Below are 70806 nucleotides of genomic sequence, written 5' to 3' on the forward strand. Positions count from 1 at the left end.
GAGAGAACTTCAAATGTCTCTGAATTGTTCCAAAGTTTAACTAGTTGTAGGTCTAGCAAGCGAATGCCAAGTGGTATCAAAGCAAAGATATGAACATGAGTATTATAGATAATAACCGCCCCCTTTTCCAGCCGCCTTGGGATCAATTGACGGACGAGTGCATTCTTATGGTGATGTTGAGTTGTTTGGAATATTTGTCGAGAAACCTCTAGACGGTCTTCTCAGGGAGGGAGCTGTGGGCGGAGCTGCCAGGAACGCCGTCGCTGCCGCTGGGCACAATGTCGGAGACGTGGCGGGTGACCTCGACGTAGTCGTAGGCGAACTCGCCGAGCTGGCAGTCGTCGAGGCCGAGGTCCTCGTCGTCGGCGTTGACGCGCAGGCTCAGACCGGGGATGAAGTTCATCAGGAAGAGGATGAGGCAGGTCAAGGTGAAGGACCAGGCGAAACCGGCGACGGAGCCAGCAAGCTGGTAGCCGAGCTGGACGTAGTTTTGCTCGATCCACCCGCCAGCAATGGCGTTCTCGCCGGTGTAGGCGCCGTCGAGGGCAGTGATGTAGGAGCTGTGTTTGCGGTTAGTGGAGGGTCGAGGAAGGCGCGCACGTGGCAGAGAAAACTTACGCAGCAAAAATGCCGGTCAGGATGTTGCCAACAATACCGCCGATGCCGTGGACAGCGAAGATATCGAGACCATCATCGATGCCGAGAACGAACTTGAGCTTGGTGCCGAAGTTGCAGGCAATGGCACCGACGATACCGAAAATGACGGAGGCCCAGGGGGTGACGAAACCGGCACCGGGCGTGATGGCGACAAGACCGGTGATGGCGCCGGAGCAGAAGCCAATGGTGGACCACTTCTTCTCGAGGCGGTAGTCGAGCAGCATCCAGGTGACACCGCCAACACCGGCAGCGAGGTTGGTGTTGAAGCAGGCCATGACGGCGCGGAGGTTGGCGGCAAGGGCAGAGCCGCCGTTGAAGCCGAACCAGCCGACCCAGAGGAACACGGTTCCCAGGACGACATGGGTAACGTTGTGGGGGCGGTAGGGCAGGCCGTGAACACTGTTGTAGCCGGTGCGCTTGCCGAGCATCAGAGAGTAGGCAAGGGCGGCGGCGCCAGAGGAGATGTGGACGGGAGTACCTCCGGCGAAGTCGAGGGAGCCGAGGGTGAACAGCCATCCGTTGCCGTTCCAGGTCCAATAGGCAATGGGGTCGTAGACGATGGTGGCCCAAACGAAGGCAAAGACCATGGCGGGAAGAATGCGACCGCGGTCAGCAATGGCGCCGAGGGCGAGCGCGGGACTGAAAATTCGTCAGATCACCATAGTTGGGGGTGGCCGTGAGCTCATGGTTTATCAGGTGAACTTCGCCATCCAACCTGAACTCCAACCGTACGGCTCTTTGGGATTGAGAGAGTGTGACTCACGTAATAGCAGCGAACATGCCCTGGTATAGACAAAAGAGAATGTCCGGAAGCTTGGTGGAGCCGACAGAGGGCTGAGCGACAACGTCCTTGAGGCCAAAGTTGGACATGTCACCGAGGAAGACGGAACCGGTGTGGGAGAAGGTCAAGGTGTAACCCCAGAAGAACCATTGGAAGCCCACCACTCCCACGCACATCATTGATATCAATATCAAGGACAGCGCCGACTTGCGACGGGCGAGACCCGAGTAGAAGAAGCCGACACCGGGGATCATGAGCAGCACCAAAGCTGCGCAGACCATAATCCATGCGAGATCACCCGACTATTCCATCCAAGTTAGATGTGCACACAAGGCAAATCCGTCGTGGATTACTATCGCGGAACTCACCTCGTAGAAGACGTTGAGATCCTGCACCCCAGAAGAGTAGCCGGCGTCGGCCGATCCCTCCGTACCATTGTACGGGAGAGTGTATAGACCAGCAGACATGTTGACGGTTGCGCTCCGACGCGTGTGCGGTCAGTGAGGTTGTGTTGAGCACGGTATGGAACCTCGAGAGATCTTCAACTTTCGCCGGGACGCTGGTCCTCGGATGCGGCGAACAGACGTTGACGGGGACGTGATGGGATGGGGGGTGCTGCAAGGAGAGGAGGATCAAAGGAAGGGGGAAAGACACGCTCTTGAAGACCGCGCCGGGGATTCAAAGGCTAAATATCCAGAAGGAACATCAACCTGACCGGGGCGTTCCACCATCGGCCGTCGAGGTAAGCTGTCCGAGATTGCTCCTAAAGCGCGCCGTACGTATATCTGGATGGATCCGAACAGGGTAGGGATAGGCAGCCCAGACCGTTGGCGTGGGTAAGATTGAAGGGATTTGACAAAGTAGCAAACGGTTGGGACGGGGAGGAAGCCCATTGCCCAGTCCTGTATGCCGGGAACGCCAATAGCGCAGAGCCAAGGAGTGGGGAGGAAAGCATAATAAAAAAGGACGAGATGGATTCCAGCTGCAAAGAAGGAGGGCCGTATCTTGGGAGGACTTCTCAATCCTCCAGAGTCTCCGGGAGACAAGACAGCCATGGTCCCTCTGCCGGTGTGGCTGCAAGGTGGTACGAGCTTGGCTGGTTGCGAGAGCTTCATCAACAGGTCTAACCCACGTCAATGGGAGACGTACCTGTACACCACATGCTTCCTGACCCATGTACACATCCCCATGCTTCCCAGGATCATGTGGGTCGTCGGAATATGTGGACACTGATAAGGAATTTGGAGACAGGCATTGGGGGTGTCGAGGGATGGTGGTGCCCACGCAGTAGGGCCGGGGGATTCGGCTGAAGGCTAATTCAAGCCATCTGAGGGAGCCGGATGCCTTGGCAAACTCGTCCACCAAACGTCTGCTCGTCCGTTTTAAGATGGACTCTAAAGATTGGGAGTCCTGGGAAGATGAGCATCCGATGTTGTGCACACAAAATTTAGAGTATCGCGCCAAGACGTGGCTTGAGCTTCGCTGGTCCCCTCAGTTAGGGAGGAATTCTACGGGCAACCATGGTGCTCCACGATCCGGCACCACATCATCTGTTGTTGGTCTGTTTAAGGTGACCAAAGTCGGCGACATTTTGTTTCCTTGAGCCACAGCGTGGCCCCTCCATCCGCCGCCTACTGGCATTAGACGCAGCATGTGCGACCAGGACAGAGTTTTTCCAAATTTCCTACAGCGCCCGCCGTGCGACACGGTCCAAACATATTGGTGCAGACGTCTCTGGAACCGAGACAGCCAAGACTGCAGCAAGCAGGCGATCAGGGCCCTTGGAGATGAGGTAGAATAGAAAAGAGGCATGCGACGCCTCAGAAACGCAACGGTAAAAACGCACCCAAGAGGCACAGTCAGTTGCCAGCGTTTCATTCGCCTCCCTCGGGTCTTACCCATGGTTTCCGGCCTTACTTGGCCGCGGCGGAGTGGGGGCGATTTCGGCGCAAGCAGGCATGGACCGCGGAACGGGACATATGCCCGCTTTGGTTAAGCAGCGCGTATTTCCGTCTGCGAGGACAGCGTCTCCGTTCCGTATTGCAGTAGCAAATGATGAAGGACCTGTTCTTGATGATGCCTTGCCGGTGTTAAAGTTAGGTGTATAGTGAACAGTGCGGCTGGGCGCATCTGGCTGCTGCACCTGAGTTGAGGGCGCTGAGCGAAAACTGGCAGACCTGCCGGGAATCGAGTTGCGCGCCAGAGTGCTCCTCGTGCGTTCCAGAAAGCTTCCAGGTAAGGACGAGAACGGAACCTCATTTGCGGCGGGTTACCAATGGCCATGCCTGTCATTGTACCAACACTAGTTCCAGTAGCGCTTGGCTGCGAGAGTGATGCATGCAACCCAGCTACGGCCTCGGTGCCTGTCCGCAGGGCAGGGCTGGCTTGCAGGCCATGTAACGCCACAAAGTCACTCGGAATGGTCATCCCAAATGGTGAGTTGCGTGACTGAATTAGACGGGCCCTTGTTGTGCGTGGTCTGATGCTGCGGAGGTGAGCGTGTTGGCCAGCAAGCCGCGACGCTGGCTCATATCAGCCGCATCCTATATTTCCCTCCTTCGTCGGGGGAGAAATGCAAATCATAGATCCTTTCGACGCAGCCACGCGCTTGGTACTTGCTTCGGCTCACGGATCCTCAGCAACCCGCCGTTAGGGTTTGACAGGACTAGCTTGGCGCTCTATGTATTTTCACTGCGACGCCGCGGCCGAGCCAAAAGCGCGTTGAGTTGATTGAAAAACTTTCTTTGCCATTAGCATTCCCGTCATTTCCCGGATGCGCGGGAAACCAGGAGAAGAAATGGTGCTAGATGACGTGCCGTATCTAAACATGACACGCAGAGAGGGCGCCAAAAAAAAAGAAAAAGGAAAGCCCGATGTCGCACAGACATCGGGGATCGTCAGCTGCGTCTCACAGGTCAAACTCGTCTACAGCTTGTCTCAGTCTTAAACGGCATGTCAGTAAGGCTAGAGAACCGTCGCAACCCAGAGTCCCCCACATCGCGGATGTAGCTTTGGTGGTGTTGGTGGTGCATATGAAAGGTATGGTTGGTTCGTGGACCGCCGTACTCTCAGACGGAAGAGGGTGGCAATCCGTCACCGAAGAGCGGCGGTTGGACGGCCGGCCTCGGCTCACATGGGCGTGCATTGTAGGGAAAATGTCGGTTTCCGTAAGCGATATGCGAGGCGATGATCGATCAGGATGCGCGGTAAAACTCTGGAATTATTTGATTTAGGTGCTTGGTTTAGTGTGCTCATGCAGGACTTGGGACTTTGGGGGAGTATAACGTGGACGGGAGAGTCTTGTTTTTTCTCGTCGGGAACGTGCTGTCCCGTCCCGTAGGAAGCAAGCCGGGAATTCTCCAGGTCCACCAATAGATAAGACGGCAGTGCAGGCCGCCAGGCTGAATCGACGGGAAGAGGCCGGAAGAGGTGGCTGCGTATGATGGGTAATTCCAATGCCTAAGAGCAGGGCTAGGAGCCTCAATAGATGCAGCGAATCTGATAGAGGGTGAAAATGCCTTGCAGAACATGGTGCATTGGGTAAAGCATGTGTTGATGCCACGGGTCTGCCAAGGAAACGCCGTCGTCGGCGGGGGCTTACGGGTGGATATTGGCGATGTTGGTTGGGCACGATAGCTGTTTTCTCTTATCGATGGCTGAGGGTGCCGAAGCAGGAGATGCGAAGTCATTCGAAACCGATAGCGCACGTTTCTTATCAGTGTCACGGCGAGCGGTTCCATAGCGTGGCGTTCGAGGCGTTCGAGGCGTTCATCGCGGGAATCTCGCGGGGAAGCATGAATGGACACCAGGTCCGCCAGTTTCACAAGCCAATTGCCCCGGATTATCTGGTGGGAGGGTGACATGTCGTCATTATTGCCCGGATGGGGAACAAAATTGCCCAGCCAAGAGGTTGATGGAGCTGTTTGGTTGTACGTGCGTTCAGTGTGTGCGTCCTGTTGGCGTTGGTGGACGGGGGTCGATGAGAGGGTGAAGTTGCCTTTGGATGTGGATGCTTCTCGAGCACAGGCAGATGTGGAGGCTCCATACAATCAAGCAAATCTACCTAAGGTACTGAGGTGGACAAAGGGAAGAAAAGCGAACAGGCAAAATGGGGGCGGAGAAGGGAACACGGAGAGCTGCAGTTCCTCTTTCTCTCTTCCCCTCTCTGCCTCGTCTCCGTCTCCTTCTTTTCGGAGACCGCCCCGAAGAAAAAGTACGCAGGCAGAGGCAGGCACAGAAGATACGTGCACGACTAGTCCTCAAGGTTTCGAGCCGTGTACCAAAAGGCCAAAGGGAAGGAACTCTAAGAGGGAAGCTGCTCCGTCCGTGTCCAATTGCTCTTGCCCGGGGGAATGAAAGGTGACATTGGAAGTCGTGAGATTCGTTCCCGGGCCACGACGTCCATTTCGAGAAGCTGCCGCCATCTTGGAGCGTGATTGGCTGGTGTTTCTTATCTCTCGGCACGGTGGGTCGTCCCCTGTTAGCGTCCTCTTGGCGCTGATAAGGCGAGGCAGGGACCAGTGGAACTGCCCTGGCCCTTGTCTGTCATGCAGGGATGCCGCCCGTGGTCTTTCCCTTCTCGGCCTGACGAAACGGGGGAACCCATGGTTCGTCGACGACCTTCCTCGTCCACCGTTCCAACGGCAGCCTACTCTAGTTCGCTGTTAGTTCAACCGCCGCGCCTGCACGAGCCTTTTGCTTCCCTGAGCAACACGCGTTGTCTGCCACTTTCTCTGCATAACTTGGGATACAGTCTGATGTAAAATCTCGGTTCTGCAGAATGCTTCATCCTCGGAACCCATTCGTGAAAGGTCCCCTATGGTTGAAGAATACTCATATCAAGGCCATGTTGCGTCGCTGACCACCGTACTACCTAATCTGCAATCCGAGCTACCTCGGCAGCGCCCACCTCTCCCTTACTCATGTCCTCTGGGGCCCATCCAAACTATCTTCCCGTTACCTAGCACCAATGGTTTTCGCCAAGGAACGCCGGCTATGGCGGATTCTCTGCATTATCGATACCGGAGAGCAGTTGATACCTAGATGTCGATGAGATAAGACGTCACCCACTCATTAGCCTACCTTTTCCCTTCTTCATCAGCCTTATCTCATTGCTATCAGCTCTGTTCGGTTTTCAGGGTGTGACACATTCCCCCTCCTTCCCTCCTCTGGTCCCCGACCTTTCATGGAATACACTTTTGTGTCTTTGGAAAAATCGAAAATGACAAGATAAGGTTGGAACATCCTCATCTCTTTGTTCGCATCAAGGCATAGCGAGCTGGATGAGATTTAGTCTAGGATCGACATTCTTCTAGCCACACACAGGTGGTCTGGATGACCGAATTACAACGTTCAGTCGTGGCACGGCAGCCCCTCGGAAGCTTTTAGAGTTCTTAGATCACCTCTGTTCATGCTCCCGTCGTCCCGTGGCCATGGATCTGTCCCACTGCCCTGCGTCCTTGCGGGCGTTCCATCGCCCATTCCCTCACCTGGCAGCGGCTAACCGCCCGTTAACCACGGATACCAGCTTTAATTGTCGCATCAACGGGCGCTCGGTGTTCACGTGTTTGCGGGCGCAACCAATATTGCTTCTATATATCCACGTCTACGCTCCCTCCGTTTTAACTTTGGATCTGTTCCAGGACGTTGGAGTTGTCGAGGCAACACCATTGCACCACCCAGTTCCTACTCGGACGCCGCGCTGCGAACCACGATGCAGACATAATGATCAGTGGAATTACCGACGAAGAACTATGGAGAAACAACGATGCAGCCCGGCAGCCGAATGTCTTTTTTCGCCAACCCTCAGCCCGCCGCTTCTTTCCCCAAGCATTACAGCCCGCATTGGAGCGTCGAGAACAGTACCAGCCGGACCAGTGGCCTTCAATCGATAGCTCCACTGTCGCACACCTCTTCCATGTGTTCCGATTCTAGCAGCGTTGGTCAAGCGACCTCATAATGCCTTCTTAATTTCAATGTAAGAAGGATGGTGAAGAGCCCCGTTTTGTCCCAACCGAACAACCGAACCAAGGTTATGAAGGCGGCCATGGCGAAACACTACTAAAGGACTTCGGGCCCTGGCCCCGCTGCGCTTGAGACCTGAAAGTGTGATGGAATTCGGGGGGCTTGATTTTATTTTCTCATTTCTCGATCTCACCCATCTGGAGGCTGAATCAGCCATGCTCTTGCTAAATATTCAATATTTCATCTGTCGGCGGGGACCGTCGTCGGCCTAGTGGGACTCTCTGTGCCCCGTATTTCGGAAACCACTCCGTTCCGAGTCCCACACGGCGGACTGCAAGGCCGTATCGCGAAAGCACTGCTGGCTAAGAGGCCTAAGGACATGTGAGCAACCATCGCCGAGTAATAAATTTATAGGACTACTGTCCGGTGGTCACCCTCTGGGCACCTTGCTACAGATCATTCAAAGATACTGTCGAGCAACACAAGGCTGTGTCTACGGCACGACATGCGGGTAGTCTGTTTCATTATTACTTGTGGTCAAGAAGTAGGTATCTTGTCCAGCTATGATTTATTTGGAGATGCAACCCCTAAGTCGTTACAATAGACAGGAGGACATTGGTGCTAGCGACGAGCCATCTTATAGTGGAGATTGGATTTCTCAGTGGTCCCAGGGAAAGGATCCAGAAAAGCTCAAGGAGGTCACTCGATTTGTGTACGCCCATACCATTGTCATGATCGGAGTTACAGTCATATTTGGCTGGAGCTTAGCATCTTATGACTCACCCGCGACGATGTCTACGGCGTTCATTGTAATCATATTCATGTTCGTTACAAGGAGTGCAATAGGTTTCCTGGTCATTGTCGTTGCTGAACGGGCGAGTCCAGATGATAAGCGAGAAGCGCGTCAGGACCAAGCTTTCGGAAATCCTGCCTTGAGAATGACGCAGGCAGCAGCAGCAGAGGAAGAACAAAACGAACAATCTGAAGAGTAGCAAAATGCACCACAGCAGTACCTGGTGTTGTCAAACATAGATGATGGATAGTTAGAGCCTTACTTTAATAGCCTTTATGTTAATTTATGGTTTTCCTCCATAACTGTCTGCCTATTACTTTTTCTGTGTTCCAGGGAAAAACCCATGACAACACGCCGTGTACATCAGGTACATTACGGTCAGTATGGCCTCATACGTCTTAACGAAACGCCCGGGAAATAACCTTCAAACACCACGCGGCAATGTTTTTTGATGACTGCCATAAGAAGACCACGGATATCAGTAACAAGCTACCAGTATGACGAGCTGTCGGATGACCTCCCAGAATGCACAACGAGGTTCCCAGTGCCTCAATCCAAGTCCAGATCTGAACAATTTCTAGGATCTTCAAAGAACGTTTCTACAAACTCCTTGATCAAGCGGCAGCGCTTCTCCATATCTCTTGCGAGCCTGATAATGTACGTTTCCATAGTCGCCGCTGTTGCCCATGGCTGCGTGAGTACCCAGACACCAACACTTTCTGGCCTACATGTTGCTTCCAGTTGGTGCATCCTCGCACAATGAGCATCCTCCTCTACCTGGTCATCAGACCGTAGAGCCGGCTTGAAGCGATCGACTTGTAGAAAGTCAAGTTCAAGGCCAACGCAGTCTCTTAGAATGTGTATGCTGTCTTTGCTCGGTCAGCTGAAGGCTAGATTGCATCAGCTATTCCGCACGCCCATTGGACCAATTGGACCGCAACACGCTTTGTAGATATCAACGGAGATGGCCGTGTTGAATATTTCTACGCTGTTGAGAGGGTTCCTTAAGACGCTATTTGAACACTGGGTCTCCTAAGGTCAAAAATGTACTCTTCCTGGATCAGGGCGATATCGCGGTTGAGACCGTGTTTGACCAGTCGAAACTTGTATTTGCCGGTGTATGTCGAAACAACCCTACCTTGCTGGGGTATATAGCTCATAGAACCAGTTCTCAGATGAAAGGGGAAGATTGCGATGACTATCTCCATGCGCCAACGAAGCCGGCCTGAACGATTTTCTCAACCAGCCAACGTGGAAACAACGTGTTCCGGTGTCGTTCGGCCAGGGGCCAGCGAAGACCATTACCGACGGGAATACGCAGAACCCAAGCTCCATTAGACTGGTTGACATAGATGGGTGAGCTCTAATACTTCCTCGAAATCATTTGATGCTGATAGTCTGGCCACTTGCCTCTCGGGGACGGAATAGGAGATCATTCCTACACTGACCGTAACGGGGCAATCTGAGCATGGCGTAACAGAGGAGCATCCGAGACCAGTGTGGTCATTGGCGGTCTTGTGTTGCAAATATCTATGGACCGGCTGAGTATGCATTTTCTTGATAGAACCTTTCATAGCTTGCTTGCCTGACATGCAACATCAGACGGGGATTATGTTCACCTCAGCGACGGAGCACTGGTTGTAAAGTAAATTCTGTCTCGTTCTGATGTTGACACAAACGCGTGAATTTTACACGCGGATCAGTATCAATAGAGGCGCAAACGACAACGACAGTCTGGGTAAGGAGTGGGCACTGATTAATAACGGGGAACCTAATGCATCTAGTGCTGCGTCTGGAAGCAGTTGGTTCAGTTTTGGGATATCAACGGGTAGCCACAATTGGGCAACTCGATTGTTAAGCGTTTGCTGAAGATTCATGAAAAGGGATATGAAGAACGACTATCTGGCACTCGACTCCAAGATGGGAGGGCCCACTTACTACTCGAACGAGGGCCCAGATGATTTTGACCAGCACAATGGCGATGGAAGCCAAATGGACCTATTCCCACTGGTTTAGAGCATGTTGAACACGTTCAATTCGCTGATATTTTAGGCGACGGCTTCAACATTAGGTCCGTGGATGGTACACGGACTGGAGTCATTAGTGAAGAAGAACCGGTCTCCGTGAATAATAAATAGTCCGTATAAGATAAGAGAAGTAGTACCGAGCAGGCAATTGTATGACTTAATAGCTTTGACGCCGTATCAATAACTCGACGCCCACGTTAACAGCCACTCCATAAACATAGTCGTCAATCCGACTGATCAACCTTCTACCTGTTGATCGCTGCCCATAAGGCGCAGATAGGCGTCGTATCAGATGCTTACTGGATATCGCCTCTTCAATCCCTATGAATGGGCAAGAACCTATCTTGATAACCCAGCGCCTTCTGGTACCAACAATGGCCCTCTGACGTTGCAAGGTCGCAACGACCTAGACGCTAGCAAGGTCTCGGTGCAACCCGCTTGATTTAACCGTCGGCGTTCAAGTAGCCCTGGAAATCCCTGTATGGGCAGAGACCTGCCGAATCTCAATGTCGAGTCCTCGCCCCTAGTCTTTGTGTCTTCTCTGTACATGGTACCGGGTGCATAAGTGCTTGCTTGACCCACGACATAAACTGGATTGGTTTCTGTTAGACTGGGGTTGCGGAAGTGGAGAAGAAGATAGTGTCAGGCTGCATCATAACAAGCTACCTAACTTTAAGGCGCCCGTCACAAAAGCACTGTCAGCGTGAAGATCGTCGTTGAAACCATCGAAACTTGGTCACGTTATTTTGAGTTACCCGATCGGGCCGGCTGCAAAACCCGGCCGGAACACCGTAACAACCACTGATTGTTAAGGGCTTGCCTCCCAGGCTCTCTCCCAAACGCTCTCTTGAACGGACTCAGAATCAGTTCACGGTTGGTGCTGAACAAATCGCAGATTTTCTTCATGTTCCAAGTACTCCTAGGTCTCGTCGGCCTGTTTATTGCCTCACACTTTGTACGGGGGCTCCTATCCCCATCACGGTCTATACCAGGCCCGTTCCTTGCGCGCCTCACAGATCTGTGGTATCTCTGGCGAGTGTACAAAGGTCGTTTCGACTTGGACCTGATAGCACTTCACAGAAAATATGATCAGTATTGGCTCTAGTAGTAGACTTGGCTAGGCAGAAATTACTGACGGAGAAGAGCATAGGTCCCGTTGTACGCTACGGTCCTGACCGATTTAGCTTCAATGACTTGGAGGCATCCAAGATAATCTACGGTCACGGGAATGCATTCCCGAAAGGTCCCATGTACAGTGCTTACAGCAACCCGGAAACATTGCATCTGAATGCTTTCGCAGTCCAAGATCCAAAGGATCATATATACTTGCGCAGAGCTTACGCAAGCAGCTACTCATTGAGCAGTGCCTTATCATACAAGCCATATGTAGACGACTGCACTAGCGTCATTACACAGCGCTTCGAGGAGTTTGCTGCCGCCGGCGCACCGTTCAATGTGAGCCACTGGATGCAATGATACGCGTTCGACGTGATTACTGTCATCACCTACGGATCTCGGTTCGGGTTCCTTGACCAAGGTGCGGATATTGGAGATCGCATCTCATCTTTGGAAGGATTCGCACTGTATGGATTTCTCCTCAGTGTGTTTCCGAGCCTGCACAAGTACACATTACCCACTATCCAAAGGCTCTTCGGAACAAAAATACTGGAGTTGCGTACGTCAGTCGCGTCGCGGAAGAGAAGACCTATCAAATACGAAGTCACCCGATCACCGAGGTCATCAACGAGGACGATATCAGGACGCAAGCCTTCCTTGCAAAGCTTTTACGAAAGCATGAGCCGGACCCAACATGAGTTCCCGACCCAGTTGTATTGTCAAGATGCGTTGGCAACGTAATAGCAGGCTCAGACATGACAGGCATAAGTCTAGCTGCTATCCTGTACTACGTTTGCAGGACGCCCCAATGCTACCAGAAACTACGGGAAGAGGCTGACCAGTTCGTCTTGTCTTCATCCAATCTTTCCCCATTCCATATATCGCAAACGGTGCCGTACCTTCAGGCCGTTATTAAAGAGGCACTAAGAATGCATCCCGTAGTCGGGTATCCGTTGGAACTGCTAGTACCAGAACCCGGCACAGTTATTGCAGGGCATGAGTTCCAACCAAATGTAAGTCTGGGGTTTCAATTCAGTTCCCTCCTCTTCTTCCCCAAGTCCTTATGTCACTACCTCAAGATGAAGGGAAAAAAAGACCTTACTGGCACGTAGTCAACCGTCGCTGTCCAGAGCTGGGTTGAGGCGAGGAATAAAGACGTTTACGAGGACCCGGACGAATTCCAGCCTGAAAGGTGGTTAATCGACGACCAAGCCAAGCTGCAGTTAATGAAGCGTTATTGGATTCCGTTACGTTCATGGCCATGCGTCGGTGACATGATGACTTAGCCTAGGGACTATGTGGAGTTCTTTGCCGACGTTTCCATCGTTTCAGTTCGGCGTTGAATCTAGAGTCTGCCTGGGTAGACATTTGGCTATGTTGGAAATGTCAAATTTGATTCCACAACTCGTCAGTGATTTCGACATCAATCTCGAAGGAGGAACCAGCAAAGAGTGGCACTGCAGAAATGCCACGCTTGTGAAACCACAAGATTTCATGGTGACTCTCACTGAACGGCGTCGGGAGAAGTAATCATTCGGATCTTTCCGAGCAATGGACTAGGTGCACAGTAAGGTTGCTGAGAGTGTGTAGAACAAGCGTCCCGATTCGCACAGATGCTCCATGATTACTTAAAGGTCAGCCGGATCAAGAAGCATACGGCCTAGAAGTGTTGCTTCACCATCGTGGCAGACGTCAGTACCCTGCTACGTATTCCCAAGGCATGGCTACAGTCCACTGGTTTACAATTAAACCCCATATCCCTCTTCCAGTTTTATCCATTTATTCAGGCACTCCATTTGCTTTTAAAGTGGAAACCCTCCCCGACTACCCTCAACGAATAAGGTAGCCAGCGTTTGGGCGGGTCATGGATCCCGAAAGGCTCGTTCCTTGCGATTTAGAACGGTCTCAATTTACCACTGTTCATGTGAAGATTCTGAAATACTTCAAATTTGTGCTCAGTTGAGACACTGAAACACAAGCAGGCATGGTTGCGAATAACCTCACTGGCGGGATGTGGATTCGTCAAAGAGAGGTCCAATTTTTCAGTCGGGCTTGTGGAAATCCAACAATCAAATTCCCTCATTCCCCAGACGAAGCACAACATTCGGTGATACCTGCAGTGCTGCAGCAAGACATGGGCGCCCCAAGCAGCTACAAGAGCCTTGCGCCAATTGGTAGCATAGAGATCTACATTGGAGCCTCCGCTTGCCGCTAATCTCCGTGGGTCACAACGACCTGCTGAATCAGGACTGAGTCCCCCGCATTCGACGGAGCCGTCGTCGACAGAGACCTCCAACCAGATGGACCGGGACAAGCCATGCTTCGACGTTACACCGCCGCCTCCAAGCGGAGAGAACCGACGCGTGTGGCCCATCGAGCCCCCCCTGCTCGGTTCGCGTCTTGGGCTCTGCAAAAGGCCCTCGCCAAGACTTCCACCGAGTCCACCAGCGAGAAAAGCAACTGGGTGGAAAAAGTCTTGACGCTGGCCAATCCTGTTGTAAGACGCGTCAATGCTAACGATTGCGCAGATAAGTAGCCATAGCGTTACTGGATCGACCAGACCGTCATTAGCAGTAATGTGAGCGTAAACGCCGGCTTGGCTCCCAGCTGCCCGATCGAGCTCGTCTCAGTCTTGGATCGGCTTGCGCCCGGTTTCGCGCCAATACCCCAATTAACCCGGAGGGAGACGTTAGTCGAGGAACAGGAAGCGAGAAGGGCTCTAAAAAGATAGGGAAGCAATGTTAACGAGTCCGTGCTCCTGATTCCGCAGCTAACCACTAGCCATGTCAAGCGGTTGACAAGTTGGATGAAGGAGAACAATGGGACGCAGGGTAAGCAGACAGGGCCCAGGAGTACGATGCCCCCGGTGATCAGCATCACCAACATCATCATGCAGCTACACAAAGCTGGGGCGTAACTCCGGTGGAGCTGGGCGAATGAGAGGGGCGGCTTGGCGACTTCGATATATATATATATATGTATACATATCGAGCGCTTCCTTATTGCTGTCATCGGTGGCCTCTCTTCTCCAGGTTCCTCTCGACAAGCTCTACTCCCTCACCCAGAGCTTGCCCTTCCTCGCCAACGACGCGACAATGAAGACCCCGCAAGCCTGCGCCCTCCTCTCTCTCGCCCTGCTGGGCGAGGCATGCCTCCTCCCCGGCGAAGCCTCGGGCGGCCGCATAGCCCGCCGCCAGGTCACGAACCCCAACAACACGGGCGTCGCCATCGGCACGGGCGACCGCTTCGACGGCGGCAAGAGGTTCCCTCGCGGCCTCGGCTCCCAGCCCGCCGGCACGAACCTTGAGTCCCTCCTCAACGTCAACGAGATCAAGAGCGCCGTCCGCGGCCTGGTCGAGGAGTACGACATTGAGTACTTCGAGTCCCCCTACAAGACGTACCAGAACGCTTCCTTCTTCGGCGCAAAGGTCGGCGGCGCCGGCAACTGTAGCGACGCCTACCGCGTCTACTTCAACGCCGCCATCCACGCCCGCGAGCGCGGCGCCTCGGACAACATCATCTACTTCGTCTCGGACTTGCTGTACGCCAACAAGCACGGCGAGGGCCTCACGTTTGGCGGCCGCACCTACTCCAACTGCGACGTCCAGCGCGCGCTGTCGACGGGCATCGTCTTCACGCCCCTAAGCAACCCCGATGGCGTGGCGTACGACCAGGCCACGCACAGCTGCTGGCGCAAGAACCGCAACCCCGCCGCCTCAGGTGGCAACCCGGACGCCGTCGGCATCGACCTGAACCGCAACTTTGACTTCCTCTTCGACTTCCTCAAGGACTTTGCGCCCACCGTCGGCCCCAATGTCGCGTCCGAGCAGCCCGGTGACGAGACGTACCACGGCGCCAGCGCCTTCTCCGAGCCCGAGACGAAGAGCATCAAGTGGGTCATGGACGAGCACAAAGAGGTGCGATGGTTCATGGACATCCACAGCTACATCGGCGTCGTGCTGTACAACTGGGGTAGCGACGAGAACCAGCTGCGCAAGCCGTACATGAGCTTCCTGAACGAGTCATATGACGCCGTGAGGGGCTTGATGCCCGACACGCCTACCACCAACGGCATCTACGGCGAGTACGTTCCCAGCAGCGACTGGTCGGATAAGGTGTTCGCGGCGATGCGTATGGGAAACGCCATGGATGCTGCCGTGGGACGCCACTACGAGGTCCAGCAGAGCGCGTACCTGTACCCGACGTCAGGCGCCAGCGACGACTACGCCTACTCGCGCCACTTTGCCGACCCCTCGCTCGGTAAGATCCACGGCTTCACCGTCGAGTTTGGCTTCGGCAACGACGAGGTCGAGTGCCCGTTCTACCCAACCCCCGACCAGTACCACCAGAACCTTCTCGAGACGAGCGCTGGCTTCATGGAGTATCTGCTCGCTGCAGCTGAGATTGGCATCGGCGAGCCGACTTCCTGTGCGGCGTGAGGCGTGTGATGGGGCATGTTGAGTAATGTGCGTTTTGCGGCGTTGTAGGTCAACGAGGGGAATCCGGACCCGGGAGGATTCCCGGAGTCAGCCCCGGGACATTTGTCATAAATGCGAGCCAAAGCTTAGAAGTAACCCTATTAGTAGCTGTTAATGTAATGGGCAAAAGGAAGACGTCACGGTGCATGAGGGTGAAAGTACTTAACAGAGGCGTATCCGCATCTAACCCGGAGATGAGGTACCCCTTAGCAACCAAACCAGTAGGAAATAAGCCCAGCATTCAAAGCACGAAGGCTCAAAGATTCGTTATTGAGATTAGCAAAAGGTCGACAGAGCACATTGAAAAAGCAGAAGTAAGTGCAGCAAAAAGCAAAAGATCTTAGCTATGACCGTGGCAGGGCTCGAACCTGCGACCTTCTCGGGATCAAGTGCACATACTTGTGAACGAGAAATCATAATCCACTAGAACACACAGCCGGTGGTTGTGACTTTGTGTCAAACTTAGCGACTAATAAGGATCAGAAGTTACCCCATTTGCCCCGCCATACCCCTCCAATATCTCATCAACGACAAACATCATCATCGCGAGGTGCCCCATCATCGAAAATGACGCCCACTTGCAAGGCGCCCATGAAGCCCTTTCGCATCCTGGTCTTCAGCAAGACATCCGGCTACCGTCACGACTCCATACCGGCCGCCGTCTCGGCCTTAAAGACCCTTGGCGCCCGCACGGGGTCCTTCAACGTTGACGCCAGCGAAGACGCCGAGGCCTCCATCACCCCGCGCTCCCTTACGCACTACGCCACAGTCGTTTTCCTCCAATGCACGGGGACCTTCCTGAGCGCCGATCAAGTCGGCGCGCTGAGGAGCTTCATGCAGTCCGGTGGCGGGTTCGTCGGCTTGCACGCTGCGGCCGCGGGCCTGCTGGACGACGACTGGTACGGCGGGCTTGTCGGCGCGCACTTCGACCAGCATCCGCCGCCTGAGGAGGCGACGTGTGTGGTTGAGGACACGGGGCATTTCATCATGGGGTGGGACGGGGACCGCGTAGGGGGCCCGGCGGGGCCGGCCGATGAGACTCGGAAACGGTGGACTGACGAGTGGTACAACTTCCTCTCCCATCCCAGGGCGAACAAGAATCTCCATATCCTGGTCCGGGGCGACCCGTCGACATTTGAGGGCGGCGCCATGGGGGACGATCACCCGCTCGCATGGTGCCAGGAGTTTGACGGTGGGCGGTCGTTCTACACGGCCTTAGGCCACTACGACAACGCCTATGAGGACGAGTGGTTCATGGAGCAGATTTTCAGAGCTATTGTCTGGACTGCCCGCCGCGATGATGACGCGAGTCTGGTGTCACTGTCGTCTTCCGTCTGATTAATGTTGGGTGAGCGACGACGACATGATTCAATACGTAGTATATAGAGCGTTATGGGTATCTAATGGTGACGCCGCGCATGGCACAATCAAACACATCACACACCAAGACACCTGACTAGCCCGCCATTCTGTCACCGGCCCCTCCACTGAATCGCACTTCTACTCTGGACTCGAGAGATTCAGACCAAATATCATACTTGAAGTCGGGGATGTGTAGCAGGATGCCCAACTCTTGACTCGTATACCAGCTGGCCCGGTCCAGGTTGCCAGAGCCCAGGCACAGGTACTCCCTGTCGACGAGTGTCATCTTCAAGTGCGACACGACCGGTTCCTCAGGGTCCCGGGCCGCCGTCGCCTGCAAGTTCGGGCGGTAGTAGTAAATGTCGAGACGGCCAGGACGTTGCAGCTGAGACTCGGCGTCAGCCGATCGTTTCCGTCTCCACTCGGCACAAGCTTGGCTGTATCGCTTGATGAGCGATTGGAGCGTCCATTCCGTCGTTGTGCAAGCCGTGACGAGCTGCTCGATTAACATCATGTTCTTGCTCGTCCTAATGCGGACGTCGACGCCGCGACGCAGAGCGTCCAAGAGCGCGTCAACAACTGTCCGACAAGTCAGGTTTGGCGTCACGATGTCGATGTCAGTCCGGGCACACGCGAACAGAGAGAGCAGCGCAGCGTTCAATGGGGTCGCCGGCGCTGTGGTCCGCCGCCTTAAGGGCACGTAGCGAAAGCCAGGGTTCCAGTGATGAGATGAAGGCAAGATAATTGTTGGACACGGTGGCAGGCTTGAGAGGTCGAGCTGGCGATACGCCGTCTCTTCGTCCGAAGGTAGTCCAGTAGCAGTCCGGCCAGCGTCTTCAGCGACATGGCCTGGTCCCCAGTTTGTCGCCTCACTGTTGGCGAATCCGTCGGGAATATCTCGAGGGCTGTCTGGCTCCCACACGTGGGCATAGAATCTCATGAGCTGTGCAACGGCAGCCCCTTCGAACCCAATGCAACCTTCGAACCACGTCTCCCAGCTCACGTTGCAGCTGGGCATCCAGGCGCGTCTGCGGTCGACAATGACAAACTTGGGATGCATGACGCTGAATGGCAAGAAGAACAGGCTCTTGGCGGAGAGTTCGATGCGGGCCGCCTTGAGGGTGGTGTCTGGAGTCAGCCCGAGCTTTGGCCATGCCGAGGACGGGTACGCGTATCCGTCCCTCGACCACGGATGGAATATCTTCTGGAAGAGGCTGCGCGACGAAAAGCAGATGCGAACGCGTAACGGGGCGACTGCGTGCTCGCCAGATGTGCGGATTGCTTCTTGTCGTTGTTCGGCGAGAAGCTCCAGTGTCTCCTTGATGGCGGTCAGTGTATCGGACGGAGCCCAGAAGCAGGTCACCAAAATGACCTCATGTTTCGCAGTCAGGATGGCCGGGAGAATGATGTTCCTGTAGACGGTGGCGCCGTTGCCGACGGTGAGCGACTTGGGACTGCATGTCGTCACGAGGCTCTCAGGGTCCGAGACGTGATAGTTGGGGAAGTCATTGAGCTGCTCTCCGCGGTTCGACTTGAGAGTGTGAATCCATTGATCCAGAAAGGCCGAGGGAAACGAGTGTGATGTCATCTCCGACTCCGCGATTGGGGTGAGACTGAAAGGTTGTTGTAGATGGTGAGGATCAGGGGTAAGGGTTCCAAGCTCTCAGGTCGCGCCTAGGTGGGACGGATGACTGATACGAGGGTTCTGTGCTGCGTACCCGACCGACGTAAAGCACAGTGTCGTCATGGTAGAGTACTATGTATTGGAAAGGGGGCCGACACCGCCGAGTCGTTGGGTCAGAATGGAAGACGCGGCCTGTCAATGCTCGCTGGGGAGGACGAGCGCAGGCGCAAGACCAAAGTACAGCACTCTAATACGCGGACGTCGACTTCGCATGGGCCTCGTAATGGGGATTGTTTATGCCAGTTGCGAGTTCCAAACATCAGCGTAAAAGCAAATGGAACGGCGTGCGAGGACGGGGTTAAGGGGGGTGGGATTGCTGCCGAAACGCCCGGCCTGACCCCAGTAGCTGTGGATCGAATTTTGGGAGAGATTGAGGCGCAGTCGCGGGAAGCTTCAGTGATGCAGCAGCTCTCCCAGTGCGGGGCGACGCGTACTTGCACTGGCAGCAGAGGTGCTTTGTGCAGTGTGTTAAGTGTTCAGAACGCGAATCGAACCCAGCAGTGAGTAGTATGAGATGGTGGTGGGGATCTGCGGCGCTAGCACGCAGCAAAGCGAGTGCCATGTCCCAGACAGCCGATCCGCTAGCGGCGATGCATGAGATTAAGCACCCTGAGTGGACGCTCGAGACGACATTGTTCAATATCCCCGAGGCTTCCATGGGAAACGGTGGATACGAGTAGAGGATACGGTGATAGACGGATTCGAAAGCATAGTTGTCCTTTGTGCAAACGCTCGACGGAAGCAAGGGCCTGGCAAGTTCGATGCCTGGTTCGGTGCCAAGTCGAGATGAGCTGGCTCGAGTAGCCGCTTCGTCACCGAGGCAGATGATATCGGATCGTGATCAGTAAGGCCAGCCAGCCGGGGGCATGTGTTGTGCAGCGCAAAACGTACGTGGCGCTCCAGAACTGCCCTGGCCGCCTGTTGATGGGCCGAATGGCCAGAGGAAGATTTCCGGAAGCGCACACCTGAGGAGAGATGGAGTGTGCGTGTGGATGTCTGATTCGTTGCGGCCAGGAGGCATATTGCCTGGAGGTTAGCAGACTCGGAGCGCTCGCAACAGGGAAAGCCCCGAGCCTCGAGAGCTTTGTCGCTTGTCCAGTGTGTGTCAAGTGATTCCGAGGCGAAAACAAAGTTTGGGCTTGGCTGGCGAGAGAGACAGGGAGGGAAAGAAATAGAGAGAGAGGGCAACCTCCATGGGGTTTGATGAGGGATGGGAACGGCGTCGCTGGCTGGCGTTGGCCGCCTGACTTGAAGTAGGAATACCCGTCGACGGTAAACCACCAAACACCCGATCACCAATGCCGGGTCTACTGCAATGCGGCGACACCAGCGCCAAGGCGAGAGAGAAACAGAGGGAGGGTGGGAGAGGCAATTCAACAGCGCGGCTTGTTCAATCCGCTCGGTGCCAGCCATTGGCTGTTTCCTTCCTTCCTTGAAGAGATGAGACCGATTCAACCTCAAACATCCATTCAAAGGGCAGGAGCGGGGCGCACCTGACTCCCTCCACGTCGTCCTCGATCCTCCGGAGCATCAGTGAGTCGTAGGTGGCAAGTGACGGGTTGGCAGATGGCAGGTGGCAGACACGTCTATCTACTTTTACCACTAGCGCCTGCGCTTGCCATCTAGCTGCTGGTTCTGTTAGGTGGATATTAATGCATAGAATGGCCTGGGCCATTGGCGGCTGCTGGCAGACGCTTGGATCTAGTCTCTCTTACGCCTCCTCACGTGACGCATGGAACCTGCAAAGTTAGCGACAGCCTGTGGTTTTCGATTGATGGAGTGTGTTCGCATCATAGCCATAGCTGGTTTCGTTCACCATCCCATCTCACGAAGCAATACTGGGCGAGCCGACGTCAGAAAAGTGAAGTCAGCATGGCCCGTCCGCACCCAAGAGAGAAGCATTCCAGCCCAGTGCTTTTTTTATAATTTTTTTATTGAAGCAGAGCAGTCGATACGAGACCGCCGAGCCGAGGGCCGCAGAGCTGGGGTGAGCCCAGTGAGACCATTGCCATCTTGGCTTTCCAAAAGTGCTCGCACATGGTGCCGTCTGCCAATCAAGTTGTCCCAACGTGCACTCTCACCAGTCCCGTCTCACAGGCTCCCGACCAAGCTGGGTCAGGGGGCACAAATGCCACGAGGTAGGGGAGACAAGGGAAACAAACCCCGGTGAGACCTCCTGTGCTCCTTTGGACCCTCAGAGTAGCGTTCAACGGGACGGTGGATAGACGTGAAAAGGGAGACGACGGGGGAGACGACGAGGACCGACGGGGTCCCACCCAGCCTGTCTCGATTTAGCACAGCCATTGCTCTGTGTGGGTGGTCAGTGGAGGGGATCGGCTCGGGTTCCTGGATCCTGGCTCAGATGGTGGTGTGCGCTGCGCGTATTGAGCGAGTCGTCTCGACCACTCGACTGGCTAATAGGTTTCTAGTCCCAAACTGCGGGAGATGGGGGAGAGCGACAAGCGCAGCAAATCCTTCCTTGCGCCGGAGAAGTGAGAACAAGCCAGCGCTAGGCCCGCTAGTCACTCTCAACTGCGGGAGTGGGTGGTGTCGAATCAAAGTCCCCGCGACATGACTTGTCCATGGCGACGGACATGGCGCCGGCGAGACTGCTCATCAACCGCCGGGAGGCAATCATTGTAACGGCAAGTGTGTGATAGACGGCCCACGCCCCGAGGCGCAGGCGTGCCCACTGGAGAAAATCCGGAGAAACCAAACAGCCTGGCACTGGAAGTTGAGAAACGGCAGAGGAGTGGCTGCCATTGGCCCTGTTTTTAGCTACGCTCCGGGTTGGTTTGAAGAGAATCCGGAAAACCTGCCCAAGGATAAGAGCTCGCTGCCGTTGCTCCGCAGGGAGGAATCGCTGTACGGGCGCTAGAGCGCAGAACGGCTGGAATGGTCGATGGACTGCGCGAGGGAGCGTGTGAGCATGAGATGTCGCGCACGACGTGTCCCTGCCATTCCCGATGCTGTGACGAGAGAGAGAGAGAGAGAGAAGAGGGCCGTTGGTGATAGGGTGGCTTGTGGCAGCTGCGCTTTTCAGCTAACGGGGCCGGCCTGTTCCAGCCACTTGGGACGTCCATTCTGGTGTCTCCTTCCCTCGAGAGTCACATCTGAGAAGGTACTATGTACCATTGTAGAATCGTTCCGGCTTTGGTCGAGTGGACGAGGTACGTAGCTGTTCGTTTGGCTTGCAGGCACGTAAAAGTAGCGCAGACAGTAACCTGGCAGATTAACGAGTCGAGCAAGAACCAACGACCCCCTTTCATCGAATTGTACGCAATTGAGGCAATTCCCACGTCCTCCACATCGGGGCTCCCCTCGGCTCCCTTCATATCAGCAGGCCTAGGATACTGCGAGATGTGTCTACCATCTCTCTAGCCTGTTGCCCCTCCCTCCTTTTTCGCTAAGGGAATCCGCGCCGTCGGAGACGACAGTCGAATACGGCTAAAAGCCTCCACCTGATCCCTCCGACCATTTTCTTTCTGGCGAGCTCGCCAGCTGCAATGCACGGAAAAGATGCTGGTTGGGTGCAGATAGATAGTCAACTCGCCAGGTGAGTGGGTGGGCAGATGCAGCCAGATTGGTGCAGTGCAGACTCGAATGCGGGTTGCAGCTGCCAACCAACCCGGCCTGCGGTGGCCAACAGGCCAGCCAGCAATATTACTACTATGGTACCTACCTAGATGCTAACAGATGCAGCTGCCGCGATCCAGGCCTTGTCCGCGTGCTGCTTGGCAGCATGGGCGACTCAGATCAACCGCCTGGAAGCATGCCATTGTGCCCATTGAAGGCGCCGCCGCCGTTGACCCTCTGGGCTGGACCCTTTCCTCCTGCCTTCTCCCATTGCCCCCCTCTGTCGTCAACCTGGAAGCTGGGAGAGAGGTACCGTTGAAGAAGAGATACATGCACTTGCGGCCTGGGCATCGCCTGCAGTAAGGTCGTTCTTGTTGACAGGTACGCCATCCGCCTGGCCTGCGCCGTACCCCGCCTCCAATCTCTTTCCATTCTCGAACCTGAGAGAGTGGGGCCAACCCCCCGGTCGGCGGTTGACCCCCTGCTCTCGTTGCACTGATATTCCCCAGCGGCTCAGCAATCCAAGGTACCTGTCAATGTTGGATCCCGCTCGAGATATGACAGGCCAGCCGGCTGGAAAACCGGGAAACTGAGGTGATATTCGGTGGTGTGCCCAATGTGCTATTGCTTGCTTCCTTGCTTGCTTGAAGTCTGTCCGCTACAGAGGTACGTACGTACGTATGTGTAACGGATCGAACCACCGTGCGAATGAGGAAGGCGGGTGGCCAGGATCCCAAGGCACTTTTTACGTCTGCTCTCATCCGCTCAGTTCTTCATGCATGCGAGGCCCGACGGACGTGAGGGTGAGTGGTGTGCACCTGTCGATAAGACGCCAGAAGCAGCAGCAGCAGCAGAACCGAGCAGGAACCGTAACGGCAAACATGGGAAACGTCTCCGGGTTGCCCGTCTACTATGCCTACGCAACGCAAAGCAACGCAACGCAGCCCAGGATGTGGATGGATAAGGTACGTATCTGTACACTGCATCCCGTCGACTTTCAAACTCTGAGCTTGAACTCTGAATGTCTTGTGGCCACTGGCCTCTAACGCCTCTCGCGCCCACTCTCGCCCTCTTTCTTCTCTGTCTCCGTCTGTCCCCTACCGAACTCCTCTCCGTATTACCCTGTGTGCCTGCCATCCACTGTATTTCATTTCTGCTGTCGTGTGTCCCCTCCCCTCCCCCCAGATCAAGTGTCCTCCTGCTGCCCACACCCCTTCCTTGCCTGAAGGCGAGTGAAGAGTCCATGGGGCAGAGAGTGACACCCGACACACCCCACTCGATACGTACCTGCATGCCTTAGCTCGTGCCTTAGCTTGCCTCCAAAACCCACCTCCCGCAACAGAACAGCACCTCACTCCACCAGAGCATTGGGAGACCTGGAACTGGACAGAATACACGCGCATACCTCCACGCTCCTCAGCATCAGGACAGTTACGGATATTTTCTGCCACGGATACGGATACCTCGCGCCCTTCTTCCCCCCTCCCCCTCTGCCTTCTGGCCCATAGCCCGGACCAACAATTGCATCTGCTGCACCTGTTTGCTTAATGTACCGCTGTGCTGTGCTGTGCTTTGCTGTGCCTGTGCCTACCTTCTTCTAACGGAGGCTTTTCCCCATCAACCGTCCCGCACACACTCACTCTACTCCCATCGGCAGCTCCCAGATCCCAGCGCCGTCCCTTCTCTCTTTTTTTTTTTTTTATAATCGTCTGCCATCCCCCTTCGTCCCACCCCCTCCTCATTCCACGGCCCTCTCTTTTCTTCCTCGTCTGCTTTACAGAGTACCTCACGGGCACCGCCTACCAAACCGTTCCATTTCCTGGTCCATGCATTGTCGACCTGTGTGATATCCTTCTTGCCACCAAACCCTCTCTTCTACCCATTGCTCCAGGACCTCCTGCTCCCATCTCCCTCCGTCGTCATCCACAGCCGCCCTCACTTTACGACGCCCCAAGCGATTTCTGCCGACTTTCCCCAACAACCAACAATTACCCATTCTCTACCACAACCCGTTGAATGCTGGCATCGACCGAACCTATCTTCGACTTGATCTCCTAATACCACCGTCGACGATCCGAAGCACCCTTAATCGACCCTTTACCCTCGCTCAACCGATTCCCCAGCAGCAGACAAAGTCAACCGCAACAATGAACTTCACCAAGAAATTCGACCGCGCCTTCCAATGGGCCGGTGAAAAGATGGGCTCCGAGTCCAAGACAGGCCAGACGGACGAGTTCAGGAACTTGGAGATGGAGATGCAGTTGCGATATGATGGTACGGATCCTGGCCACCTACCCAGGCGCTTAACGGGTGCGTGTTGCCGATACTAACACCTTGGTCTGCTAGGAATGGAAAGACTCCAGAAGTCCACAAACACATACGTCAAATGGATTGCTCGCCGCGGCGAGGCCACCGAAGACAAGGAGAAGGGGCTTCCCATTGCCTTCGTCGGTCGCATGATGATTTCCCATGGCGAGGAGTTCGAGCCTGACTCCGAGTTCGGCGCCTGTCTGCTCTGTATGTTTCCCCTTTCTACACTCCTTGCTACCCCAAGCAACCAGCACTAACCTGGCTTCGCACCACAGCTCTTGGTCGAACAAACGAACGCCTCGCGGGCATCCAGGAAAACTATGCCTCCGAGGTCACTGACAACTGGCTCGTCTCTGTCGAGAGGTCGCTGGCTATGATGAAAGAGTACCAGGTACGTACCGACGTCATTGCTCGCCCAATCGTGGTTTCAGCCCGTCCCATCTGACACACTCTCCGCAGGCCGCACGGAAGAAGCTCGAGTCGCGCCGATTGGCCTACGATGCGAGTATCAGCAAGATGCAGAAGGCGAAGCGTGAGGATTTCCGTCTCGAAGAGGAGCTCCGCACCGCCCGCGCCAAGTACGAGGAAGCTGGCGAGGATGTCATGCGACGGATGCAGGACATCAAGGATGCTGAGACCGACAACGTCCGCGATTTGACAGGCCTCCTCGATGCCGAGCTAAGCTACCACGAGCGCTGCACCGAAGAGCTGCGCCGTCTGCGCCAGAACTGGGCTGGAGGCAATGTACCGTCATCGCCCACCGACCGGCGCTACAACAACGGTCGCGGAAGGTCCAATACGGCACGGTCTTTCACCGACTATTCCGCCCGCGGCAATCATCACGTCGAGGAAGAGCCCGAACCGATGCCTGTCCGCATGCCCATCCGCTCCAATCGGTCCGATGCCAAGTATGGTGCTTCGGCAGACACAACCCCGAGACCGTCCATTGCTAGGTCCCAGACGTTCCAGGGTCCCGCTGCTGCTGATCGACGCTCTGTCGCCGCCACGCCTCCGGTGCCCAGCGTTTCTCACATTGGGTCTCTGCGCGGAAATCTGAGACCTACGGGCAGACCACTCGCCAGCGACGTCTTTGCCGACCGTGACGACGATCATATGACGGTGAGCGGCAGCGGCAGCCCGGAATGGAACGACCGCAGCGCAAGCCCGGCGACTAGTATGGGCAGCAGCTTGACTAGAAGCACAAGCAACCTCCAGTCCAAGAAAGCGCCTCCACCACCTCCTCCGAGCCGAGCCAAGAAGCCGGCGCCCCCAATCCCCGCCAAGCGGGAGGTTGGGTACTAGATATACTCCGCTTTTTGAGCCTCATCGGTAAACGGAGAGGCTTGCGGGTTTGGCGTAGCGGTGTGTGATATTTGGTTTCCGTCTGGTTGCATCAATATAGACTGTTCATTCCTAGCTGGAATGGGGGCCTCCGACAGGAGCACGGCGTTTGGGCGTGTTGATATCCGTGGACTGGATCCGCAGTGGTAGGTTCCTTCACCGCATTATCTCTGCTGAGAAGGTATGGGTTAGAGATGCCCGGGTTCAAGGGTCAGTAGGGTTCCAAATATGGATGCTATCTCACAAGTTTCCTTAACCGAACGTGCTCAACTTTACATGTGCGGTTGTTTGGCATAGAGCGAGGATGCAGGCAAAATCGAACCAGTGAGACTTCGTCATGCAGAACGTTGTGCTGCGATTGCAGCTGCCCTTCCTTCATGTCTGCTTTTTGGGTCTGATCTGATCAACTTGCAATATTAAAACAATCCCCCAGTGTCTTCTTTGACAAGTGACGTGCTACGAAGCCACCGAGTCTGTCAATCAGTACCGTTCCGAAAGCCCGTAGCTGCCGGACTCGGCCGACGGCGGGGGTCGTCAAGCCACATCACGTGAATTAGAGTGTGGCTCAAGCTTCCCGTTTGGTACCTATCTGATTGGCAACGATAAGATCGATCTGGTTGCACTTTCTGTACGTCAATCGTCAGCTTCAGTTCAACGCTTGCTGAATTCAACTCCGGCTGTCACCTCCAGTTTCTCTTTGCCGAGAGAGCCTCGATCACCGCGGCAAGACTGCCACTCGTCCTGGCCCCTGCGACTGCTTAGGAATTGAATTGACCTTGTTCACGACCCTACTTCTTTCAACTGCCCACGCTTGATCGCATCGCCACCTCCTAGCACGAATCCGCCGCCATGGCAACCGAAGATGCGCGTTACCGACTCTCGACGCAATACCGCTTGTGGTCCTTCTCCCCATCGAAATTGGCAGAATTACGCGAACAGACGAACTCGCTTGCACGAACCCACATCACCAGCCGCCTCATCGAGACGAAACGGATCGACCCTGAAGTCGAGTCTTTGCCCGAGTTCTTGACACCTGTCGAAGAAACACAGCTGCTGAAAGTCTTTACGGTGGATCTTATTCGCGCGGCCGATTTCTGCGGTCTACCCACCGAAGTCAGAGCCACCGCGACCGTTTTCTTGCGCCGCTTCTATGTCACCAACTCCATCATGACGTACCCGCCCCAAGACGTCCTCAAGACGTGCTTGTTTTTCGGCAGCAAGGCCGAAGGGCTGTACACACGGCTTGCCAAACTCGCAGAGAAGTTTCCCAATACGACCGAGGAGGAGATTCTGGCCGGGGAGTTCCTGCTTTGTCAGGGTGTGCGGTTCGCGTTTGACGTCCGACATCCGTTCCGTGCGCTAGAAGGAGCTATACTGGAACTGCGGCGACACGCCGACCTCGAGGTGCGTTGAACGTGAAGGACTTTTCATATTCACAAGGAGTTGCTGACAAGCGGTGTAGAAAGCCCGAATCGACTCGGCCCATTTTCGTGCCCGAGCTGTTCTTAAGTTCAGCTCCCTCGTCACCGATGCATACTTCCATTACACGCCGAGCCAAATCATGCTGGCTTCGCTCTCGCTTGCCGATCGAGGATTGGCCGAGAGACTGGTCCAGGGAGCTTTTGCCCCTAGCCAGAACGGTACCTCGAATGATGATGGAATGGACACCACACCGCGACACGACTTGCGAGACAAGGTGATGGGCGCAATAGAATCATGCCGAGAATTGCTAGCGACTGAGCCTCCGGAGAGACTGGACGAGTATTGGGGAACTGTAAGTCGTCCTAGGCCGAGTCCCAAAGATGACAAGGGTCCGCTCTCGTGATATGCGACAAGGCTGACATAGTGGCACAGCCGGAGAGTACAAAGTTGATCAAGCCGCTTTTACGAAAGCTCAAAAAGTGCAGAGATCCCGATCGTGCAGATCTTGTGGCTCTGCAGAAGGCTCGGCGCGAGTTGGCGACGCAGAAGGATTCTCGACGCACAAAGGCCGAGGGAGACGGTGCCTTGTTCGGTGGAGATGGCGGAGCACTCGGCGGGAACGGGGCGCGGGATCCCAAACGGAGGAAGGTCACCGAGGGCGACGACGTCTTTGGGCCCTCGTTGGGATAGAGAAGGGAACGATTGGCTGGGTTGCGAAACTGCCTGTACTGTCATCGGGCAACAAAATTGCGCAAAATGCTGCATGGCGTGATGAGGTCCAGGTATGCTTGACTTGCGCAAAGCCACAAAACGTGAGTGGACCGGACGGGATGTCCCAATTCATACATACGAGAAGCGATACCCAAATTATTTCTGTTTACCCCTCGTTCACGCAGTCGTCCTAGGATGTTGATCCACGACTACGTAGCCATGACCCGGCTTCCTCGTCTTCTTACTTCGAAACGCGCGCTCTGCCCCGCCATTGGGTGGTGGCTGGAGTTTTCCTTGGTGCCTTGTGAGAAGTTCGTCTAGACATGCGCGGAGGCCTCAACGGGTTCAAATCTATTGCTTTCAGAGTGCCCGAGGCAAGGGACAGGGCCAGTCAGCATGCAGCCGCCAAGCCGCCATTCTGCGCCAGGAGGAATGCGCCGTAGAGAAAAACGATGCAACAAGCGCCAAAGTCGCGATCGTTCAGGTCTATCGATGACGCAGCGATTTGCCCATATCATCACACAAGTCTACCGAGACGACGGGCATCAGTCGGCACAGCCGGCCCTGTGGAGCTCTTGGAACCCAAGAAGCTTATGCTGTTACTTGCTTGGCCGCGCTTTTTATTCTTCCATTCAACAACACCCTAGTCCATTTGCGGATGCGTGTCTCGATGGGCCGGGGAACACTCACTGGAACACCACGGAAACGAGGTACCTACTGGGGGGAAGCCAAGGAGGAACGGGAATGGCCCGAATGGCCCTGCATTGGGTGGCAGCTGGGGGATGCGGGGAAGCGGATGCGGTGTCACTCTAACTCTGCGCCGATTGTACCCTTTTTTTTCTTCTTGTGTTATTGTTCCGCTTAGACCACAGCAGCAGATAGTGGACGATATCATGAAGTCGCCATCTCGCATCCCTGTCAAGGCTCGGTTCGCACATGGCGGTAAACGAAAACCCGCGAGGGAGGATGAGTTGCAAGGCAGGAAGCTTGCGGATGCCTTCTCCTCCAATGTTCGTCTCCGCTGAAATGACATGACTAACAAAACATGGGTTCCCGGTGTTGTCTTCGCGTCTCCGACACCCCCCCAGAACAGAACAGTGGCACACCAGAACGGCTCGTCGCCGGCGCCATCGGAGCCCCTCCCGGTCTCAATGGCGCTAAGCCGTCTGTCCTGACGACATCGATTTTCCTGCGCTGCGCCCGACTGGCGCAAGCTTACGCAGCTCCCAAGACACGGCGTGCTGCCAATGGCGTCCATATGTCTTCAATGTCTTTGAATGGCCACTGAGCCGGCTCCAAGATGTCAGGCGATTCCTGGCATTCCGCATATTTCTGGTAGTTTCCCGATTTCCTGCCTCGGGGAATGCCAATTCGTCCGTCATGGGGCCCGGGAATTGCATGTTCAGACGGACAGCTCCCACTTGTTGTACCATCTGCTCGTTACGTACATGGCTTGTTAGCAGCCGGGAGCTCCAAGAGCTCCTAAGCAATTGAACAAGACACGGAACAGCCTGTTCGTCTGCATATTGGAAGGAAGCCTAAAAAGCTCAGAACCCGCATTGGGCTTTTTCTGATCTTTACCGAGGTGGTGTGTGTACCTCGTCCCGCCTATACGCCGGCCAAAAGCATCACCTCCACGATCGACTTGGCACCTCTGGCCGGCGATCTAGCGCAAACCGCTCATCAGCCAGTCTCCAGCATCGTGCTGTGTCGCGAGGCAGGGATGCCTCTTCGCTCCACACCCAGTCCTATTGCCTCCCCACCCTTCCAGTCTCAGTCCCAATTCCTGGCTTGGCCGTGATGTAGACCAAGACCCTTGTCTGGGGTGCAAGAAACCCGGACGAGCTGTGAGTCTTGTTCGGCCTGGGCAACAAGCTTGATATGGTAACCCACAACGACGGGATTGGTCACCCCCAGCAGGATCCTCAGTAAGGTGTTTGTCATGATTCGTGCCCCGGGGCGCGTCGAGTGAGCCGGGAGCTCGCACAATGCTTAAAGACTGGCCCCTCTGCCGCTTCTGCTCCCTCAATGTTTTGGCTCTACAGGTTCGGACTCGCATAGCTCTTTGATATCCCGTCTCTCCCTTTCTACAAACTCCAGCCATCGTCCAAATAAGTTCCTCCATACCACGAGGCACATCATGCAGATCAAGAACATCATTCCCATGGCCCTGGCCGGCGTTGCGTTCGCCCAGGACGGCGCCCAGCAGAACTTGACCGCCGCTCTGGCTTCCCAGAACTCGAGCTTGTCGTCGCTTACTAGTACGTGATCATCGGTGGCCTCTCGTTGTGTTTATAAGAACGCCTCTAACATCCAACAGGCCTTCTTGGTACCCAGCCCGGCCTTGTACAGGCTCTCTCGCAGGCTCAGAACATCACCATCCTGGCCCCGAGCAATGAGGCCCTCGAGGCATTCATCGCAAGTGCCGGCGCTGCCGCTACCGACGCTGGCCTCGTTGCCGCCATTCTCCAGTACCACGTCCTGAACGGCACATACTACGCCTCCAACTTCACCGAGGAGCCCCAGTTCATCCCCACTCTCCTCCAGAACCAGACCTACGCCAACATCACCGGCGGCCAGCGCGTTCAGGCCCAGACCGTAGACGGCAACGTCACCTTCTACTCGGCTCTGAGAGAGAACTCGACCGTCACGACCGGCAACGTCAACTTCACCGCCGGTACCATTCACGTGATTGACAAGGTCCTGAGTGTCCCTCAAGGTATCGCTGACACCCTCCGTGCCGCCAACCTCACTGCAGCTTTGGGTGCCGTCCAGGCCGCCAACGTCACTGAGGCCCTCACTTCTGCCAAGGACTTGACCATATTCATCCCCAACAACGAGGCCTTCCGTGCCATCGGTAACCTCTCCGCAACCCTTGGCTCTGAGCTCCCCAACATTCTCCAGTACCACGTTGTCGCCGGCTCTGTTCTCTACAGCCCCGATATCACCAACACCTCCCTGACCACCCTCAACGGCGCCAATATCACTGTCAGCGTCATCAACGAAACCGTCTACGTCAACAACGCCGAGGTTGTTATCCCCAACGTCCTAGTTGCAAACGGTGTCGTGCATGTCATTGACAAGTAAGTTCGTCCGATACCTTGAACAGAGTTTGCCAAGCTAACACGAAGCCAGCCTTTTGAACCCTAACAACACCGCGGCCGAGCCCGACACCACCGCCACGAGCCGCCCTCCCGCGTACACCGGTGCCGGTCCTGCTACTGACGGCAGCAACCCGTTCACCAGCGGTGTTACCGGCCCTACCTCCACCGCCCCTGTGGCGACTGAGACCGGCGCCAACGACGGCGGCGGTGTCCGCACCACCTCCTCTTCCACTGAGGCTGCTCCCATGCGCACTGCTGCTGTAGGCGCTGCTGCTCTTTTCGGAGGCATGGCCGCTTACATGAACATGTAAGCTACGGAACGACAGATTGTTAATGTAATCGAGATTACAGATAACTCCTATTGAGGGCAATGAGACAGAGTGAATATACCAGGGACTGTAGAAAATGTTGATACTAATAAATTAATGCCTATGTTCGTTCTTTTAATCATCAATAACCGGTGAAGAAAATGGCATTTTGATGTGTGGAGGTGTAATGTAACATAGAATGTGAAGAATGAAAACGTATCAGCCAGATGAAGTTGCCTGTACGTCTTGGCCAATGTGCAAGGCTGGCATGCTCATCATCTACAACCATTTGTTCCAGCGAACGGTCCTGGCCAGGCAAATCTGTTCACATTTACACGTCAAACCATGTTACAAAATATTATCGTTGTACATGTCTCCAATCATGGAGAGATCCCCATGAACCACAGGAATTATGATTTTACGAAATTTGGAGTAGAGTGGTTTGCAGTAGAGCTGGTGGCAAGATCGTAACAACTGTCTCGGGGGGTTCCCGGGGTAGCGGATGACAAAACAGGCCTCTAGCGGACATCGTGCCACCCAGAATCAACGGAATGGAAAGGGCTGAAAAACTCGATCGATGATCGGCACGAAGGCGTCCCCGCTTCTATGTCCTGGGAAGAAATCGAGTGAAAATGCAAATTACTGCGTGTTGTGCCTATTAGGACACCGAAAAGCGTCCTGGATTATTAGCCCTCTATTTCAGAAATGGTTCGCTGTTTTGGGTGGGTAATGCGTCTGTCACTTTGACAGTTATAAATACTAGTATTACAAGGCTAGCTCAAAAGTTTGAAGAAATTGTTTACCAAAAGAAATTGATAGTTGCGTACTTCGAGATGCTGAGTGGCTTGCTGCCGAATACCTAGCAGACAAGATACATCAGTTTAAAGCAAGTCCAGGGACTATCTATGCAAGGGTCGATTAAAGAAACGTCAATGATACTAGTAGTAGTGTTTCCGAGCGAGCAGCCATGGAGTCCGACATGTGTCTCGCGGAAGGATTTTGCCAATTATCATGCGACTCGGCAGTCAGCGGCAAGATCATCGCAGCCAAAATCGAAACCACCATGTGTTGATGTATTATGGCAGCAGTTGGCTACCCATCCCGAGCGGACCATTGGTGAAAAGAGAGACAGAGCCCTAAGGCGAGTCATGATGAGCGTGATAGCTTGCTTTGCAATCAGGAACTCACGCTAAAGTAGTTGAGTTTTCAGTAAGTCTTCTCGATTGTAAAGAGTCTCTTGGGCTCGCTGTTGTTTTACTCCCTCATGGACAGCTGTTGACGATGTTTAGCCATATTTATCTGGTAGTCGAGGCCAGGCTTCCATGGAAATCTCACCACATGCAAAGCCACTTTGATCCAGTCGTCGAAGGCTAGCATCCGCAAGATTGCCAAATATCTCGTCGAGGATCATGTCAACCTGATGGTCGAGAACAGACCTACTCGTGCGTAACAAACCATTACTCGAGAAGGATGCCTCTATAAGGAGACGACGCCAATCTATGCCACAGGTTTTGATCCGGATCGACATGAATTCACACGCGTTGTTCGAGTAGGTCCATCTTGTCAACGAGGATACCAACGAACTTGTCTGGGGGTTTTTAAATAGAAATCACAAAAGAGAATTTCCCTGGTTTATTGTTCCGGAGAGCTAAATGTGGTTTCCTTACTTGCATTCAACCTAGGCGGTGCTAAAGTTAGTGATAGTAGTAATACCAAAGGCGAAGAATACTAGCGAGCACGAATCGCACACGAACCTGCCTCCGAGATCTGCGGAGTGACGGCTCGGTAATCTGGCATCGGTTAACACCATCAGACGCGGAAGAACGGAGATTGCTCCGGGGAGGGACGCTCAAATGCGGGCCTGTAGCAATGTGGATTACAAGAGGACGGGCGGGCGCACTGTCGCTCTCATTCTTAGCACTGGTGGTTGGTCGCGTATTGTCCATCGAAAGTTTAGACTTTTACATTAACGTATATGCATAGCGAGTCGCCCATCATAGCGAGCCGCCCACCTTTCACTACCCTCCAGCCATTTGTGTAAGTCAATTAAGCCACATCGTACGAAATCAATTGAAACTACTCATCAGCCTCTTCTTCAGAGGTCTCCCAAACTACCTGACATGTTCGTACATTATGTCCAGTCTTTCCGCAGTTACCACATCGCCGCCCGCGCGATTCACCCCCCTCCGTACGAGCACCCTCTTGACGCATGTTTTCGCCTCCAGCATCAACAACCCCCTTTTCTACCCGTATTGCCTCAGCTTCAGCTGTATTAAGTGACCCTCCAAGACGTAGTTGGGTTTTCTTAGCTCTCCGGCGCTTACTTAGTATCTCATTTGCCGTACGAAGCCCGCGGCACTCGGCTTCAACAAGAGCTAGTTTGTGTGCTAACTTGCTAATACCTTTAGCTTGCAAATCAACAACCTCGTACAAATGAGTTGGTGAGCTATCTTGATGACTAGTGATTCTTTTCTTAAGTGAAGCAGAGCTTCGTACGGCGTCATGTGCTGTGGTTGGTGTCTTTGGGTCCCAGGAGCCCTGGCTGCTTGGGCATGAGTTGGATGGTGTTGGCGTCTTTGGCTTGAAATCCAGGCGGGAAAGAACTGCTTCTGGGTCGAATGGTACAAGGCCAGCCTGTCTAAAACCAGCTTGTACGTTTTCTTTGCTTATTGAAGTAAAAAAGGCTGCCTTGAAGGCAGGAAAGAAATCATCCTTAGTAATGTGCGTAATCTGCATCCGCATCATCTTCTCGATTTCCTTGCCATATGAAGCCTTCAGCGGACTAAAACAGCCAACATCAAGAGGCTGAAGCTCGTGCGATGAATGCGGAGGCATGCAAAGAGCAATAATGCCGTGTTCCTTGCAGTAATCGTCAAACTTGGTGGATTTGTGGCTGTTGTGGCCATCAAGGATTAGGAGCCGTTTAACACCCTTCGTGCGAGACTTTGTGCACTTTTCAAAATGTTTTAGCCAATCTAGGCCAATCTCATTTGTAGTCCATCCATTTTCGCTAGGGTGGACGCGCCATTCGGGTGGGAATTGGCCATTGGTATACCATGAGAGTAGGTGATATTTGCCCTTAACAATGACGTATGGAGGCAGCGCCCAGCCATCTGCACATACGCCCTGAATGACAGAAACCCATTCGCGATTGCCAGGCTGCTTCGTACGAGGCCTTCCACGGCGGTCAGAGGTTGTAATAACCTTTGCGTGCGACAGCATTCCCATCAAGAAGCCCGTCTCATCAAAATTGTAGACATCGTCATCGTGTATTCCGTACTTCGCGATTGTGTTTCGTACGAGGGCAAACCAGGCCTGCACAATTGCAGGATCTTCAGCCAATGCCCTCTGATAGTCGATTCTACGTCGAAAACGCGTCTTTAGTTGTGGTTGGCGTCGTACGAAGTTCTCTGCCCATCGCGGTCCGACACGCGTCGCGTCACGTTCGTCAAGGAGACAATCGGCCATATCTCGTACGTCGTCAAGTCGCGGTGGAAATCCTCGATCGATCAGGTCAATAACTCGTTCAAGAATCACAGTTTCTTCCACCTGAGTCATCTTCATTGAATTCGTACGAGTTTCGCGTCGTGGTAGAAGTCCAGCGCGTCGGTCGCGAAGTGTAGTTCTCGGGACCTTATAGATAGAAGCTGCTTTTCGAACGGATAGTTTTGGGTCCTTTTTAATAGCTTCAATTGCAAGGATAATGCGACTTTCATTTGAAGAGGAACTCATGGTCGTACGTAGAGGAAGGTTGTTGTGAAGGTGAAGAGTGTAGAATTAAGGAAAAGTGGGCGGCTCGCTATGATGGGCGACTCGCTATGCATATACGTTAGCACGTTCTGTTTGGGATTCGGAAGACCAGTGTACTATGACTTGTATTCCGTTTTCGAGACGATTGGTGGTTTGGAAGTCTACATTGCTGCATGTCAGAAAAGAGAGCTCTGTAAAACAAGCAAAGTATCCAATTTACTAATTATAGGTTGCAAGAAATAGTATGGATTGGAATACTTACACATTTGTAAGAATTGTTGACTGCTTTGAGTCGCCCGGGTAAGCCGGAGGCCAACCTTTTGGAAGAAGCATTTTGTGCCATAGTACTACTACCAGTAAGACAACCAGGGGGAAGCTTTGGCTGCGACCCTGGAAGCTAGAGGTCGGCCCGTAGCCACAACTGTCCATGTGAACAACAAGGCCGAGGTGGGGGCTCCAGCGGCACCACTGCTTAGAACCCCGCGCAGCTGAACCCAAATGGAGGCGTTGTCCATATGTCAGCCAGGTTGAAGACCAGACCCCAACAATTTTCGTGACCTTGCGCCATGATGGCGTGCGAATCCGCGTCAAACACAAAATGGACATTCTGTGCTCTGCCTATGAAACTCACCTTCTTGAAACATGATTACGCTATTCGAGACATCCCTTTTAGGTCGAGTCTGGTGCGATGGTTTACCCACATTCTTATCAGGAAGAAGCATCCGAGGACATGCGCCATTTGCTGCTGACATCCCTTTGACCCCCTTTTGATCCATCACGTATGTCACATGTGTGCCGCGATGCTGAACCAAACATCCATGTCCACTAAACTCTCTTGCTATCGCGTTATCCTTATCCGGCTGGAAACATATAACTCTACACGGCGGTGCTGCAAGGTAGATTTCTCAGCATCCGGCATACAAGCTTCAGCGTCTACCTCTTCCCGAATGCTCTCCTCTCCTACCTAACTTGACCAGAATTTCAACTTCGCACAATCCGCTTACTGGTGCTACAAACAAAAGGCCGCCATGAACACCCTCGACCACCCCGAGCGGCGACCTCTACTATCTCCCACGGCGTCTCATCTATCGTCTACAGCAACAGTCCCGGACGTCAAGCACTCAATAGGCAAAGTAGGAGGGTCAAGGGAGGAGGAAATCGTCACTGGGAGCCTCCGTCCAACCCGATCAGTGGAGGATGATGTGCTTCCAGAGACATCAACACTTGGCCGCACATTGACTTGGCAGAGCGCATACATCCTCGTTATCTCCAGAGTCATAGGCAGCGGCATTTTCGCTACTCCTGGCGCAATCCTTCGCTCAGTCGGCAGCCCGGGTCTGGCACTCCTACTATGGGTCGTTGGTGCCATCGTTGCTGCTTGTGGGTTGATGGTCTCGCTTGAGTTTGGTACCATGCTTCCACGATCTGGAGGCGACAAAGTTTATTTGGAGTTTACGTATCGTCGACCACGCTTTTTGGCGTCAACACTCATCGCCATTCAAGTTGTTCTCTTGGGATTTACGGCAAGCAACTGTATCGTGTTCAGCGAGTACCTGCTATTTGCTGTTGGTGGCGAAAATCCAAGCGACTTTCTTCGAAAGGGACTTGCAGTTGCACTGCTCACCGCTGTCACTACCATTCATGGATGTTTTCCGCGTTTCGGCGTCAAGTTACAAAACCTTCTAGGATGGATCAAAGTGGGTTTGGTCGTTTTCATGATATTCTCTGGTCTTTATGTTATTTTATTCCGACCGCCCACCGAATCGGCACGGTCAACATCTGCCATCGTCTCGTGGGGAAATCTTTGGGAGGACACGAATTGGAACTGGGGTGTTATTGCAACTTCTCTGTTCAAAGTGTTTTACTCCTATTCTGGCCTTGACAACGCCAACTATGTTCTAAACGAGGTCAAGGACCCAGTGCGGACGCTGCGGTCAGTGACAACGGCGGCCCTAATCACTGCGTGCGGGCTGTACACTCTCACCAACGTGGCGTATTTCCTCATTGTGCCTGCCGAGGAAATCAAAGAGAGCGGTGAGCTTATAGCGGCTCTGTTCTTTGCACGAACTTTTGGCGAGGGAGTTGGCAAAACCATCCTCCCGTTGGCTGTTGCGCTAAGCGCTGGGGCTAACGTCCTTGTCGTTGCTTTCTCTGCGGTAAGCATCCAAAAGCATCATTCGACTTGGTTCAGGTTGCTAATAGCCGTCTAGGCCCGTACTAAACAGGAGATTGCTAGACAAGGTTTCCTCCCGTTTTCTAGCATAATATCCTCGACGAGACCATTCAATTCACCTTTGGGCGGATTGCTGGTCCATTTTATCCCATCCTTTCTGGTAATAACTCTCCCTCCATCTGGAGAGGTTTACTCTTTCATTCTAGAAGTCGAAGGATACCCAGGTCAGTTCTTAGCGCTTGCTGTCGGGGCTGGTCTTCTGTGGCTACGTTGGCGGCGACCCGACCTGAAGAGGCCTTTCAAAGCGTGGATCCCAGCAGTGGTGTTGCGGATCGGATTGAGCTTTGCTCTCCTTGCTGCGCCATTCTTCCCACCCGACACTAAGCCAAAAAACGGCATGTTCTATGCCACTTACGCAATTGTTGGAGCAAGCATGTGAGTAACCGTTTTCGACTCGTCCCAATACCCTTTTGTCAACTAACGTACCAAAAGTCTCGCCGGCGGCGTTGTGTACTGGTATATTTGGACTGTTTTGATACCAAATATATGTGGCTACAAGATTGAGGAACGTGAAGAAGTTCTGCAAGATGGTACAACTATAACTAAGCTCATAAATTCCAGACTCTAGCCTTTCCATCACCATGGTATTCGTTGGATACCATGATGCACTTTGGTGTGGCAAGACGAAATGAAATAGAGACCTTATTATATACACGGGCAAGTAAGATACACGTGGGTAATCCAGGAAACAGGCATTCTACTGCGTCACTCACGCACAGCCTCTTGAACAAGACTTGAATTGAAGAAACGGTCTAAGCATAAAACCATTTTTCAGACTTACACCTTATTTTAGGAGAGGTGTAGTAATGCTTCCCCTTAAATCAGCATGATGCGAGTCGGATTATAGATCTATAGCCAAGTATGACATCAGTAAATGAAAAACAGAAAGACTTGTCACATGAAGCTAGATTTGAAACCACGGAAGTAATCATATGTCTCAGCCAGTGACTAGTGCACATTGGGCAATCCAAGGACCGGTTCCGCGGAGTGACGGAGTGATTCATTGGATTTGCTTATCAATCCTAAATCGTTTATGATCAGACGAATATTGCGTGCTCGCGGGGGAAGCACTGCCCTATAAAGGATAAATATGCCTCTGTTCAGCCTCTTTTCCTCAGTGCCTTAGAAGTAGTGATCACATCTCACCCTTGTCTCAATCCAATCTTTATATACTCTACCACTCAAGAATTACAATGGCAGCCGCAACCGTCCAGCAAATTTGGCCGACGGGTGATTTGGGTTCTGTCAAGAATACCCAAGCTATTGAAAGCCTGTCCGTTACTTCTCACCCGGTTTCGAAAAAGGACGTATATGCGGATTTGCATTTTCACAAAGACAATGAGGATGGGTCGCCTCCCCATCCCACCTACATTGACAGACCGGAAACCTTTGAGAGGCCCTTTGAAACACATTCTGTCAAAATAAAGGATATCACTGGTGACGAAGACCGGTTTACCCTTGATGAAAACGGGTTTCAGATCTACCGCCACCAGGCTAATGAGAAACACTTTGTCGATGATGCTCAAATCAAGGCATCATATTATCCAGAGACTGAGCAACTACTCAAGACGGTGTAAGTAGACATGCCAATAAGACATGGCCATCTGTCTTATGTTATTTTGCCTCAAGATGGTAGTTGATGTCAAAATCAGGACGGGTGCCAGCCGCATCTTCATCTTCGATCATACAATCAGGCGAAACCTACCGAGCGCGGCGAGCCGGGACCGGGCGGCTCGCGGACCGGTACAACGGGTTCATATAGACCAGTCTTATAAAGCAGCTCTCTCTCGTGTACCTTACCACCTTCCAGCAGATGCTGAAGAGCTGCTCAAAGGCCGCGTGCAGATCATCAACGTTTGGAGGCCTATAAAGACAGTTCGGCGAGACCCACTGGCAGTTGCCGAGGCTGGCTCCGTTTCTGATGCAGACCTTGTGGTGACAGACCTTATCTACCCCAATAGGCGCGGAGAGACATACGCAGTGAGATACAGAGATGAGCATAGGTGGTACTATAAGGCGGGTCTGTCACCAGAGGAAGTCATCCTCATCAAGTGCTTCGACAGTAAAACCGACTGTCGGGCTCGAAGGGTGCCTCATACATCCTTTGTTGACCCGAATGCAAGCCAAGATGCGCCCCCAAGAGAAAGCATCGAAGTTCGAGCACTGGTGTTTCATCCCAATGATCATGAATAGACCGGGTTATTCCCCTGTTCATCAACATAGTGCCGCAAGCACTGCTCGAGAGAACATGAACAAGGCTACGGGATTAGTTTGGACTTGGCCGATTGTACTTTGTGTGATAGTTCGGAACCTCAGGCCTGACAGTGTTGGATGTATCTCGTAGATCTACTGAACTTGTTGATTATGTACAGCTTCGGTGGCCACACCAAGAAGAAACTCACGTGGATACTACTGCCGTTTCATAACATGAAGCTACGCATCTGTTCGGTATTATTGATTGTTTAACTTTTAAGCGTGGCCTAGTAAACAAGCATCCCGGACTTTCGGCCCGCAAACTTCTGTTCGGCATCATTCTCCGTCCCGTACATCCTTAGTTCAGAGTACGAGTACCCATATGTGCAGCGGTTAGTAGCCGATCATGTTAAGACGTGCGTTAAGTAGCTTGCTCGGGGCTTGTCTCCCTTGATGGTTGTGCTACCTAGCATTTCGTACTCACATCCATATCAGGGTGCGGGGCGAGTAGGATCAACTCCGTCACTCCACATTTCACAGGTACAATCAGGATTTAGGAGTTACTAAGTGGGTCAATGGATACAACATTGGTGTGTATGACGATGGAATTCTTGGCCACGAATACGGTCACTGCCGAAAAACATCCGTTTTCAAGCGGTGAAACGGCTAGACTTCGGGGGATCATATACTCGGAAGAATAGATATAATCGGTGTCAATACAACAAAAATCCACCAAACATGCTTTAGAGAATTCATCCCCAAAACGATCACACTTGCAGTCGCGTTGTGGTTACAAACGGACTTGGTAGTCTTTCCGCAGGTGCTCGGGCTCTCGGTGGGGGTTGTGGCACTCGCGCAGTCGCCCGAAGTCTACCCGTCACGTTTGTATTCAACCAGCCACGCCCATATCGAACTATTTCTGATATAAAAATGAAATAGCTTCGGGCCAAGGCAGAGGGTCATGGAGAGACCCATATGCTAAAGCAAAATCATTCGTCGAACAGTTGACTTTAGAAGAGAAAGTCAACATCACGAGAGGCTATCCCAGCAATAATGTTTGCGCCGGCAATACCGGGTCTGTACCACGCCTGGGATGGCCGAGTTTGTGCTTGCATGACGCAGGCAATGGCGTACGAGCAAAGGATTTGGTGAATTCATATCCCTCAGCTATTCATGTAGGTGAAAGCTGGGACAAGAACTTGACATACCGACGGGGTTATTACATGGGCAAGGAGTTCAAAACCAAAGGGGATAATTGTCTCTCATGCACCATCAGGTATTTATCTACTGCTGACGGAACTGGTGACACAGTCAACGTTTTGCTTGGCCCCAATGCTGGCCCTCTTGGAAGAATCCCCCTAGGCGGTCGAAACTGGGAAGGGTTCTCAGTCGACCCATATCTTTCTGGACAGCTGAACGCTGAGACGATCGTTGGACATCAAGAGGCTGGCATTATCGCTAATCTGAAAGTAAGCCGTCAAATCTGAGCGTTCTTAAGCCATGTAGTTTACAGCTCATAACAGCATTTCATTGGCAACGAACAAGAGACATATCGAAGACCATACTATGGAGTCGAAGCGGTGTCGGCCAATATTGACGACAAGACCTTTCACGAGTTCTACCTTTGGCGTTTTGTTGATGGGATACGAGCTGGTGCAGCATCAATCATGTGTTCCTACAACAGGATCAACAACACTTGCGGCTGCGAGAACAGCAAGCTCATCAACGGAATTTTGAAGACTGAATTGGAGTATGATGGATTTGTGCTCCTCGATTGGAATGCAAAGCACAGTCTACAGAGTGCTAACGCCGGTTTGGACATGGTTATGCCCCTTGGAGGCAACTGGGGACAGAATCTAACTACAGCGGTCAAGAACGGAACGATCAACGAATCCAGAGTCAATGACATGGCCATAAGGTTTGTTGTTTTGTCCAAGACATATACCACTGTTGTTAACATGATAAAGGATACTTACAGCTTGGTACCTTGTTGGACAGGACGTAGATTTTCCAACGCCAGGGATTGGTATGAAAAACCTTACAGAACCCCACGAGCAAGTTGATGCTCGAGACCCAAATTCAGCACCGACGATTCTTGATGGCGCAATTGCCGGCCACGTATTGCTCAAAAACGAAAAGAGCACCTTGCCACTCCGCAAGGCCCCAACTGTGATATCGGTTTATGGCTATGACGCAACAGTGCCTAGCACTAAAAACACTGATAAACTCTTTGAGCTCGGATATTACTCCTCCCCTGAGATGGCTCAGGCGGTATTGGGAACTGAGAGACATTTTGACCAGGCTGCCAAGGGAGGAACAATAGTCAGCGGAGGACGGGCTGCAGCAAACGGTCCAGCATACATCCTTGACGTGAGCATTCTTCCCAAGACCATCTTCATCCACTAACAGAGGACAGCCCCTGAGCTCGATTCAGCACAGAGCGGCACAAGACGGTAGCTGGATTAACTGGGATTTGTCATCAGCCAACCCCGATGTAAACGCGGCTAGCGACGTGTGTCTTGTTTTTATTAACGCCATGGCAACGGAAGGGTGGGACCGAGATGGTCCGCACGATGATTTCAGAGATGGGCTCGTACTGCATGTGGCAAACAAATGCGCAAAAACCATTGTTATTATTCATGCGGCTGGAATTCGTCTCATTGATCAGTGGATCGAACATCCTAACGTCACTGCAACTATAATTGCCCACCTTCCTGGCCAGGACAGTGGAGCGGCGTTCGTGAAGTTGCTTTATGGCGAAGCTTCATTCTCTGGGAAGCTACCATACACACTGGCCAAGAACGAGAGCGACTATTCCGTATATACGCTATACGGGAGGGAGGCCAATACAACAAGCCCGCAGTGCGACTTCACGGAGGGAGTATATGTCGACTACCGTGCTTTCGACAAAAACGACATCACACCAAGATACGAGTTTGGGGTTGGATTGACGTATACTGAATTTGAATATATCGCGCTTGACGTCCAGACACAGGACGTCAAGCCGGGCACTGCGGCGACTTCTGACATGTTGTGGGCTCCAGTGGCGACCGCATCAGTGACACTGAATAATACTGGCTCTCGGGCTGGTGATGAAGTTGTCCAAATGTATGTGGCCATACCCAACAGCCCCCCAAAACAACTTCGAGGATTTGAAAAGGTGGCGTTGGCAACAGGGGAAAGCGTAACTGTGCAGTTCGAGATAACGCGGCGGGACTTGAGTGTTTGGGACGTTGAGAGCCAGGCATGGACACTACAGGAAGGTAATTACACAGTGTATGCAGGTGCTAGTAGTAGAGATCTCCCATTGCTGCGAGACATTGTTATCTAGTACACGGCTTCGTTAGTGTAATGAGGCGAACTGAAAACGCCGATTTTCCTCCCAAGTTCAAAAATGGCCAGCCGGGATGCTTGTTTGTCTATGGAAGTCAATCACGCCCCACCATGACCTGTTATTGCTTCCTAGACGTACTAAAAAGAGTACCGATGATTGTTGCTGCTGTGGGTGAATGCTTTGGGGGATTAATTAGGGCGATCTTGCAGAGACAAGTCCCAATCAATACATAGTAAACCATTGGAATTGGGTTCTGGAGGTGATGATAGGATTGCTGGGGCTGGTTGGCTGGGTGCGGGACTAGGCGTTTAAACTCTGGGGCCTGTAACACAGGCCTCTTTTCGACTGGAGTGGATGTGATGTGGTCAGATGATTAAATGCAAAGCATCTTGCATGTAGGCTTTAGGATGGAATTTCTTTTCGGATTTGCAAATCGATGAAGGCCATTCCAGGTAGAGTAGAAAAGATAATATATAACGTTAACTCTTTAGAAAGGTTAAAAAAGGCTTTTAAGAGTAGTCTCTTTTAGCTAGCTATTGCTTAGCACTAGATATAGCGTCTTTAAACCTAAGTTAATAACACTATAGCAAAAAAGAAGAAGGCTATTAAAATTAACCTTAATACTAAGTATATTAACATTAGCAATATCTAGTAAGCCGAGATTGATGTTAACGAATTTAAGGTTAATATAGATAAATTTAGCGCATTTGGTTGCCTTAGTGAGGCAGAAAGCTGTATTATAGTTGTATCTGGCCCTTGTTGATAGTTAATTGAAATAGGTGGCTGTGTTGCGATAGCCTCGTTTTTGGGTGGGCGAAAAAGGTGGGTGGGCGAAAAGTGGGTGCGTTGACTTATTTAAAAGAGAGCTAAGTCAACGAAATCAAATCAGCTGCTATTTTGGGCCTTGCATTGACGTTGCCAATTGTCGTGGCTCGATGTCTGTGCCGGTACCAGAAAACCAAGTAGTTATGGTGGGATGATTGAATGACCATCATTGCTACAGTGAGTCGATCATATCTTGTTCAACAAGTCGCTCTCGGTGTTTTTGAACAGTGAACTTGTCGCCACAAAAACAAGTACTGATGATGCAAACGGCAGATATGTTTCACTACTCTCGCGAGCATTGAGCTTGCAAGTTCGTTCAAGGGATTTGGACTGCACTTTTGGCAGGTCAATCCTGGAAATAAACCAGTCTTACTCCAGGTACGAAATGACGCTCCTAATTAACAAACCACTGCAGAATCTAAACTATATTCATCGGATGTTCTACGCGGCCCAAATGCTCTATATCCTCGTCCGGGTTTTCGCAAAGGTCGCCATGTTGATGCTTTACATTCGGGTATTCACCACTCGATGGTTCAAATGGGTGTGCTGGGTCTTCATCGGCTTTACGTTTGGTCATGGGGCCATTTTTACCCTTTGATCGTTTTCCAGTGCACTCCTATTGCTGCTGTATGGAACAGATATCTTTCCGGGAGATGTTTGAATGTCAGCGCTATAGGATGGGCAGGGGCTGTCCTGTCGATTATTGAAGATGTTATGCTTGTATTGCTGCCTATTCCTGAGCTACTAAAACTTCAGGTTACTGGACGGAAGCGGACTGATGTCGGCGTCATGTTCGCCATAGCGTCATTGTAAGTACATTTTTCTTGTGGTTCACTAGGAAGTAATCAAGCTAATTAGACAAGTGCTACCATCACAAGTATGATGCGATTGAAATCTCTTGTACAGTTTAATAATTCATACGATACTACATGTAAGTCTTGGATGTCTTCTTTCAAGTATAAGCCCAAAGAGTCGAACGACGCTGATGTAGAGTAGGGGATAATGTCGACATTGTCATGTGGTCCATTATCGAAGAGATGTGCGCCGTTATTTGTGTAAGTTTACCGCCTCTCCGTCCATGGTTCGGCCCGATCATCCCCAGTATACGTGTTACTTGGAGATCTGCCAACTCCAGTAAGGTCAACTCCAAAGGAACTCCGAGTACTGTTGGGTCTTCTACACTGCGCAGCGGTTCAAAAAGTACCCACAACCACTATAGAATCCCAGCGCATCCGGATTTCAATGAAGACTCAAAAGGAGCCTCATATCCCATGTCACCATTATCGCCACTGCATGAATCTTTTGGTGACGCAAGTAGGCATACACATGCGGCGATATCCTACGACACCGAAACTACAAGTCTACCAGATGATTTAGGCGAGAAGGTTAGTACTGGAAACATCAGTGGTAGTGAAACGAATCTGGTGATCCAGAACAGCGACGTGTCGGTTATTTATGATGTAAACGTCATCAAAACCTCTCGCAAGGAGTTTTCCAATAGTCAAATAGGGCGAACAGTGTCTTTCAGCAGTACTGGGTATCACTTACGCCCTGAGGCAAAATAGCTCAAATGTCATTAGTTGCCAGTCGGAATACTACATCGTGAGTAGCGTCCCTCTCATGCCAAACTTTACAGGTGTCACTAAAGACCTTCACCTAGGATAATTAAATACATCCTAAAACGCTTGTAGTACTAACTCTTCCTCTTTACTTCTATACATTGTGCTTTTCGGAGGTCCGTTTCCAACAACACATCGTGCAATAACCAACACACCCACTGGATTTCCTTGGACGGACATCTCGCTCTAAATACCACATCAGTCGGAAACGCAGCCTCCAACCCTTAGTCCTCGAGCAGACTCTTGGGCTCTATGTACCCATGGGTCACAAAAGTCTTAATCAACACACAGATCTACGGTCACCCCGACTGCAGGGCGCAAGCTTTTGGCAGCTAACGACATTACTGCTTTCACTTTCGCTAACAGAATTGCTAAAGTGTGTAAACGTCGGGTTCGCCTCTGAGTTACCGTTGCACCAGCAAGGTCACTTGTAGCTAGAATCTAGTACATAGGATCAATTATGTACTAAAATATACAGATTTACTAAGATTTTACAGATGTCCGATACAAAATGTATTGACGAAACCCAACCGTGCAGCTCGCAAGTGGTCCGACGCTAGAACCCTGATATCATTGGGCTCTTCCTCGTCAGTCTGCTTTTGGTACCCAGTCTATGTACTTACAGATGATTAAAACTGAACGATAAGAAACTCATTAGCCTTAACTAAATCTATCTCCAATTTGCAAAAAATAAAAAAAGGGGAAAGGAATTCTGTAACAAATATCAAACGAAAACAGTGCAGACGAGACTTGATATGCGCTAAATAAACAGTTGAGTCTGCTTCCAGATATGCACGAATTTTTGTCTAAGCATGCGATAGTTATAAAGTATTAGATGTATATGCCTGTTGCACTGTTTCTAATGTGCCACAGTCGAATGTGGTGCATTGAACCAATGATCTTTGTCGCACAGCTGCAAGTTGTCCTTCTCAGCCGCTCGCCAACCTTGTAGCTTGAATCGCCTCCTGCTGCTTTGTGTAATCTTAGAGATACTGCCTAAATATGCCCTAGGTAATTATGTGGCTTAGTCTCGCTCCGTTTTCTGTAGTAGGATGTAAGGGTGTGCTAGGTGATCAGCCCGCTTTGACTAGTTAACGCCACGGCGACATTTCATAGCTAAGGGACGATCGGAGATACTTAGTTTAAGTAAGGCTGAAGTTGGCAATAGCGCGATTCGACGGAATTAGCTCAATTGGGCAATAGCTTCTTTACGGCTGAAAATCGACAACGCCACATTGACATGAAAGCCAGCATACCATGCGGACCACGCGATACCACTATAGTCTTTAGATTATTAGTTCAGCGCTGAACTTTTCTGGCAAAGCCTTAGGTTCTTATAGCGAAGTAGCAAAGTCATAAGAATCACGAATCCAGGGAAAACCCATCATACTTCCGACTTTCACTTCCAGTTTTGCCACCTGTACCGTCCCACCATGTTGGCGAACTGGAAGGTTTTGAGTTGTGCCATATTGGCCTCCAATGCGTTTTTCGAGGCAGCATACGCTATAAATGCTTTTTGTACCATTTCTTCTATTTCATCATGCTCCAAAGCGATTATCAGTACGAAAACCAGGACTGCGTCCTTGACGAGCTTTTGTTCATTCGTGTTGGGCTGTGCCAAGACCACGACTACTATTTCTAGCCCTGATGTTACCGTGACGAGTACCAAAGTTGTCTGGGAGACATATACGTTTCAAAAAATTGTAGGTAGTAATGCTTATAGGATGCAGCACACGACTTGTCCATGTAGGTTGGTTCAACACGCAGCAGGGCTAACAGGATGTACTTTATTGATTATTAGGGCTCTGAGACGACAACTACAACAACCTTCTCATACACTGTAGGGCTATGTTATCTTTTTCACGTTTGATATGAAGGTAACTCATCAAATCTGACATGGATATAGGAAACAATCGAAATACCAGTAGCCACTGTGACAATACGCCCAACCTGGACTGTCGAGTACGTCGAAGATCGGAACCTTACCTATGCTACAGCCGCAAGCTCTAATCAGTCAGCTGAATAGGAAATTTGTTATCACTACTCGCAAACTGAACGGGCGTGATATCGGGGAACAAGTCTACCATCCTCAAAACACTGGCCGAGCGCCAACATCGATATGTCCTCAAGCCGATGAGACCAAGGCATGCTCTTGCTTGATTGGAGGATGTGCTCCCCCTTTCACAAAGGATACCAGGAAGACTGTTACGAAAAGGACAACTGAAACAAGCTATTCCGTGAGTGACCAATTGGAACATTTAAAGGACCACTGATCACCACATCGACTTTTATCTAATTACTCGAGCGAGGAATGATAGATCGAGGAGCGAGCTATCACGTACACAAACACTGAATATGAAGCCATACTCTTCACCCAGACCGATTACTACACGGAAACGGAAACTTCTGGTATCCTATCCACTCACACTACGACCATAAAATGTACCCCGAGTGCTACCTCCTCCACCTCATTCTTTCACCTTCAAGCAACAAACGCGCCAACCATCAATAAAAAATATCTTTGGATGGGACCAACGAGCCCTAGACTCCTCAGTTTCTCAATAGAGTCACAGTTCATTGAGAGCATCGAGGACGCATCTGTGTACTCTATCGACGACAAAGGAAGACTGATTTCTCGCCACTTGAATGGGACTCAGTTCGCCAACATTGACTATTTCAACGACTTTCAGCTTATTCATATGATGACTCGCGAAGAAGTTCAACTCCATAGTTATAATTACCTCCGCTGTTCCCTGGCTCCGCCAAGCGGCAGGTATCCAGGAGGCTTCCGAGAGTTGTATTGCATAGCGGATGGTTATTTCAAAGAAGATATCTGGAATTACTGCCCGATATATCAGGAGTGGTTCAACACGGGTTTGGTTCTAGGCACCGAGTACTCAGAAATTACGCCAGACTGCTACGCCTTGGTCTTACTAGTAAAGCCGATCTGCGGATGGTCATGACAGTAGTTAGATGGATAAAGTCGTTCGCAAGCGTCACGAACCATTGAGACCTTCGTATTCTTCATGTGTAGACATGTAAAAGATTCTGTACTTGGAAACTAAGCATTTAAGATAGATTGATGACTTTCATATGGATGGTATTAACCATAAGCGTATCTACATCCAGCTACAAGGTACCAAAAGGAAGTTGAATGCTTTGATAGATTACATGGACCACTTAAGGAAGGACAACTCTTAGAATAGGTGAATATAACCGTGCAAACAATATTTTTCTCATGGTTACACGTTGTTTTTATGTCTACTATTGTTAAGATGACGAAATTGTGTCGGTATATCACTGCGCATAGCCGAATCGAGGGAAGAATGAAGATTGCAGTCCACCATGGGCATTACATTTCTAGGTGTTGGTTTGCCAAGCGGTTTAGCAATACTGGTACGAGTTATACTAACGGTGGGTAGAGTTTAATATACATTGTGGCTGACGGGCGGCCCCGCCTTGAGCAGTTGAAGCCATGTGAATCTTCGCTGAATTCGGTGTCTGGACAACAATCCCTTATCAAATTAGGTCTCTTGATCTTACGATACGCGATCCTCACTTTGTTGAGCTGACTATTCTAAATCCCGCTCCTAAGTACCCAGTAGTCTATCAAACAAAAAACCGTAAACTGTCTGTTAGCCTCGTCTTCTGGGCTACTTAAATCGTTGTATCTTGAATTTTCTCTATTAGAGACCGAGTCTGGTACTAGGGCATAAGAAAACGATTAACGCCATTGAAAGTCATGCATCGCCGGCTGTTTGCGGCACCAGATACCAATTTGGACGATGCTTCTATGAACTAACTACTCAATTTCTTTCAAGATTGAACTTTTCTTCTATGGCCATAGACATCTGGCATACTCTGGATACCTCCTCGGCTCGCCATATAATTGACTTAAGTCGTCACTCAACATCTGCGGGCCATCAAGATAGCTTTTTGTTGCATCCTTGACGAATAAATGCCTCTTAAGAGCAATGTTCCATGCGAAACTTGAATGAGCCACACTTCCGAACTGTGAGGCTCTGAGCATAATTAAGTAGTCCACTAAAGCCTGCTGATCCCATGTCAGCTTATCCAGCCCGTCGTCATCATCCAGCATATCTTGCTTCCTGATCACAGTGAGTCCTCTTTTGCCGGCCTCCATTTCAAAGTCCTCGACTTTGGCCACGTCGCCTGAAGCTACATAAATAAGGGAGAGGTTCGAATTAACTGCTTGGTTGAGGTATGCTGCTGTTTGCTTGTGGTAGCTGGACCATTCCCAGTCCGGATAAGATGGATTCCAAGCGTCTTGTGAGTCCTTTTCCACTCGGAGATGTGCGCCGAGATAAGCGTGCTCAAGAATGAATGAAACTGAATGAACATCTTCCACTCTAGAGGCTGTACTGTGACCAGTAAGCTTAAAGCTGAATTTCTTTGCCATTCGGATCAATATTTTGGTTGCAAGCTTTCGAGCATCAGACCTAAATTTGAGAATGTTTCCGAATGCTGTGGAAAACCCCTCGCCATCGCTGTTGATAGGAAAGGTAAGATATGACCGTCCAAGGTCAACTACAAAGGGACCCTCGTTAGGTTGCCCCGTCGGCGCCATTTGTGTTTCAACCTGACTAAGCCAGTCATACAACAGATCTCTCCATGTTTCGGGGTGCTCAATTCCCGTGATTGGTATATTTTCCCCGTGTATCAGTGATTCTGGGAAAAGTCCCAAAGACCAGGTTCGTTTAGGTCCAAGGGCTTCATGGACTTCGTCTATATTGTCGAACAGACGCAGTTGCGGACATGAGAGATGGAGTGACTCCACAAAATGTTTTTCGTCGAACATGTAATCTAGTTTCTCTCTTTCGCCTAGAGAACTGAGTTAAGATCTTGGCGATCTGGAATAAACACCTGTGTTCTTACCTGTCCTTATGATTGCTATGTCTAACTCATTGCGCACAACAATCTTAGGCATGACTAGGGAGCCCCCTGCAAGCATTGCGTATCGAACACAGTTCAAGATTGAATTTCGAATGTTCCCTATCCCACCAATGGAATTATCACAAGTAAAGACTACTTGAGTTGTCGTATTGGTATCCCACTGAGTCCCTGCGCAGACAGATTTAATTGCTTCGGAATTGAGAGGAGAATAGTCGAAGAAATCTTCCGCTGGCAAGTTCGGTAGCCAAGGGGTGATGTGGACTTGTATGCTGGATTCGACATGCTCAATCTTAATTCGAAACTCCCACAAGATAAATAAAAATAATGCGCAAGAGACAATATATCGCTTGAAGCGTATCGTATGGTGGCGTACCAAGGCCCCATCTTTGTTTAGACGTGAGGACAGTAAGAATAGTCCAGGGACTAACATCAAGATAGCGTCTCTCCATTTATGTAGGAAAATCGAGCTCAGATTAAGGGGCCTACCTCTATCCCTTGTAGCATCTTGTTGACATTTTGACATTCCATGGTCGCGCTGATAATTTCAAGATGACTCATAGATACGCGCCGTTGGATGAAAATCTTTCTCCCTTGCCTGCGCCTTTCAAATTAATGACACATTACATGCCGCAACTCTCCGTAAAAGAATATCAGTTTCCATTCAACAAATTTAGGGACAGGCCTAACCCTATAAGGCAAAGGGGGCGCACCAGCCTGAGTAAACAATGTTGCCTGGAATGAGAATATACTGACAAAACGTGCGAGTCCGTACTGTATAAGGTTTTCTAAGTTAGGGCTGTGTCATCTTATCGATGAAAATAAGAAGACTTAGGCCTTATAAGCTAGACAGACAGAGTTGGTGCAGTTTACCACATAGTTCAAAGATACCACTACTACTACTACAACAACAAGACGTCTAAAACCCTGTATCAACTGAAAGACGGAACCTTTCTCTGAAAATAGTCTGATTTCGGCCGCGACAAGCAAAGCCGAGACGCTCGCAGTTAGTGTAACCCTTGCCTAGTCTCCAAACTGCAAATCATTGCGCTAGACAATCCCGATGACACGTATCCATGCCAAGTCTTGTCACATACCCATCCTTAATGGCTAGGGTCCACGGAGAGGACCACTCACCTTGGTGGCATCGAAACATAGTGTACATATAGGCGCCGAATCCCAACACAATACCATTGTGACTACTTGCGTCTTATAAAACTTACCTTTTGTGCCCCTAGTATTTTGTCTTCTAGTCTCCACGTTAACAACCAACTCACCGTGATGTCTACTTTATGGCCGCACCTTCTGCTCTCTGGCTATATGATGCCTGGCATCTTTATCGCTGCTGCAGTCATCATCCCGTTGTATTGTTTAGTTCTACCCTAGTTCTACCTAAACTCATCCCCAGCAGTCCATACGACAAGGCGGCGGCACGCAGTATATTGGGCAACATGAAGCAACTGTCGGCCTTCCAGTAAGCGAACAATTGAACACTTCCATGGTTTTCTGGACAAGGTCGGAAAAACGGCTGGCTTCTCTCAGAGGTCTGGTTAAGTCCTTTCAGCAATCACGTATTGATATTGACCGACTTCACGGAAAGCGAAATTATCTTAGTGCGGAAGCGCAAGAACTGTGGCCGTGGACAAAGGCTCATCAACTCTTCTGACAAGGTGATTCCTGAGTTAATGTTGCCCTCGAGAGGGAAGGTCTGAGGTACAATGCAAACAAGTGATTGTTGCGGGATACTTTGAAGCCAAGATTTTTTCACACAGTAAGTCTTTATGGCGACCTGGGAGACTCTTCTTATCTACCATCGGATGGTTTGTCTAATAAACTCACACGTATCTGCGTCGTAGTTTTTCAGAAGCCTAATAACTTGGTCGAATCATGGAAAATCAAGCTCACAGCGGCTTGTAGCCGGCCTTTCGACGCACTTGAAGATATTTTCAGCGCCGCATCAGGCATGATAGCAGCAGCAGCTTTCGCAGTTGACGATGGTATGAGCGCCGTTCTCCAACAGATGATATATCTCAAATCTCTAAAGAGGGAGCTCTCGCTGTATTTGAACGAAAAACATGGCATTACCATTCCTCATACGTCGCCTCTTCCATATGTTGCAGCAATCACCAGGTTGTCTGAACATATAGGGAGCTAGTGAAAAGCTTATTCTCTCGGCTCTAGCAATACTACACAATGTTCACAGACAAGGAGCTGAGTCAGTCATACAAGATTGTAAAGCGATTCATAGCGACGGAAGTGGAAAAGTCAGTCTCCCGTATGGACACCGACAAACCCTCGATATCCGTCTTGGATCATATGTTGTACCGAGAAAAACAAGCTGTGGCCAGTAAGACCAGAAGCTCTAATTACCACCGCCGAGGAATCTACAACGAGGTAGGTTAGCAAGAAAGACAATTGGCTGATGCATCTTTCCATTTGCAGACTTTCGTGACTTTTAGTTGATCGGCTATTACCCAGCGGGACATGAAACCAGTGCAACAACCATCAGCTGGCTAGCAAAATAATTTGCACAAAATGGCTAGACTCAAACAAAGTTGCGCGACGCATTACGCCAGCACAATGCAGCCGCCCTCCAGGCTAGCCGACGGCCAACAGTGGAAGAGATGACCCACGCAAATGTCGAATACCTAAATGCAGTATTGAAGAAACACTACGGATGCGGCCACCGTTCGCTGCGCCAAACCGCTGCACAATCAACGAGACCGATACACTAGGCTACAGAATTCCTCAAGGAATCAGCGTTATCATGCCGTCGCTTGGGCCAGGTCTGCATTCACCAGCATCGCTTTTTCCGGACCACTTCCGCTCCAACCCTAGTACTGAAAAACAGCAGCGAGATGGCTAGGAGTTGGAAGGCATCCATTTATTCAAAGTAGAAAGATGTTGAAATGGGACAAAGGAAGAAAAGAAGTGATCTTCGATGCGTCATCTGGTCTAATGCAGTCTTTTGGATTTGGGCCTAGATAGTGTTTTGGGAAGAAAATGGCTTACATACAACTGTTCGGGCTTGTCGCTCTACTTATCTAGATCTTCAAGTTTTTAGAATTTGAGGGACCTGTTGCTTCAGACGAGATCCGGGAGTCTACTGCAAAAGTGCCTAAATACTGCTTTGTAAAGTTGGAAGAAGCCTAGAGGCCTAGATGCACTATCAAGACGAAGTAAAGCATTGTTTACTGACGATTAAATTTAGTATCTAAGTGGAACACTGCTCGAGCCATACAGGGAACAGTTGTGTTTTCTTAGGTGGCTACTGTTACCTCGGCTTGTATTACTTGGGGTGATGATAGGTAGGGTTACGTATGTCCTTCAAGACTTCCTACATAGTAAATTCAGAGTTACTTCTACAAGAGTTGGAGCCAGTGTTAAAGTTTATTAACCATAGTAGATTTCGAGGCTTATATACCGGCATTCTATGGTTTCAAGCAGATCTATAGTAGTTAGTAGGGTATAGTGGCTGTTGTTTACATTATTTTGTGTGCCCTATAGAATAAAAGTAGGTGGAGAAAAAGAAGATAAACACGATGAGTAACATTAACAACAATTAACCTACTACCATTAGGGCTGACATGGACCAATGATACCTATAGTGTCGTTAGGCTGCTAACGATCTCCAGATGGCCGAAGACTTGTTCTCTCTTTCCGATTTTGTAGTGCAGCAGAGGTGGGTGTCTCAAGAACACCAATTAAATGTGATATACCCGTCCTTGCAAAGCACTTTCCCCCTCTTCTGACTTGTAGTCTGGTGACTTATTACAACCGAAACCACTGATTAATTTGTTAATGATGTGAATGAAGTGGTCTGATAAGGTCAGGAAAGCCGTAGTTAGAGGTCATTGTGTGTCAATGAGCTTTTTAATGTTAGTACTGGGGCACTCATATATCGGTCTACCTCTAGGAAGCAATGCATGGCCTAGGCCTGGTTAAACATACTGTCCTCAAGCTGGATACTAAGGTGCAAAAGGCGACTAGCCTGAAGGAAGCTTTGTTACATTATATACCTTCTCTGATAATAAGAGAAAAATAAGTCACTAAGCCTCATGAATTAGAGTGCTCTATTATTTTGACCAAAGATACACTCTCTTGGACGATCTAAGTCAAGTCACCCCCTTCTGGGCACCCAACCCTTGTGGGCACCCCTTTTACACCAAAACTGCTCTTTTTCACTATAGCGTTATCTTAGTCAGCTTACTTATTAAAAATCCAACAAAATTATGACTTATATAGAATTGCTAGAATTTAGCTAAGGATAGGTTTTTAGATACCTAAATAGCCTTAGTACTTAGTAATAATATTAATATAAGTATATTAATAATGTACTAATAATTTATCAACAGTTTAAAACTACTAATACTCTACAAAAAAAGGTCTTATAAAACTAAAGTTTTGTATTTAAATATATTACATATACTTAGAATATCTTGGTAATATTCTTAGATAGTCACAGGGAAGTAAAGAGACTTAGTGAAGGTAAAGGTAGAAAGATAAGGTTATTGTATTTTTCCATGCTGTTGTATCTACTTTTCTTTCTAAAAGGTAGGAATATCTTAGGCTTATATCCTTTTCTTGATATCTTATTAGTAATATGATTATCTAATAAAATAATCTTATCTGGAATCTAGGAGTTGGTTTTCTGGAATCTAGGGTTAACTAGATCTAAGGCTGGAATTCTAGGGTTAACTAGATCCAAGACTAGGATTCTAGGGTTAACCTGATTCTTATAAGCCTATCTTATATATAGACAAGTTATATACGGTTATAGAGCTCCTATTTTACTTAATCCAAATATAGATATAGTAAGTTTATATAGTTATTAGATATAAAGATATAATTAGATAAGATAAGAGTTCTTATAATAAATCTTATTCTTAGTCATATAACTAAGAGAGTTTAAGTTAGTATTTATTTTTAAGATAAGTATTTTAAATACATATTTATAATAAATAATATATTTAAAAAAAAGCTTTTTATAAAATATACTATTATAGATTTATATAGTTAGAAATTAAGGTTTCTTTAACGATAAGAAGTGGCTCACTCACTTGTATGGCTCACTCACTCGTGAACTACGTTATACTTTTCTTAGATTTTTAATTAATAAGCTGACTAAGATAAAGCTATGGTGAAAAAGAGCAGTTTTGGTGTAAAAGGTGTGCCCAGAAGGGGGTGACTTGACTTAGTCTGACTAACATGACACCTCCCCCAACAGCATCTCCAATAATCCTAACCGCCGTGTATTGAACTTGTTCCATCACCTTGGCCTAGCCTACAGTTATTTTGATACATCGCAGTGACACTGTTATATCTGTTGATAGAGTAGTCGTGTGTTTAGGAGACTCTGCCAGACAGCATCAGTGATACTAGGAACAAAATTGAACTTTGGTAATAGAACCCAGACCGGAACAATCTTCAGAACAAGACACAGCTAATTTCATTAAACTTCTTGGTCATCAAGCGGAGGGTTGTTTCTCTGAGATAACACCTCGGTCATGAAACACGAGGCCAGGACCCACTAACAACATTCTGTACACTTTCAGTGTGCTGTTGAGCTAGCTTGGCTCTGGGGTTTCAGATCAAGAAGCTGTTTTGGTTAATTCCAGCATTTCTTTATGCGACCTTTGCGTGTAGGGTTAGAAATTGGGTACCCATGAGTACTTACGTAATTGTGGCGAGTACTGTGGTTCATCGATACCGAGTATGATATCATTCAAACGGCCCATAACTTTTCATCCATAAGTACGGGCTGCTTGAAAAGCCCAGAGGTGATTTTTATATTTTCGGTAGGTTAAGAACGAAGTAATATGTGCATTGTGTAATCAAGGCGTTATGAACACTCCGAATTCCCAATGTTTAGATTCTAGCCTAGCTTGAAATGAATGACACAACATTTTTGTTGAATTATTATTGTAATCTGGAGATACCCTACGGTCCGATATTGATTGCTTTGATCTGAATCATCAGGCCAAATAGGTCCGGTAAACCCCGCTCTTCAACGATCTTATCATCTGCAAATCGATAGATGTTGATTGCAGTCATGCAAATCGTCTTCCCAGAAGGGGGAAAACCTAGGAAAGAGCCTGTTTGAGTTCCGCGAGTTGTGAACCGTGCGACTACCTGGTCTCCTTCAGAGATAGTTTCTTCCAGAGTCCAATGGATATCAGGAATTGCACTGCGCATCATTCCGAGAAGTTGAAGATAACCTTGCAGTCCTTGTAAAGGTTCATCGCGAAAAGGAACATGGAATATGGCTGATTCAGAAATCACTTCCTTGCCGATATCTGGGTTTCCTGAGTTGATAAACTCCAAGAAACGGGCAAGAGGACGTTGATTTACTGGGCTCATTGTCTAAAAAAAGTCATTAGCTTTCGCTGGAATAAATACTGAGTTGAGAAGACTAACGTATTGTGTCGGCAAGAGTAGCGAATAACTTGCTTTGTTAAGAAGGCGTGATATAAAAGTGAACTGTTTATAGCGGAGAAATATCAGTAGAGCGGTTATCTGAAGGCATTGGGCTCTTTAAATATTAATAGGAAATCAAGTAGGCTACTTCTCGCACAGTATGTCGCCTGGGCACTGAAACTGTTCCAAGTTGCCGACTTAACCCCAACGTCGGCAACGATTAGTGATCTTGCTTTCCTGCTAACCGAATACGGATCCTGCGTCTCATAAATATTTTCAACCGCCTTCGGCATTCGGTGCTGTGTTTCCTGAAGGTCTCCCACCGTTCCGGCACTACCACCAATCCCAGCGCTTTCTCTCCGAATCTCAGCGAAAAGTACACTTACCATTGTTTCAACACCGAGGCGACGAAAGACGACAGTCGACATTGAACTCGGACAATGGAAAATAGCAGAGAGACCCAGCAGCCCAAGACTTGCAAGTCATGCGACCAATGCCGGAACAGAAAGGTTCGGTGTATCAGTACGTTGTTCCGTAAACCCGTCACCAAGCGCAGCGCTCTCAACCCCCATGCTATGGGGCCCAAACTTTAGATGCGCCGTCATCTAGTAACTTGGTCGATGAACAGATGTAACAAAGCTAACTAGACTGTTGAGCCAGTGGTACCAGGCGAAGCAAACAGGTGTACGCATTGCATTGTGAGTACCCATTTGTGCAATCTGCTATCTGTTTCAACGAAGTCTTTATCTTTTTTCCTCCGACCAGGATTACGATACTGATGGTTTCTGTTCGATCAAATATGTAGAAGCGTGGGGAAACCTGTCAGTTTAAAAATATTAAGCGGAAACTGCGCTTTCCAGTTCGCACCGAAGTCAACAGTAGGTAATGACATTGACTGGAACGGACTTTTTAGCTTACATCCTCGCGCGAGCACAAGCGCATACACTTCCAGCTACTCACAGAGGCACTGAGCAATCCCAGTATTTTTCTCCGCTTACGGATCCTATCACACTGACCAAAGACGATTCTACACTGTTCATTGATCAGTTGTTGAGCCAGCAACCGGGGACCGATCTGTTGAAGGATGAGCATCCCATCCTGAAGGTCAGTCTCTCCAACTTTCCTGGGAAATAACCCCACAGAACTTACATTATTGCGTCGCTCAACAGTCGGGACATTACAGTACGCCGAACCCCCACAGAGCATCCTGGACTTTGCGAATATTACAGTGCTTATTAAAAAATCTGCCACAGTACCATCATCTAGCTTGGCGTTTTGGTCCGAGAACAAGATATCCAGTTTGTCGAAGCGCATAGGCAACAATAAGCTCCGAGAGCTAGTCGAAACAATCGAGTGCAAGATGCAGGAGCACGTCTCGGCTCAAGGCGTGTTGCCACCATGGAAGATTACATTCGAAAAGCCTAAGACATTAGAGGGCATAACTAAAGCAGCCGCGATGGAGTATATCGATGGTTCGTAACTCCCCTCGTGCGTCATGCCAATTCGCCAGGGCTTTTGAAATCCGGGTCTCACTCAGTGCATTCTAGAAGCTTTAGTGATACCAAAAGTTATCTATACTAACGGATCTATTGTCACAGCATACTTCAAACACATTGATCCTGTTTATCCTTTCCTTGATCGTTTGGAATTCGAGTTGATGGCGTTTGACCCGAGATTGCCCCATCTGTTGGCGAGCAACCTGCCATTCTCGGCACTTTACCACGCCGTGTTGGCCATTGGCTGCCAGTATCAGGGAGGCGGTAGCTTGGAACCTGGCAGGGGAAAGGCATGGAACTTGTTCCAGGTATCGCTCGGGTTGATAACGGACATCCTGGCACCGGGTGAGAACTTGCTAAACCTACAGGCATACCTCCCCATACCCTAGTGTGTTTTAAGCTAAGCTAATAAAACCGTAGGCATTGGTTGCAATGGTATGCTTTACAATGGCTGCACGGCGAGAGTACATGTACCCTGGGCTGACGTATAGGTGATAGTCCATCTTTGCGACAAACATGTGCTGTCTCCAGATAGACGAGATGCTGTTAATTGAAGCAGCGCGCATGGCATTGGGTCTCCGATATCATAAGAGCAATAACAGGACCGCAGATTTGGCTAAGCAGGCATCGTGTCAACGGACATTCTGGGTCATATATTTCATGGAAAAACAAGTCTGTTTCCGAAATCATAATACGTCGGTATGCCCTCAATTCTCCTCATTTCCCATTAGCCTCATAGTTGTTATGCCGGTAGGAGAAGTTTTAATGACCACAAACTGACGTTCCAGATCATTGCCGACTGCGACATTGGCTGTCCTATTCCCAAGTACTCGAACCCGACTTTGGGGACTTCAACTGGTTTCTCACGTCCATTAGATTCAGCCGCATCCTCAGTCAGGCATATACATCCTTGTTTTCTGTCTCAGGCAGTTTGAAGACACGCACACAATATCATGCCGCCATGGCCCATATCCAAGAACTCATGGAGAGCTGGCGGATGAGTATTCCAACAGCCTTTCGCCCTGGCACCCCATGCATGCATCACGGTTCTATGAATCCGAGTGCACGCATGGTGTTCATTCAAACCAGCTACAACTACTACTCATTGGTCATCGCTCTTGCCCGACTAGCACTGCACATAGAAGTGGATAAAACCGGACGGGAGGCAATCCGGGAAGAGCAGAAGAGGATACTCATGAATGCAGCACGAACTGTTGTCGAGCTAACGCGTTACATTGATGTGGATGCTTACTCGCCTATCTTGTGAGTATCTGGGCTACCGAAGACGAACGTAACTGACAAATACCGTGTGTCAGCATTCTTGGGATAATGCCTCTCTCCGCGGTCTTCATTCTTTTCGACTTTGTCATCCACAACCCCACACACACGGAAACCCGCATAAACCTCTCTCTACTCGACATCACAGGGGGTCACTTTAGCCTTCTCGAGCGGGCCTCTGGAGGCTCGTTGCCCACTTCATACATTGCGGAATTTGCCTACATTGCTAGACAATATGTGAGGGAACAACATGAAGAAAACGATACATCGAAACAAAATCAGGGGAACTGTACCGGATTGACAGGACAAAGGGGGGCGAGAACTCGGACTCCGTGCTTTTGAATAGTATCCTACAACCAGGATCTGAGCGACAACATGACCGTACCAGTATCCAACATAATTTCAGTAGTGGCGAAGGTAGTATGGATGTCATGGTACGTTGGCCTTTCTATGCAGCCTGCAATCGTTTCTAGTGACTTAGCTTACCTGTAGCGGGACAGAACAGCCTCAGCGCACAAGGGGGAATTGGAACAGACGACTATTCTATCAGCAGACTTGTACCAACATCTAACTGCACGGATAGTTTGCATTATCCATGGCCCGACCTTGCAATCCCTTGGGCAGCGACTACTGGATTATCGCCTAGACTAGACCTCCGTACACTGTTTGGGAGTGGATTCTCCGATGTAGCTGTGCTCAATGACGATGATGGAAGCAGTTCGAGCATCAGTGGCGGGCGTGTTTGAGCTCACCGTAGTTAATTCCAGCTTACAATTTATTGTTCTTCTGTGTGCGCTCTGTAAACTGTTTGGGGACGAACATGAACGTTTAGACCCCTGCTCCAAATTGCAGGAAACGTGGTAGATTCTAAGGAGGCTGGGAAAAAAGGGTAATCATACGCATAAGTTCTGGCGGTTGTCCAGTGTTAGGAGTGCCCATAGCTACTGTCCGCTTCTACAATGACAAGGCGTTTCACGTCGCGATGATGGAGGACCTCGCATCCAGAGAACGTATGTGACTCGGTGCTGTAGAAGCAAGATGTTTACAGCAGGGTAAGCTCAAGACACCCCCGTGACTGATATCCTCTTCTACTAGGATTTTGAATATAGGATTTCGATCATATTTGGTAAAAGTACGAGACTTTGTTTTTGTCGGGGCTCGCCATCTCGGTGCTGAAGTGGTTATCTCCTTGAGCTGTGAGGGTAGATGTGGAGATGATAGTAGTGAAAAGTGGTACAGCGCTCCGAAAGCCGAAGCGGTGATCAGTTTCTTTCTTCGGTGCTCAGGGCCCGAAATTCTCTATCATGACGCTAACCATATGCGGTAGAGCGTCGGTGACGGACAAGGCAATTTCGTTCCGCTTACCCGGTTCTGCCCAGCAGGGGGTACAGTTGGGAGGGGGGTATTCCCGATTCCCAGGAGGGTCTAAGAAAGGTGGAGCAAACCTCAGAGGGGGTCTGAAGATTTTATGCAGATAGGGTTAGGGTAACCACAGTGTATAGTAATTGATAGTAATTGATAGTAAATGACAACTGCTTGGGATATACTAAGCCTATGCTAAGCATATGCCTAGCATATACTGTGAGATTAAGTCTAACAACTGCTATAAATACAGTGGGTAGCTGCTGCTGTGACTACTCGAGATGTATAAGCTCTGTATATACCTAGCATATGCCCAGCATATGCTCAGCTTATATTTTAACTCCTAATTCACACTGTATCTCTGTATAACTCCCTTGAATCTCTGTATAAGATTACACAACGTTAAAGACTCCATCTCTTAAACACCTCCGAAATTTGATCCACCTTTCGGAACCCCTTCGGAACTAGGAACCCCCCCCACCCCCCCCCTCCCCGAACTGACAACCCCTGCCAGCAAACCTTTCCGCGCATCATTTTAAGCTGTCTTTGAAGGGAAAGACATCCTTGTCCAAGCATGTTCGGCCACTGAAAAGAGCCCTTGTAGCGCCAGTGCTTAGAGGAGTATCCACCAAGTTGATAGTGCCAGACTATTAAGCCGAGTCATGGCCATAATCCGATAGGGCTTCGGGCGTCATAAAACCATATCCATGGACTATCTACGACCAGAATCCGCCGACCGGCATTTACCTCTCCGTATCCGAGATTCATGAACTCACTGATACTAGCGGTTTCACGTCGACAAATGCCAGTAAGGACCCAAATGAATGACTCGAAACGATAGGGTGTGTTGGAACCTCAGGTAAAAACATTAGCAAACCCCTAACATTGCATGAGCTTTTCCAGCTTCACGGGCATCCTTGCGTATGGCGTCGCTACAGCTCTTCACCATGTTTTGGCCTATCTGGCCTGTAATTATACATTCGAAGCACAAATCTTGTAATTCATAGAGCCTGTGGCAATGTTACGATCATATCCATCAACAATGGCAAGGTCAGCCATGGAAAAGTTGGAACTGCTTGTATGTTAGCTATGGTGTTCTATGTGAACAGAATGCTGCATGGGTTACATTGTGGCTAGCCTATCCAATTATCGTCACCCTCACGAAATGCCATTGCTTGGGAAACATACCCGGGTAACGTAACGTAAATCTGATTGACCTACTGCATGTATAGGTCTGATAAGCAGAAATCGGGGGTTGTCGGGCTGCCCCAATACTTCCCAGCCAGCTATTATTTTGCTGCTTTCCAATAGCGGGAAATCCGGAAATGACAAAATGCTTTTCCTACGTGGATGACTAAAAGCCAGTAAATTCGGCCCCCTGGCCCACCGCCAACCAAGAAGGAGTGCTTTTTCTTATAGTCCGAATGAAATGATCTAGGTTCAATTCCAGTGTTTCTCATAGGTATGCCGAAAATGCAAGCGTATGGGTGTTTAATTTTAATCTGAACGTTATAGTTACATTTTGTTTGCACCCATCGATTCAGTTAGCTTGTCTCTTACCATTTTGGTTTGACCGTAGGGCGCTGAGCTCATGCCTGACGGCCGATCGCATCTTCTACCGGAAAGTTGATTCGATACCATTAGCCCCAATTCATTGCCAGAGAAAGTTGCCAATCCACATTCGTGACCCTGATGCGAGAATCCATGTTCTCGACAGCCTTCGCGCGTTTTTCGTAAGATTTTGTTTGATTCGTCCCTTGTTTTGTTGCACAGTACTTGAATGACCAAACGTCGATCTAAGACCACGATAAGATATCCATGGCTGCCAGAGTGCTAGGTGTTGTTGCCCATAAGAAGAATTTGAACACACACCGTACAATACAGTGACTCGAAAATTTCTCAGATGAAGCAATTACCTCTCTTGGGGGGCTCTGACGCATAACATCTCAGCAGATTTCTCGGCTAGGTTTAAAAGAGTCATAACAGCCAAGTTGATCCGGGATGCGTAGACCATTAGGCAAAAGACCACTGCTAACACCAATCTGAGGCGCAGTCTAGCGATGTGCATCCAACACTAGGAAATCAATGCCGTTCTTCTCAGGCATGAGAGCCATAGAGATTCCGGCAATGTTCCGGCCTTCTAGCGATAAGGATATTGAAGTCTTTGGATGACAGTGAGGCAACTGAAACGGGGACTACTACATATGGCTAAGTGTTTGAGCTGGATAAAGAATGATTTCAATACAATCAACGTATAACTGTCTTCTAAGCTGCAGTCTTGAATATTTTGCGAAAAAAATGGTGAGACAACATAATCAGTGCAATGCTTTGAGACCATTGGCCTGTGTCGCTATGTACTTCTTAAACAGTCTTTCGCTAGACAAGGATAGCCGAACAGAGCCTATAGCTTATCGACGTTCCATTTACAGAGTAGATTATCCTCTTCTCCATAGATTAGTCACCAAACCGAGTGCCGAACACCGGTTATTAAGTGCCGAATACCGGACACTGCCCACTAAAACTGGGTGGCATGACCACGACCCAGCCGACACTGCCTCATTTGCAACCCGCAACTTATTGACATCCAAGTCTCAAGAACTCATCGGAGTCCAGATATAAGTTGCTTTAGGCCTTCCTTTTATACTCACTATACTATCCTAGAGGCAATAGAGTTTAAAATCCATCACACGCGTCGTCTTCCAACGACTTCAGCAAACATTCATTAGATCATGTCGGCACTATCCAGTGCTATCAGCCTCCCATATCCTGAAACCCGGAAAGGTTTCTGGGGCAAGCCGACGTCGACCATAAATTGGTGTGAAGAAGTGAGCACTCACAACCTTGCCGAGGGTTATCTCTCTTGCTATGACTTCTAGTCTTACATAGGGTTTAGGACTATGTCATAAGCTACTTTGCTGCAGAAGCAGTGAATACTTTGACAAATTTGCTGTTCATTGCAATTGGAATCCGCGGGTTCTATAACTGCATTAAGTTCAGTTACGACAAAGCTTTTCTGGTTGCTTATGGAGGATACTTGTTGGTTGGTTGCGGAAGCTTTGCGTTTCATGCATCTTTAAAATGTTTTTCAACTACAGCCAACCAACTTTGTTACATTGGCTGACCTGTCATTTAGACCCAATGCAACTTTTGGATGAGCTATCCATGATCTACACTACTTCTATTCTTTGCTACACGACTTTCAGTCTCTCTAAATCATTGCTATTCTCCCTAGCACTTGGTCTCAGCCTCACTCTGCTCTCTCTCTTTATCACTGTGAGTATTTGTCGAAATAACCCAGTTCATGGCTGCTGACATGTTTTTCTTCCCCAGGTATACTACCACTATGTCAAAGACCCTCTTTTTCATCAAGTGGCCTTCGTACTTCTTTTCTTTGCCACATTGTTTCGTGCTTGGTATATGATGACAACTTCTCTGCGTCCCTTGTTAAGAGCGAAACATAGGAAAGAGGCTAAAAAAAGTGTTACGAGACACACAACGTCATCCAATGTACCAAAAGACCAAGCTATTATCAAAGAAATGCAGTGCATAGTCACCGCTGGAGTTTTGACCACTGCTGCAGGTGTTGTCATGTGGAACTTAGACAACCTATATTGCGATGACTTTCGTCGCTGGAGAAATGTTGTTGGATTGCCATGGGGATTGGTTCTTGAGGGACATGGAGTATGTAAAATCCCTTTGCATCTTACCTTCAGTTGACTAATATCTAAACAGTGGTGGTGTGTTCCTATTTAATGAAGCCTGACTTACCGTTCTAAGTTAATGGGTTTTAGGCATCTGATGACTGCTCTAGGAGTGAATTATTTCATTACCTGGGGTATCTGGCTTCGATGCCTCTTGAAAGACACCCACGGGGATTATGTCTTACTTTGGCCTCATAGGTTCTCTTCGTTACCCAGCGTCGTACCAGTCCGATATTATCAAGACTTGGAAGCAATACGCTTAAAGAAGCAAAGTTAGGCAAAAGAACTCTACCTAATTTAAATAATCTACAGTTTGTCACTATAGCGGCGGTAAGGCTCACTACACCTTTGAATCCAAGGCTATAACGCATGACTAACCATGCTACCAGGAGCTCGGTCAGACTGCAGGAGAGGAAACAGCATGAGTAGATAGGGGCGTGCGAGTGTGCGAGTGAATAGAGGATAAGGTTCTAACTTGGGTCTGCACTAGACCGCTCTTAAAGAACACTTGTAGATTCAATCAAAGAGGGAGAATATTGTAGAAAGAAAAATAAAAAGGGCAAGCAGTAATGCTTAGGGTTAAAGAGAAGTATTTTAAGAAAAACAAAAGTGAACTTGATCTTGTAGAAACAAGTAATTACATTTTAGATATGATGTTGCGAAATGCTATACGGATAACTGACATATATAGCGCTCATGCCACGCTACCGACGCCGCCGCAGCTTTGGAGCACTGGCTCAGCGTCCCAGTATCTCCATAATGCTTAAGACCGGAGAAGTTGGAGGAGTTTATGAAGGGGTTCTACGACATAGAGAAGCCAGGGTGAGCGTTACCTCTCCGATCCACCCCTAGTCCCTTTCTCACTTCTGTCGCATCTGCATGGGCTTTACTGATATTATCAATCGAGGATCTAGAAGAAACCGTAAAGATGCCCCTCTGACTTGTCGCTCTTCCGGGCTAACCTGAGAAAGCTTTTGCAGATCAACAGAACGAGTGGTGTCGGATCGCGCGGCTCTATTGTGGACTTAGTTGCTACAGCTTCTGCTGATCATACTGAAAGGCAAGGCTTCTGCGATCAGGGTACTAATCTCTTTCGCACTGGAAACTTTAACGTCTGCACCCTACAGCAACAAACGTTTTCTTCGGATGCCACAGCTGCAAATGAAGAAGCATGTGTTGAAAAGAAAAGTAGGGGATAACTGTGATCAGTCTTCTGTCTGCTTCTGAATAAAAGACGCGTAGAAGACCACATTAAACTTTATAGTCTTTTGCGCTAACATCACAGGGTAAGTAGCTTAAAGTATAAGGTCTTTAATAGAAGCTTACTTAGACTGATAGAATACTGTAGAAGTAGAGAGTTTGTCAGCATAGCTTCGTTAGAGGCAATGGCGTTTAATGAGTGGTAGGACATAGGGATAGGATAAAGAAAAATCAAGCAGAAAGCGTAGAGTGAGTAGATAGTGAAGATTTTCCAACTTCGTGAATATAACAAATGACCCAGCGCATTAGACTACCTTTCTATTTAATTAAACCTGAGTTGTTCTAATTAGAGTATTCAACTTAGCGTTGTGGACGCGGAAGGATAAGGTCCTCGGCAAGGCTCTTACGGGTTTTTCGTCCTAAGAAAAAGGGATTGTCGTAGAGTCACTACTTAGGGTGGAAAAGACATAAGGAAAACGGCTTAGATTTCTACGTGCAGGATTGCTTTGTCTGAAACGAATAAATACGTATCCTGCGTGGTGGATCTGCACGAAGGGACTAGACTAATAGTTAATCTAGGCCTAGCGCAAATCTTACAAGGCTACGTAATGCGCGTAAAGGTATTATAATATACCCCCCTAGGTAGATTAACAGATTTTAACTATTATACGTCTAATAATAGCTATATATAAAAGAATTACTTTAAAAAAATAAATAAAGATATAAATACTTACTCTTAAAGTAATAAATATAAAAAGAAATAGTTATATAATATTATATTTAGTTATTAATAATAAAAAAACTACTTTTTTTTTATTACTTTTAAATAATTTAATTAGATTAATAGCTTTTAATTAGCTAATTAATTATTAGGTTAAGTACTTATTTTCTTTAATAATATTATTTTTTTTTAGTTTAATAAAAAAGCCTTTTTATTTTATTTTATTTATTTATAATAATAATAACTATATATTTAAAATATTATTATTTTTATTATATATATATATATTTACTTATATTATAAGCTTTTTATATAATATTAACGTTTAAGAATAAATACCTTTAAAATCTAATAAAAAGGCTACTATATATACTTATACTACTATAGTATATATAGCTTAACTTAAAAGGTATAATAAAATACATAAAAGTAATAGAAAGAGTAGTAGCTCTTTTAATCCTCCTAGTAACTAGCCTATAGTTTCTCCTTTTCTTATATATTTATTTTTTATCTAGGTCCTTTATATCTTAAATAGTATTAACATATAAGAGTAGACTCCTTCTACTAGAAGCTATAATAATAGAGAAGTTAATACTAAAAAGGATAGCTTATAGCCTTCTCTTTTAGCTAACCTTTTTATAGGTGCTATAAGTAAAGATAAAGATAATTCAAAGTCACCTCCCTCCCCTAGCGCCTAAGCCCACTCTAATATAGTCCTAAGGGCCTTTTATAATTAGTAGCTAGCTAGTATATTATACTTTCTTTATTTAACTTAAACTTTTTACTAATTCTATTAAATAGAGATAACTGCCCTTAGGTTTATGCTAAGAGAAGAGGTAGAGGAGAAGAAGAAAAATAAAGAGAAAAAGGAGGAGATATACGCTAAGACCTTAAAGCTTACCCTCTAAAGAGACTTTAAGTACTTATAGTGCGTTTAGAGCATACTATATAGTAACTCTTTAGGTTAATATATACTAGTAAATAGTAGTTAGACCCTTAAGTATTAGTGCTATACGCTTAGTAAGACCCCTTATATTATAATTATTAAGGGTTTTAAGCTTTACTATTTAGCCTAAGAGTTCTTAGTTATAGAGTATAATAATATAGCTTTAAGTATATATTTTTATATATAATATTTATTTATTTAGTTTTAATTATTTTTATAAGTTTTTAGTTAAATAATTAGTGTATTATAAAGCTATATTATATTTAAGTAGATTTTTTTTTAAAAGGATATTTAGTATAATATATAAAAGTATAGTAAAGTAGTACTAGTATTATCTAGTAAAAACATACTAATTAATTTAGCTTTATTTAGTAGTTTTACTTTTAGTATAGCTATTACTATTATAAACAAAGGTTAAGTAAACGCTATTTAAGCTATAATTAATAGCTTTATTAGTTAGTTAATACTTATATTAACTATATTTATATATTAGCTTTTTATAGACTAGTATATAGTATTTCTAAGGGGTTAGTAGTACTGAAAAAACTTCTTTTTTAGGCTTTTATTAGGAGTAAAGGCCTATAAACTATAAATAGTAATTTTAAATAGCCTATAAGTATTCTTCTTTTATTAATACCTTTTTTTTAGTATATATAATCTTTATTTATATATTTTGTAAGTTAAAGAGCGCTTTAAAGTACTTAAATTTTACTTTAATAAGGTTTTTAGTAAGATTATTTATTAGTATATTATCTATTAGTATATATATAACATTAAATAAACATTTATTATATTCTTATTAGAGCTATATATTCTAAATATTAATATACTATAAGTAAGTTAAAATTTAGTTACTTTTACTTATAATAAGATAAATAATTTAATTATTATTATAATTAATCTTTTATATATTACTAAGTTTAAGTTATATATTTTAAAAAAAATATTTAAAAGTAATAGTTTTTTTTATAATATGCTTAAAGCTAAGGAGCTTAGTTTTAGTTATTAATATTATAATAGTGTTTTATTAAGTAGCTTTTTATTAAATTAAACCTTTAAAAAGTAAAATAATATATCCTTAGAATAATCTTTATGTCTTGTTATTGTTTATAAATAAAGTGTTACTTATAATTAGTAGTACTTATATACCCCTTAAGGTATTAAAGTATATTACTAGGTACTAAGTGTAATATAGGTATTTAATAACTTAGTTTATTGTTTATTAGTAGATATGTAAAAGGTTTATTAGGAATTGTGAAAGTAAGGCATATATAAATATAATATTAGGTCAGATCATTATTATAGTATAAAGGATTAATCTAATCTTCTCTTAGAAACGCTTTATATTAGCTAAGGTTACTTAAAGGTTATTCTTTTTAAGCGTAACTATTAGTAATAGGGTAGTTAGTGCCTTTAAGTTAATAAGGTTAAATCTTTTAGTAATTTGCTTAATATATTAGTTATAAACTAAATAGATCTTTTGCTCTGGTTAGTTATATAGGATCTGTATACTTAGATACTATTTAGCTAGGCCTTAGTCTTTTACTTTATATATTATTTAAATTCCTTTTATAATCTTCTTTATGTCTTTTATGTAAAACTTGTGATAGAGTATAAGGATATTGTTAATATAAAAAAGGAGAAGTACCTTTTTATCTAGGGTCTGAAAAAGATATAGGTCTTTACTTATAGCCTTTATCCTAAGATAATATAAAGTGCTTAAGAGTTCTTTATACTAAAGGAGAGGTATGTCTCTAAGACTATAGAGTGTATATTATAATTTAATAATTTTATTTAGTATCTTAAAGCTGTTTAAGAGAAAGTATATAATAGGTAGTTTATTTAGTCTTCTCTTAGCGTTTAGAAACGCGTTAACTACATTAAATTAGCGTATTTTAAGGTTAAATTTAGCTATAATAACTATTATAACACAAAAGGTTTATACTATAAGTGTTACTATATATATCTATTTAAGAGGATACTTTTTTTATATATTACTTTTTATATAGATTTACGTTTTATAATAATTAAAGAGACTATCTTAGTTTATCTTATATAAGAAGATCTACTTTAAGAGAATTAGTTTCTAAGTAACTTTGCTCTAGTTTATTACCTTCTAAGTACTTATCTACTTAAGCTTCTAAATCTTAGTTATTACTACTTATAAAAAAAGGTCTTAATATAACTAAGAAAGGTTTAGAAGCTTTTTTTAGTTCTTTAGTAAAAGTAATAGCTTTTTTATTTTTTTTTTATTATATAGTTTTAGTATTTTTTAAATATATTTTACTTAAATAATTAATATATAGATATAACTATAGATTATTTAGTATCTAATAGCCTTTTTATTTAGTACTTTTTATTTTTCTAATAAAAAAGTATTAAAGAATATGTCTTAGCTTTATTCTAAATATAAAAATATAAAGAGGTAATTAGTGTTTTTTGTTTTATTAAATTAGCCTATTGTTACTAGTTCTAGTGGTAAGCCTTGTTAGCGTTAGCTTTACTAGGTTAAAGTATTATAGTTTAGGCTATTCTAATTACTAGTACTTAATTCTTATTTTTAGTTAGTATAGCTTATAAATACTAATCTTAAACGTATTATTAGTTCTTTTTTTGTTTTACTCTTCTTGTTTAAGGGCAAATTAGTATAAATAATAATCTTATCTTTAATCACCTTAGTTAAGTAATTAACTTCCTTGGATTCTAATACGTCTTTATTTACTATAGCTTAGTCCTTAATAGTTATTATTATTCTAATCTCTTAATCTAGGATATCTCTTGGTTTAAGTAAAGGTTCAGGGGTTAATAGCTACCCTTTTTACTAAATATAGTTTACTTTACAGTTATTTTATTTCTTTTTATTTAAAAATACTATTTTTAACATAAAAGTAAATAGTAAAAGCTATTATAAAGAGTATTTTTCTTATAGGATTAGAGTAATATTAGTCTCTTTTATAATACCTAGAACATAGAATTCTAGGTTATAAGTTATATTTAAGTATTATATATTATTTATAATTACTTATATTTTTTTAGCTAAAATTATTACTTTTATATTGTCTTTTTTATAAAATTAGCTTTTATTAAATATTATATTCTATATAATTATAACCTATTAAAATAAAAAGATTTATATTTAGTATAAGTTATAGGTATTCTAAATATAGCTTACTAAGTATCTAATAT

The 70806-nt window shown here is 48.3% G+C and overlaps 10 protein-coding genes and 1 non-coding gene across 11 annotated transcripts; 8 read left to right on the forward strand and 3 right to left on the reverse strand.

Moving 5' to 3' along the window:
• Positions 1 to 208: 208 nt before the first annotated feature.
• Positions 209 to 1905, reverse strand: ColSpa_06498 (ammonium transporter 1; the record flags this gene model as incomplete). Its single annotated transcript, XM_049272710.1, has 4 exons — positions 209 to 560; positions 619 to 1296; positions 1421 to 1740; positions 1807 to 1905. The coding sequence occupies 4 exons, from the start codon at positions 1903 to 1905 to the stop codon at positions 209 to 211; spliced, it is 1449 nt and encodes a 482-aa protein (XP_049128667.1).
• An 11750-nt stretch (positions 1906 to 13655) lies between these two features.
• Positions 13656 to 14069, forward strand: ColSpa_06499 (uncharacterized protein; the record flags this gene model as incomplete). Its single annotated transcript, XM_049272711.1, has 2 exons — positions 13656 to 13835; positions 13881 to 14069. The coding sequence occupies 2 exons, from the start codon at positions 13656 to 13658 to the stop codon at positions 14067 to 14069; spliced, it is 369 nt and encodes a 122-aa protein (XP_049128668.1).
• A 364-nt stretch (positions 14070 to 14433) lies between these two features.
• Positions 14434 to 15777, forward strand: ColSpa_06500 (carboxypeptidase A4; the record flags this gene model as incomplete). Its single annotated transcript, XM_049272712.1, has 1 exon — positions 14434 to 15777. The coding sequence occupies one exon, from the start codon at positions 14434 to 14436 to the stop codon at positions 15775 to 15777; it is 1344 nt and encodes a 447-aa protein (XP_049128669.1).
• A 386-nt stretch (positions 15778 to 16163) lies between these two features.
• ColSpa_tRNA_172 lies at positions 16164 to 16254 on the reverse strand. The gene is given in 2 exon segments: positions 16164 to 16199; positions 16217 to 16254. It is a non-coding gene; the product is annotated as a tRNA-Val (tRNA).
• Positions 16255 to 16383: 129 nt separating this feature from the next.
• Positions 16384 to 17154, forward strand: ColSpa_06501 (uncharacterized protein; the record flags this gene model as incomplete). The annotated part of the gene is made up of 1 exon (XM_049272713.1): positions 16384 to 17154. The coding sequence occupies one exon, from the start codon at positions 16384 to 16386 to the stop codon at positions 17152 to 17154; it is 771 nt and encodes a 256-aa protein (XP_049128670.1).
• A 118-nt stretch (positions 17155 to 17272) lies between these two features.
• Positions 17273 to 18925, reverse strand: ColSpa_06502 (uncharacterized protein; the record flags this gene model as incomplete). The annotated part of the gene is made up of 2 exons (XM_049272714.1): positions 17273 to 18791; positions 18897 to 18925. 2 exons carry the CDS (start codon positions 18923 to 18925, stop codon positions 17273 to 17275), a joined length of 1548 nt encoding a protein of 515 aa, XP_049128671.1.
• A 5660-nt stretch (positions 18926 to 24585) lies between these two features.
• ColSpa_06503 (meiotically up-regulated gene 137 protein) lies at positions 24586 to 26050 on the forward strand (the record flags this gene model as incomplete). Its single annotated transcript, XM_049272715.1, has 4 exons — positions 24586 to 24712; positions 24785 to 24955; positions 25024 to 25139; positions 25208 to 26050. 4 exons carry the CDS (start codon positions 24586 to 24588, stop codon positions 26048 to 26050), a joined length of 1257 nt encoding a protein of 418 aa, XP_049128672.1.
• An 888-nt stretch (positions 26051 to 26938) lies between these two features.
• ColSpa_06504 (cyclin CCL1) lies at positions 26939 to 28201 on the forward strand (the record flags this gene model as incomplete). Its single annotated transcript, XM_049272716.1, has 3 exons — positions 26939 to 27493; positions 27552 to 27863; positions 27944 to 28201. The coding sequence occupies 3 exons, from the start codon at positions 26939 to 26941 to the stop codon at positions 28199 to 28201; spliced, it is 1125 nt and encodes a 374-aa protein (XP_049128673.1).
• Positions 28202 to 29115: 914 nt separating this feature from the next.
• On the forward strand, positions 29116 to 29510 carry ColSpa_06505 (uncharacterized protein; the record flags this gene model as incomplete). The annotated part of the gene is made up of 2 exons (XM_049272717.1): positions 29116 to 29232; positions 29316 to 29510. The coding sequence occupies 2 exons, from the start codon at positions 29116 to 29118 to the stop codon at positions 29508 to 29510; spliced, it is 312 nt and encodes a 103-aa protein (XP_049128674.1).
• Positions 29511 to 30362: 852 nt separating this feature from the next.
• Positions 30363 to 31637, forward strand: ColSpa_06506 (fasciclin-like arabinogalactan protein; the record flags this gene model as incomplete). Its single annotated transcript, XM_049272718.1, has 3 exons — positions 30363 to 30483; positions 30543 to 31305; positions 31358 to 31637. The coding sequence occupies 3 exons, from the start codon at positions 30363 to 30365 to the stop codon at positions 31635 to 31637; spliced, it is 1164 nt and encodes a 387-aa protein (XP_049128675.1).
• A 4775-nt stretch (positions 31638 to 36412) lies between these two features.
• Positions 36413 to 37847, forward strand: ColSpa_06507 (low-affinity methionine permease; the record flags this gene model as incomplete). The annotated part of the gene is made up of 2 exons (XM_049272719.1): positions 36413 to 37540; positions 37794 to 37847. 2 exons carry the CDS (start codon positions 36413 to 36415, stop codon positions 37845 to 37847), a joined length of 1182 nt encoding a protein of 393 aa, XP_049128676.1.
• Between the last annotated feature and the right edge of the window lie 32959 nt (positions 37848 to 70806).

Source organism: Colletotrichum spaethianum (genome assembly GCF_022836535.1).
Source record: "Colletotrichum spaethianum MAFF 239500 DNA, contig15, whole genome shotgun sequence".
NCBI lineage: Eukaryota > Fungi > Ascomycota > Sordariomycetes > Glomerellales > Glomerellaceae > Colletotrichum > Colletotrichum spaethianum.